This window comes from Bactrocera tryoni, chromosome 2 (genome assembly GCF_016617805.1).
Source record: "Bactrocera tryoni isolate S06 chromosome 2, CSIRO_BtryS06_freeze2, whole genome shotgun sequence".
NCBI lineage: Eukaryota > Metazoa > Arthropoda > Insecta > Diptera > Tephritidae > Bactrocera > Bactrocera tryoni.
In genome coordinates this window covers 73,304,345-73,376,433 of record NC_052500.1, presented here as the reverse complement: position 1 = coordinate 73,376,433, position 72,089 = coordinate 73,304,345, and the positions used below count along the sequence as shown (strand labels likewise).

At 33.3% G+C, this 72,089-nt stretch overlaps 2 protein-coding genes across 2 annotated transcripts in view; one reads left to right on the top strand and one right to left on the bottom strand.

The window, feature by feature from the left end:
- LOC120769076 (uncharacterized protein KIAA0513) overlaps positions 1-8,731 on the top strand; it is an 11,394-nt gene extending 2,663 nt beyond the window's left edge. The window contains exons 2-7 of the mRNA XM_040095936.1: positions 3,772-3,835; positions 3,902-4,015; positions 4,075-4,944; positions 5,010-5,529; positions 5,598-5,698; positions 5,757-8,731. Coding sequence (XP_039951870.1) covers positions 3,772-3,835; positions 3,902-4,015; positions 4,075-4,944; positions 5,010-5,529; positions 5,598-5,698; positions 5,757-5,833 — 1,746 coding nt within the window. The 3' untranslated portion in view covers positions 5,834-8,731. The remainder of the gene's footprint in view (positions 1-3,771; positions 3,836-3,901; positions 4,016-4,074; positions 4,945-5,009; positions 5,530-5,597; positions 5,699-5,756) is intronic.
- A 7,169-nt stretch (positions 8,732-15,900) lies between these two features.
- On the bottom strand, positions 15,901-71,196 carry LOC120769042 (sodium/potassium-transporting ATPase subunit beta-1). The gene is made up of 5 exons (XM_040095889.1): positions 70,802-71,196; positions 66,698-66,926; positions 18,100-18,357; positions 17,766-18,028; positions 15,901-16,668 (listed from the first exon to the last, which is right to left on the bottom strand). The coding sequence occupies exons 2-5, from the start codon at positions 66,831-66,833 to the stop codon at positions 16,390-16,392; spliced, it is 936 nt and encodes a 311-aa protein (XP_039951823.1). The 5' UTR covers positions 66,834-66,926; positions 70,802-71,196; the 3' UTR covers positions 15,901-16,389.
- Positions 71,197-72,089: the final 893 nt, after the last annotated feature.

Sequence of the window (72,089 nt, the reverse complement as noted above, 5' to 3'; positions counted from 1 at the left end):
TATAAACATTCCTTTTACCCAACCTCATGGTCTTCCAGCGCCTATAAACTATCAGTGAAGGTTTTAAATGTTACTCTTTCCCAAGTTGAGTTGGTGCCAGAACTGTTAGGAGCTTTCATACTAACGATGAGTGCAGGAAGATAGCTTAGTTAGCTTAATTGCTAGGGGCTTTCATATTTAAGATGAATGCAGGGAGGAAAGTTTGCTTGCTCAGCTCAGCTTAACAGCAAAGACTGAAACCAAATTAGTTCGGCACCTTACTCGGTTTGTTTCGATTTCCTCAGCAAGTCCTATGGGTATTTATTCCCAGGTAATTTCTGGGGTCCATAACTACATTGGTACGGGTTTTCACATTTTGAACATACATTTATGAAATTCATGTTTAAAGTATCATTGAAATTATTACTCAACTGAAGCTATAACCTTTTCCCATACTTCTGGCAATTTGTGGATTCCATATCAAAAGTACTGCACCGGATTGGCAGCCAAGTACCAAATTAATGTAATAGGTACCATCTAACCCAAGAAATTCTTATGTTCAGGGTACTGCTTACAAATAAAAAGGTCGATTAAGTCTCTAGCGCTGAGAACTTTATAAGTACTGCCATTATGAAGGCCGTACCGAACTAATAGAGATCCACAGGTCCAGCTTGAATGATTTTACTTAGTAAATATGAAGTCTAGATGTTATACAATAAGGAATTTTGACAGCTGTCATTAAACATGCCACTGATAGTTTCTGGGTGTTTATATAGTTTTCTGTGGATAAGCCTTGGAACTGAGGCTGTGGTAGCTACATATTTGGAGCTAACGGTAGCATCATAACTTTACAAGTATTTTTGTCAATCGCTGCCTGCCGTCTCTCTTTTCTACAGACACCACCATTCTTTAGACTCATCTCTAGCTTAACCTCATCTAACCATATTTTTAAGTTATGTGAGGTCAATTGTACAGAAATTTTAAACATTTTACAAGGATATTTTTCAAATATTTTCGATTTTAAATTTACACGAAAATTTTTTTACAAAGCGCATTTTTACACACACTACTTTATAATTATTCGGGAATTTCAAATATTTTGTGAAGGTATTTTTCAAATATTTTCGTACTTAAGCGATACACGTACATTTTTTTACAAAGTGCATTTTTTCACACATTACTGTACATTCAGGAATTTCAAATATTTTGTGAAGGCATGGTATTTTTCAAATATTTTCGTACTCAAATGAAACACGAAAAAGTTTTTACCAAGTACTGTTTTTTCACACACTACTGTACAATTAATCAGGATTTTCAAAAATTTTATGAAGACATAATATTTTTCAAATACTTTCGAACTTAAATTAAACACGAAAAAGTTTTTACAAAGTGCATTTTTTCACACACTACTGTACAATTATTCGGGAATTTCAAATATTTTGTGAAGGCATGGTATTTTTCAAATATTTTCGTACTTAAGCGATACACGAACATTTTTTTACAAAGTGCATTTTTTCACACACTACTGTACAATTAATCAGGATTTTCAAAAATTTTATAAAGACATAATATTTTTCAAATACTTTCGAACTTAAATTAAACACGAAAAAGTTTTTACTAAGTCCATTTTTTCACACACTACTGTACTTGAATCGCTAAATATGTTTGCGTAAACCACTGGCTTTATGGATTATTTTAGTTTCGTTTGATACTATTTTCTCTTTAATAACTTGCGGTGGTGTGACCAATACACCCACACAGTTGCATAAAATATGCTTGACATCATTCAATAACGCTTAACATTTACCTCGATTGTCACCCGCTGTGACATCGACCGATTGCGGCAATTCGAGCAGCCTACCCACCACTGCAGCCACAGCCAAAGCTCACAAGCGCCAGTGTCACTACTCTGCATGTGTGTGTGCATGTATGTGTGGACTGCACCATGGTTAAGTTCAGGGGCGCCAAACAAGTCCAACCGACAGACCGGAATGTAGAATATTACTTTTGCTTTTTTTTAAATATGTTCTGTCGCTCTTTGATTTTTGTTGTTTTTATGCTGTTTTTTTTAGGACATTCAGCTATGTTTGTTGGCATTTGCTGTTGCCACACAATTCGATTGTGCCATTGTCGAGGCCATTGTGCATTGGCACATCTGGGTTAAGTTCATGTTAAAGAATTATGTATGTATGTTTGGCTGTGTCAGCAGAGTGAAGGTGAGGAAGAAGGAGGCAGAAAGTGGGTGTGCATTCAAACTGGTTGCCTAGAACCATGTGCTTCCAGTTGTGTGGTTATGACTGTAAGCGATTAGTTAAATATTTAGTCAAAGGAAGCAAATAAGGTAATGGTTATTGATTCACTATTTTATGAGTGTGTTAGTAATATTGTGTTAGAAAGGATGCTGTTTAGTTCAATGCAATCTTCTTAATCTAGTGCGTAGGAAGACGTCATCTTAATTTGCCTGATAATCTTCGAAATTTCAAGTATTGTTATGAGAATATGAAGTACTAAACTCTTTAGAAATTATGGCAAATATTTCTGGTTAGTATTGCTATTGCTAGGCTCTCTATGAAATGCGATCGTATGTGGGTTTATAGTCGAGTATAGTCAGTAATTCGAAAATAGATTACGTTTTAAACTATCGGGAATTCCTCCAGACTTAAGGGAATATATTTAAACAAATTTTTGTGAGACTGGTGCTTGAGAATCGACGTTTAGCTATCAAATATCTTACTGGTGTCGTTGGAATATCGGAAGGATCAATGAAAACTATTTTCAAAGATCATTTGGGCCTAAGTAAAATGAAAGCACGATTGCTTCCAAAATCACTACATTTTTTCGAAAAACAGTGTCTCATCAATGTCTGTGAAATAATGGCCTCGAATATCAGGATGTCTTCTTCTTCTTTTATGGCATAGACAGCGCTTACGCGATTATAGCCGAATTAACAACAGAGCGCCAGTATTTTTTCTTTTTGCAATTTGGCGCCAATTCGAGATACCTTTCTCCAACGGATTGGATGTCTACCTCTTCTTCTGCTTTCACCGACAGTGTCGTCGTATATCTCATACAGCTTCCATCGAATGCGACATTCGCCGTGGCCTATGCGCAAAGGACCATAAATCTTACGTTGAACCTTTCCCTCGAGAACTCGTAACGTCGACTCATCAGATATATTAATATCACTTTTTTCTAACCTAGGCTCAAGCTTATGAAGACTTTGTTTGTGAGGCATGTTTGCCTATATATTCTTTCGGTTTCTAGAACAAGTTCGTAGTCTCTGTTATCTTTTTTCAAGGGAATTTTATTCTCTAACTTACTTTACTTGTTTTGTACTTTAAATACAGCCGCTGAAATGATGGTTTATTGGATAAGTCTTTCAGTGTCAAGAAAATTTTCTTGCAGTAATGAGTATTTCACCGGATTTGTCCAGCAAGAATGTTGCTAATTCCAAGACAAACTGACTTTTGTTGGATTCCTTACACTTTCATTCATAGGTAAGCCCAGTTATGAGCTCCATACATTGGCATGACGTTCGGTTATAAGGGCTCGTAGTCCTAATAGGTGATAAATTTCAACTCGACAGCATTCTGGAATAATATTTGGTGAATTTGTTCACTACAACAATAATAACTTGTTCTATATGTGAGCTGGATTATTACTTAGTTTGAGAAGCAAATTTGACCTTCATAAATAATACAAAGTAATAGAGCCTTTAATAGTACTTTTATACAAACCCTGACATAAGAACCTATAAATATAACTTTATACTCTCGAATTTGTCTTTTTCAGCTTACGCTTAGCATTAGCTCCAGCGAATCGGAGTATTGTGATGATGACGAGGAGGTTCCTACATGTAAGCATGAAAGCTATAATATTTGCTTGCTGCTTTGAGATTAAATTGTATTTGTTTCTAACACAGTTGACGAGACCATTGACTATACGAAAATAGATTATGAGTTTCGACGCATTAAGGCGCGACGGGCACATGAAGAGATCATATCAGGACGGTTTCGATATCCCAACTTAGCACCTAGTGAGTATAACAGTTAATTTCGTTAAATTCGCAACATATTTTGAAATCTAATTTTATAGGACCTCGCTTGGAGGCTGCCCGCGCCAGTGCACGTGACAAAAACAAGCGTTCCGATTCCAGTTCCTCAACTTCCAGCTCCACATCGTCTTCATACTCACCGCCTGTCAATCGTTCGCATGTTAGCAGCACTACACGCTCGAATTCCATCGAGTCACGTCATTCCGGTGGTTATGGGCGACCCGGACGCGCCATACCCGGCGCAAGGCGCAGTGAACTCGACATACAAAGAGATTTATCACGCATTACCGATTTGTTGAGCGTAAATGCCAGCGCACCGCAAATCGATGTGCAACCACCCTCGGATCGTGAATGCGGCAATTCCACTGAACAGCGCAACCATCCCACTCACCTGCATATGGATATACCAGCTATGACACAATCGGGCACCAGTATGGCGGTGCCGCCACGCAGTCGCAACTCGAATAGCAGCACTGTGACCAGTTTGCGTGACGATCCCGATGTACAAGCGAGTCCAAGCATTGAATCTACCGATTGGCGTAATTTTATACGTTCGGAGTCACAAAATTCAGTACCGTCATGGGCATCATCCATCAGTTTGGACTGCCGCGCTGGCGAGGAACCGATCAAGGAGTTTATGAAACGTTTCATAGAAGTGCTTTTCACGAATGCCTCGGCGATTGGACTGGAATTGAAGGCAGAGTTTGGCGCATTGGCACGTATCGATGCGGGACGACAGTGGTTTACACGTTTCTTGCTCGAGCAGAAAGCCAAATCAAAGCGTGTAGATGAGGTGACCTTCCATTCGCTGGTACAATATTTTGCCATCGTCTTATTTGAGTGCGGTGAGAGTGAAGACTATGCGCCGGCAGCGTTAATCATGAATACTTGCTTTATGTTCTACAATGAAAGTGAGTATGCGTTTTGTACTTTTCTAACATGACTAGGAACTTAATATTTATTTTAAACTCTACAGTTGAAGTTCCTGGCTGTGAACCGTATCGCCAGTATCTTTACATTTTCATGCGTCAGCAACCGATATGGTATAGTCAACGTTTTTGGGGTGCCGCATTCTTCGAAGCTGTGCAAAGTGAACGTGACCATCGTTTGGCGATGCGTAAGCGGCGCGCCGAAAGGAAGCAGCGCAACAAAGCGCAGTTCACAACAAAGATAGCGGTTGAGTCGAGTATGCATGAGAATTCGCCAGCTGAGGTAACGAATGAGAACGCGTTGTTAACGGATGCACCGATTGATGGGGAAATCGCTTCCACGTCCAGTTCCTCACATCATGGTAATATTGTGGCCTTAAAGGTGCAGTCGACGAAGAAATCCGCTTCACAGACCAGTGCCGAAGACACGTCCGCAGTTGGTGGTGCTGGTGCTTCGGCCGAGTCGACAGCTTTGATGGGTGCGTCGAGCGCTGCAGCAGCCGCTGATAAGCAGCACGCACATCTCGATCCGCATTCCATCGAGAATATTGTGTTTCGACAACTGGGGTGAGTGGATTTGATCGAGTGTCTAAATATTAAGTTCATATTTACTACATAATTGTGAATACTTCCAGGGCCTTTACTTGTAATATGCACTCATTGGGCCTACCTCAAGATATGTGCCTAGAATTTTTGAAGAAACAATCGGCAACGGCAAGCCATACTTTATCAAAGGGTGAGTACCTAAGGTTTGTCGTGAATAAATCCTACTCTACACTAACCATTCTTTGCAGAGAAAACCAAACTCATCAAGGATAACATATTGCGCATGTACCATGAAACCGATTCATGGGGCGCGAAAGTGTCCTGAGTTGTTTTTACCGTTAACCATAGTATATTAACTCCAACTTTCCAGTAGTTAGTTAAATTCTATTAAAATTAATATTAATTATATTTGTAACGGAAATATTAGTAAAAGAAAACGTTAAAATTAATATATACTGTTAACTTATAACATAATTATATATGTACATATATGCATTAGGGGTATCCTTTTTTGTTTATTAATCATGTTCGTGTAGAGAAAATTGCATTTTCGAAGAATTTGCAAATAATTGCTCTATGGAAAAATGTAAACCTAAGGAAACATGTCCATTAGGGGTGTCCTTATTTGTATATAATTCATATTTGAGCATGAAAAATTACAATTTCTAAAATTTTGTTACTAATTGGTCTAAAGAAAAATGCAACAATAATGATATTCGTAGATTAGGGGTGTCCTATTTTGTATAAGTTCCATATCTGTGCATAAAAAATGCATTTCCGAAAATTTGCTTACTGAGTGCTCTAAGAAAAATGTAAAAATAATGATGTATGTACATTAAGTGTGTCCTTATTTGTATACTTTTCATATTTGAGCATAAAAATGGTATTTTTGAAGAATTTACTATTAATTGTTTCAAGAAAAACTAATAAGGATACATGTACATTAGGTGTGTCCTTATTTATAAATATTTCATATTTAAGCATTTAAAAACGCAGATAAATAAGGATATTTATACATTAGGTGTGTTCTTAATTGCATTAATTTCATATTTGAGCATAAAAAATTGCATTTTCGAAAATCTGCTCACAAATGGACTTAGAAAAAAACAAAGAACTTCGAAAATAACTTTTTAAGGAATCAAAATCAGTTTTTAAGCATTTATGCGTATACAGGGTGGTCCAACTAACAAAAGGTTTCGTTTTTAATTAAGCTCGCTGCAATTTGCCTACTTATACGCGTAATTGTGAGTACGTTATAAGTGAGGATAGCCCTAATGTTCATATATACATATGTATATAAATATATAAATATTTATATATTAGGTAACTTTTTAATAATTCGTGTAAGCATAATTCAAGTAAGCAAGGCATGTGGTTGATAACACTGTACTTTTTTTTAAATATGCATTAGGGTGTGGTATTTTTTTTAAGAAAATTTAATTTACTAATGATAATGACTGTCAATATTGAACACAGAAAAGCAAGCTTATAACTTAAGAAAGTGGCACCCTAATGCACTTAGGTACATATATATAAGCTTATATGAGATAATGAAATGAATGAATATCAAAGCATATAATATTATAAACAATTTGCAATATCAAAAGAAATTGTGATATGGAAAGTTGAAATGAGAGAGAGAGAGAGAGAGAGAAAATTTTCGCAGAGAAAGCGTTTATATAAAAACTTGTCCGCAAATAATAGTATTACTTACATGATTATTATCGGAATACTAAAGCAAATATGTTTAGAGCATATCGGGGTATATGATTTTGAATTCTAACATCATTAGAACCTTGCCTATAATTTCATTTAAGATTCAATAACATATCCATGTCTTCTTGATTGAGCAATATATTTTCCATAGATGCATTTGAGATTAAATAACAGATTCAAAATTTCTCGAGAATTTTTAAAGCTAAAATTTATCTTTATACTTAGACTTGCCATAAGTTCTGTTATAAGTTTAGATCGTTATAAAAATGTCACCGTAATAGTTTTGATAACAAAGTTATTTTTAGTTACCATCGCATATAATGTACAAAATTTATTTATAATGGTCACTTCTTGCTTAAACACAAGCTCCAAAAGGTTTGGTCTTTGATTAATAACATCACGTACAATTTATATTTGTATTAACAATTTTTTGAAATTCTCCAAACAACTCTGACTGCAAGCTGTAATTCAATTGATTCAAATCTGGACTTCCAGACGGCTAATTGTCTGCAATTATGAAGCGAGTAATATTGCTTTAAAGCCACTGATGAGTGGAAGCCTTATATCTTAAAAGATTCTCCATCGGTCAGAATATTGTTTAACTGTTTTGCCATGCCTTCTAAGACATTGTGCTGATACACTTTTAATTCATATTTAAGACCTTTTTCACAGAAGTCCTTCACAGGGGACTCTCTTTCAAACAACAGCTGGATGTTTCAGTGACCTCGTTGAAACCTTGGAATATAAGTTTTTGACTCTTTGAAAGCTTTTGCGAATATTGTGTAATTTTGTTAATTAAAAACTTTTTCGGCGCTGAATTCTGTAAATACAAGTAGATGATAGTGAGCGGGTGGCACTGGAAATGTCACTTATACTTAAGCCCAATTCTCTTCAAGTGTGTTGCTTTCATGTGAAGATCATCTCGAATACGTCTTGAGATTGATCTAGTCGATACACCATATTAATTTCCTTTGATACAATTTTTTGATTTCCTATTTACTGGGCATGCGTAGGTAAAAAGTTTTTATGGCTGAATGGGTTCGAACCAAGCGTGGACAAAAGTGCTGTAAACAAACATTCCCGAAATATTAATTCTTTTGAGTAGCTCATAAATTTCATATCCGCTTTCACCACACATATGTATGTATATATAGCCATCATCCCAAAACGATTTTCTTCAGCTCCCTACTCCATTGTTATTGGGTTATAAACAGTTAGAAGGCTGAAAAAAGTGAATTTTTTAGATTTTTGCTGAGAAAAAATTTGTACACATATTATGTTATCTTTCAACTGCATTTTAAGTATTTGTATTATTAAAATATTTATTTGAAAAGGAACTACAGCTGAACTCTGGGAGCTCCTCTCAAAAAAGACGTTTTGCGGAGATCAGTATACATATAATATCTCTGAACTGGATCTTCTGCAATTAAACAACCGAACAGATTTCGTTAAAATAATGTTAAATCTAGTAAAGCAAAGCGGTTTCTCAAAAAAAAATCGATTTGTGACCAAAATTTCGGTCTTAAATTGTTTATAAAAAAATATTTTTCGGTGAGAAAAAATCTTGGATTAATTACTAAAAAAAATTTAATTAATTAATTGCTAAAATTTGAGACTAATCGGTTCAGCCCTTTTTGAGTAATGTTGGTCACCAACTTTGAAAACACCATTTTGGGAAAAAACGCACTTAAAGTTCGACCTTGCACCTTTAAGCACTCTGAAACGCCTTTGCAAATTTGGGTGTAACTTCGAAAATATTGACCGGAACGATATGAAATTTTCTGTGTGTATTCTTAAAAATAATGTTTGTCAAAAAAGTCTTGCGGTATTATCGCTAGTTGGCGCTGAAAGCGAGTAGTTCTAGTTTTATTCTTCGCATCGGGTCATGCTATACCTTTTTGGAAAGCTCATTTCACGCGCTAACACGTGTTTGATTGATTGTCGTTTTTTTAAGTCGTTCGTGAGTTATAGCGTCGCAAACATGGAGCAAAATAAAGAGAAAATGCGGCATATTTTACAGTACTACTACGATAAAGGCAAAAATTCATCTCAAGCCGCCAATAAAATTTGCGCAGTTTACGGACCCGATAAAGTTTCCATTTCCACCGCACAACGATGGTTTCAACGTTTTCGTTCTGGTGTAGAAGCGGTCGAAGATGCGCCACGCTCCGGAAGGCCTGAAAATTGCGATAAAATCGCTGAATTGGTCGAAAGAGACCGGCATAGTAGCAGCCGTACCATCGGCCAAGAGCTGGGTATGAGTTATCAAAAATTCATTTCAATTTCAATAAAAAAAAAAATTCAATAAAAATACAGCAATACTTTTTTGACAACCCATTATGTACATAAAAAAAATAAAATAAAAGATCGATTTTTGGAAAGTTCTAATTGTAAGTAACCCTTTAATGAGCGAAAGCAAACACGAAACTCTTTATTATATATGAGTACACACACTGCATACAATTTATAATAAACGATAACGGCACTTTTTTCTCCGAATTCGTCCTCACTGTATACAGGTACATTGCAAACTTTGTAACAGAATTTATGGCAAGACCAAGTAGACCTTTCTTATAATTTTTACAAAGCAAACTAATTCATTATGAAGACGTCAGCAAGATACCAGTGGAAACATATGGAAACATACACAAGTGTGATAGTACTAGACCAGTGAAAATTTTTTTTGACATTTTAAAAATTTTATTATTAAATAATTTTCAAGAAGTGATATTGATTTTTAAATATAAATATTCGACCAAATTCCACAAAATATGTGACTAAACATATAATTTTATACGAGTATAATAGTAATGAAATTTGTTAAAAAACGTTTAAAGTTAGTTTATGTGATAGTAATTACGCCTTGAGTTCATATGAATTTCGAAATTTAGTTTCAAAGAGTACTTAAGTATATGTGACCTAGTCTACGGAAAGGGGGCTTAGGTGTCAAAAAATCAATTTTCACTTTTTAGTTGATTCGGATGGAAGATGAGATGCTTTTTCATGTGATGTGATAACTAGTTTTCGCACGTTAGCTCCCTTTTCGTAGACCAGGTCACATATGTATAGTATGTCTATAGCTAACTCACAAAATGATTGTTCTGCTATTCATACCTCGTACCTGTTGGTTTGTACGATGAAACAATCTCTTGAAAATGAAATATTTCAGAGCAAATTAAATTTGAAATAAATACTTTAAAATGCAAAGATATTCCTACTTATATGATAGACATTTTATATTAATAATTAACAATCACACCACTGAATTCCTAAGAGAAGGTGAAGCGTATTTTAAACAAAAAAAAAAAAAACATATTAAAAAGTTAGCTGAAATTGTTGTACTTTTCGAAATGAGTTAACAAATGTTGATCGTAATGGTGAAATATTATAAGAAAAACTGTGAAAATCATGTTCTAATTTAAAGGCTTTAAGTAATAGTAAAAGATAACATTTAATTATTGTAATTATTCCGAAATAACCCAAAATAAAGTAAATAACTTGAGTGAGGCGCTCGTAGGCCTTAGTGAAGTTCAAGTGGGAGTAGTCTTAGTACTACTTGAAAATATACTTTTCACGTTACAGAAATTCACGCTGAAGTAAAAGGAGAGTGTGGGAAAAATATGAGTGAGATATTTTTAATTAAAGTGTATTGCCATTAACGCTTTTTCGAAGTCCACTGAAAAATATAGATAACAGTACATTTAGTGCATTAAAAAATGCTGAGATTCAAAATAGTAATTATTTCCGAAAGTTTTGTGTATTGAACTACTTCAAAAAGAAGACGGAATTCATTTACAATAGTCAGTTAGTTCTATACAAATAAGTTCTATATGTAAAATACCGGGTTTTCCAATTTGGTTGATATGATTTCTAAGTGTCGTTTCGGCTATTTTCAATATTTTTTTTCATTACAAACAGTAATGTCTAAAATTTCGTCATGAACAACGTTCACAAACTATTCAATTTTATTATTAAAATAATCGTTCTCCAATTACAACTTTTGCGCTTTTGCTATTTTGTGAACGTAATAATCGACAACCGATACTTGCTATTCGTCGAATTGTTGAAAATTTCGAGCGTATGTTTTCTTTACAATGTTCAAGTGCCAATACTCGTAAGACAAAGAACCGTTCGAAGTAATGAAAATATTGTTGTCGTTCAAGCAAGAGTTGCTGATCACCGCAATTTGTCGATTCCAAGAAGATCTCAAGAATTTGGATGGTCTTAAACCACAACCACAAAGGATTTGGGCTCGCATCCATATAAAATTGTTGTCACTCAAGAACTGAAGTCGTGAGTTTGCTGATTTTGCCTTGGAATCACTTGAAAACGATAACGATTTTTTTAAGAAAATCATAATCTTCGATGAGGCTCGCTTTCATCTGAGTTCACCGGTAAATAATCAAAACTGTCGGTTCTGGTGCGAAGAAAGTCCACAAATCATTCTTGAACAACGATTACACTCACCTAAGTTAAGAGTTTGGTGTGCTTTTTGGTCTGGATGGATCACCGGTCCGTACTTCTTTCGAAATGAAGCTGGTGGTGATACCGTAACTGTCAATGGAGAGCGGTATAGATCGATGATATGCAATTTCTTATGCGGTTGGAACAAGTTGATATTGACAACATCTGGTTCTAACACAACGGAGCAACGTGACACACAGCAAGTGCAACAACTGAAATGTTGGGAGAAAATTTTGGAGATTAGAGTATTTCAAGAAATGGTGACATTGAGTGGCCTCCAAGAGGTTGTGATTTAACAACATTAGACTACTTCTTGTAGAGTTATTTGAAGTCATTGAGATATCGATCTGAAATGTAGCATGCGGTGGTTTCTCCCCAAAAAGCTGCTCATATATCGGTCCTGCCGATATCAGGCTACTATAAAATATAGCTGCCATATAAACTATCGGTCCAAATAAAGTTCTTGAATGGAAAACTTTTTGATTTGGAAAGATATCATCACGAAATTTGGAATAGGTTATAGATTAAGACAATGCTGTAAACTCAGATCGGGCCGGTATAGCATATATAGATTAAATAAAAGATTTCTTTACACCCTTCCATGCTATTAGGTGCAACCGAAGATAACAGTTTATTTGTTATTCTTAAAGTTAGCCAAATATCTAAGAGGCTGATTTAATTTTTTTTGTTAATACAATCCTACAATTAAATATTTTTGTTATTTTTAATCAAAAATTAAGAAAATAAATCTGACAAAAAAAAAAATATTTATTAAAATTTAATGTAGAAAGATTTTCAAAACTGTAAATTTTTGGGAATTTACTTCAGTGTGAACATCTGTATGTAATTAATGCCACAAATGATATTGTAACAACAACAATACCTTAAACTTTAGACCATAGAAAAGCAAATATCAAACAAATAAATATCCTGTAGATTTTCAGGATTTAAAATTTTATTTTTACGATATTGTACAAATAACATGAATTGTAATTTTTCAAATTTTTGAAATAACTAAATAAATATTTTACTTAATTAATTCAAAGAACTATTGTGGACTTACTTAACATTATTTAATTTTAATTGTATGTTTGAAAATTGTGTAATATGGTGTTATATCATTTTGAGTAAATTTTTTTTGCAATACTATGTGCGGTAACTGCACTTGGTGTGTGTAAGTATAATTAAAGAGCGATGAACTTTTCGTTTTTAAAGCTGGTAATAGTAAAACTAAAAGCAAATTAAGCAGTTTTGCAAAGTGAATACAAAATAAAACAGAAAAGGGGAAAATAGATTTTGAATAAAAATTTGAAAAACACGCAGAATAAATCCTGTAGTAATTGCAAACGATTGATTCATTTAATTTAAGAATTCTTAATTAGAAAAAAATTAATTAAATTTGATTTAATTAGGGAAAATATTTTACATTACTTAAATTTTGTATTCACAAATTTAGTAAGAAAAAAATTTAATTATATTTTAAGTAATTGTACATAAAAAAATTTAATTACAAAAAAAAAAACTATTTTACCAAATTTTAATTTCTGAAATTTTAATTAGAAGACAATTATTTATGAAATTATAACAAATTAATTTTTTTTATCAAATTAAATTTCGACGAAAGTCTTAAAATGAAAAAATTTAATGAGAAAAATACGTACTGTTAAATTTTATTTAAGAAAATTTAATAAAAATAAAAAGTTATTTAAGAAAACTTACTTAGAAAAATATTAATCGCGAAAAGTTTTCGAAAGAAAAGTATTAAATAAAAAAACTGTAATTTTCAGTTAATCTATATTTAGTTTAAGATAAATCCAATTACAAAAAAATATATATTTTAATTAATTGTAATAAAAAAAATCTAATTAGAAAAAAATTGAACAGTCAAAAGCTATTTCATCTAATTTTAATTTCAGAAACTTTATTTCAAAAAAGCCTATTTACGAAATTTTAATCAAAGCAATTTTTTCTTTTTTAAATTTAATTTCGACGAAAGTTTTATATAAATAAATTATGAAAACTTAAATTTGGTAATTAGAAGCACACACTAATTTTTTAAAATTATTTTTCGAAGAAGTTTATAAAATTCAAAACGACAATAATATTAAAAAAGTTATTTTTGGTTTTCATTCAAGAAATTTATTTTTTTGAACTGCTATTATTGTAAAGACAAACAAATTTATGCGAAATAAGTTATTTTTAAATTTATTTTAAAATTTTTAATCAGAAAAAAATTAACAAGAAAAAAATATTTACGAAAATATCTAATTTATAAGAATTAATTACAAAAAATTTAATTTCACAAAATTTAATTAAAAACATTTTTTTATTTTAATATAGAGGTATACATATATTAAAATTTAGTTTAATTTAAAAAACTTTAATTATAATGATTTATTTTATAAAAATGGGTTCCGAAATAGATATTAAAACTTAGAAAAAAAAATTTCAAAACGAAAAACAAAATAATTTTAACAAAAGTTTTATTAATAACTATTAAAAAATTTCGTTACTGTATTTTGTTCGTTATTCGTAAACTGCTGATTTTCTTAGGAAAGAATTTACTGACAAAAATGTATATATTTTTTAAATTTAACTAAAAAAATTGAATTAGAAAAAAACGAAATTTAAAAAAAAAATAATTGACGCAAATTAAATCATCCCACATTTTTTTTTAATTTTTTTAACTTAAAATGTACTAATTTATTAAAAAAAAACGCAATTAAAAATATAAAGAGAATTTTCTGGTTAAATTAAAATAAGTTCAAAAATATAATAATTTAAATAATTTTTTTTTAATTTATAAATAAAATAAAATTCAAAATAGAAAAAAGCTTTAAAAATTATTTACCAAAAGTTTTTTTAAACTACTATATTTAAAATTAATTATAATTTTTTTAATTTGAGCAAAATTTTTTTTAAATTTAAATTTATTTAATTATAGTTTTTTTAATTTAGCCAAATTTTTTTTTAATTTTTAATTCTTTAAATTAATTTATAAAAAATCGTCTGTATAAATTAAAAAAATTGTAATCGATATGTACTTATTTATTATTATGAAAATTTGTTTAGAAATAAATTTAATTAACAAAATTTAAAAAAAAAGTTTTGATTTTACTTAAATTTTATTTTTAAATTTATTAATTTAAAATTTTTTTATTAATTTAAATAAAAATGTAAACATTTATTTACTAAATTAAAAAGGTTTTTATATTAGTGTATTTAAAATTACAAGTTTTTAGTTTAAATAGAAAAATTTTGTAAACTTTTTAAATAGTGTTTAAAATTTTTCAATTGTATAGAAAAAAATATAATGTAAGAAAATTAAGTAAAAATATTTAAATGTAAAGAATCCAGTTTCGAGGAAGGAGTTCAGAGTTCCGTTAAACATTTTTATACGACAAAAAAAAATATTAAAAAATTTATTTTGATTATTATTATTAAATTAGTTTTTGAAAATTTCATTTCAATTTAAGCCCACAAAAATATTAGAATATATTTATAACATCACAATACAGTAAACAAAAGAATATTTTTTATTTCATATTTTTTTAAATAATTTTTATTGTATTATTATTATTAATTTACAACTTTTTACATACATACATAAATACTCATAAATTCAGCTTAGAAAGTACATCATTATTTTTGACTAAACCAAAATTAAGAGTTAAAAATTTAATTTATTCATTAGCAGCCTCTCACTGCTGTTGGTGTTTGCTTTTGTATATGTGTATGGATTTTGTGTTTGTGTGTAAGTGTTACGTTTGTAAGTGGATGCGTGTGGTACGGAACTCGCAAATGTGCATACACAAAGCATGCAACTGCGTGTAAAGTTTACTAAAATTATCTACAGATAATTATTACTAATTTTTATGCAACTCTAAGGATTTTAAGAACTTGTTTCTTTGCTTTTTCTTTGCATTTGCTTATGCGAGTTTTAATACAATTTTTGTTGCTTATAAAATTTGTAATTTCATATAAGAGAAAATAAATATATTTAACCGCGAATTATACAATACAATGCTGAGTGTGTGTTTGTTTGTTTGGATAAGTGTGAGCGCGCATGCGAAATTTCTTTTCAATTTGTTTTTCAGATGGATTTTTTTTGTTTAGCTTTGTTTTAATCTTTGCGCTCACACATAAATTTTTGTTTCGATTTTTGGTTTTAAAAATTTTTACAAATTCTTTAGTTTTTGATTTTTTTTGATTTTTCTAATTTTGCTTAGATATACACATTTTATTTTTAACTCGGTTGAATAACTTAAAATTACAAAAAAAATACGTAACATTCGTTTACCACATTTCTTTTTCTGCGCAAACTTTTTCGTTTAAAAATATATTTGCTATATAACGGTTTTGAACGCTTCAATAATTACTTTATACTCGCTGCAACAACTCTGGCGACTCTCTTTTAAAAAATATTTTCTTCGCTTGCTCTGAGTTTCTAAGAAACATTTGTTTGATGAGTTAGAAAGATAAGCATTATTTAAGCGTTTCACTGCATTTCATACTGTTTTCAACTATTAATTTCTATCCGCTCATCTATTCCTTCAAATTTGCATCTTTCTTCTCTCCTTTCCTCTCCCCACAAGTGTTTGTATATATTTTTGAAGTCGCTGTTGTGTTTTTTTTTTACAAATATAGTTTTTGTAGCTTCTTATTGTTGCTGTTGCTATTGTATATCCAGCTTCGCAGCATTTAATCGACGAACAGCTGGAAAGTAACCGAACCGGTTCGTGCATTTAAGCTACCGCTATAAATGATATTCTTGGCCCATGCGCGGCACTCGATATTCACCAGTTGATTTTGTTTCAGTTTTTCAAATTGTACAGCAATCAGTGGACTAAGGTAGCCAGGTTGGTTGAGGTATGGATAGTAGAAGGTGGGGAAACCACGGCTGGGATAGTAGTTCATTTCGCCAACACTTTCCTCATCGATGGGGTGCAGACCTTTGCATGATACCCAAATTTGTTTGCGCTGCGTGGAGTAAGAATATAAGAAGTTAATGTAAAGTTTTGTTGAATACTAAGTTTTTGGTAGGAAAAAATTATGAAAACCTAATATTGACCTAGTCTCAGTTACAAATAAAGAACACGGCCCAATAATAGCAGATTAAAATATCTCTCTATCCTAAAGAGAATATTAGTAAAGATAACCCCCTTGAATTCTGATTTATGGAAAGTGCAATGGTCCTTTCTAGCACTCAAGCCTCTTGAAGTCGGTCGCCTCCGCGCGATGTAACCTGGCAGATACTAAAAGATTTGTGGCCTTAACGTCTCGAAAAAACTACTGAGGAATATTTGAGCACGAATCTGATAGTTAGCATCAGCGACTATGTTCTAAGACTACAGTTTCGTGTTGATTAAACACTGGACTGGTGTCGAGATATTCTGTCATCTCGGTATGTAAGGATGACATCCTGCAGAAATGGCTAGTTAATGCTGAGATCGTCTCCATCCCTTGAAAACCCTGTAAGACCTCAGGGTATATTCCTCACTCGATATTATCAAATTGATGTTGTAGATATAGATTGAGAGGCCGGGTCTGAGGTTGACTCTGAATGTTTTGCCTTGGCCTCTTAACAAATAAAACCTTGGTCCTACAAAGGCCTTCCGGGAGATGAATAGGAGCTCTGAGAAATAACCGATTGAAAATTCATTGTGAAAATAAAACGGATGTAGGTGTCAGTATATCGAAACCGACTTTAAAATCGGACAGCGTCTCGGGTGGCTCATTCCGGGACGACGGAATCGCACTCCGCCAAAGGCAGGGGCAAAGACCCATTTGAAAGCAGGGCTACTCTCAGGCCTTTTAATAAATAAAACCTCGGGCCCATAAAAGCCTTTCGGGAGAGGGATATTGGCTCTGGGTGTAGACTGATGAAAAATTCATTGCGAAAATAAATTGAAAAGAAAATGGGCGTAGATGACAGCATATCGAAACCGGCTCACTGCCACTGAAAATGTAGGTAGGGATAATAGGCGAATAGGGAAATTTTTTTATAACAGAATTCTCAATTCTACTTTATTATACGCTTTCCGGAATTTTATTCATAAATCATAACCATAACTCACCTCAATTTCAGTTAAATTGCCAATGTGTTCTTTGAGATCAGAAGGCATTTCACTGGGCAGTGTTTTTACATTTTCATAGAAATCCGGCATCCAGTTGAAAATTTTGTTCAATTTCAAGAAAATGCAAGGACGTCCATTTTGATAACCGTAACCGGTTTCCTTAGAGCATGGTCCAAAGTTGTCGACATTGACAACACAGACCTTATTAACACCATTTGTCTGATTGAAATTACAGTATTTCTTCTCACCAGTGCTGCGGTATTCTGTCAAGTTAAAAATATATATGTATTTTTTGGTTAAAAAATATGAAAAATTCTGCATATGCGTAACTCACTTTCAAGAAACTGATCCACCAAATCCGTCCAATAGGCGCCTTCGACTGGCTTCTTTGTATCGAATTGTATCACCGAGCCGCGTTCGGTTTCCTCGCTCAGTGGACGAAAGCCTAAGCCGGGATTTGTGCCAATCAATGAGCTTTCCAATTTCCAAGTCGGTTCTTTGTCACTCAGAGAGGCGAATAGACCCTGCATGCAGATCGCAAATAAACCGGCGAGTACGATGTAGAAAATAGTGTAGAACAGCATCAGCTGACCTGGAAGTAGAGATGAGGAATGGTAATTTAGACTAATTTTAAAGACATTGTAAGGTTTTATCTTTTAGATTTAGGTTGAGAAAACATTGCATATGTTAAAAATCTTTAGGTAACGAATTTGGTAGCTGATTTTAAAGGATCGAACGTAAATCTTTTCTTGATGATCTGGAGAGATTCTTGAACTTAGCAAGGTACTACTAACTAGTTTTAGTCGGGATCGTCCGCTGGGATTCTCGAGGATTCTTTTGATATCGTCTAGATAGAAAGCCTTTGCGCAGTGGAGGAGCCACGAAAAGACCATACCTTCAAGTAAGCTTAAGTGAGTTTAACAAGCCGCGCTCATCAGCAAGTGTCTATGAATTGCGGCCATAGATGCACTCGGAAACTGCGAATGAAAGTTGCTATCAAACTCAGAAAGTATGGGTTTCCTAGTGAATATGTGTCTGAACATTCAGAAATCTTCACATGCTTTGACTTCATACCGGATTTTTTAAATCATGGAGTCGCCAAACCCAACTCTGGGGGTTTCTTGACCCACATTTCCTCCAGGGAGATATAGGTGGGCAGAAGTTGGTTAAGGAGAGGTTTTGAATTTTCGTTACAAAAGGTTTAAGCTTAAAGGAAAGGTTAGTGGTGTGTTATATTGTGAGGTACTCTCTATGAACTTCAATTCAAGGTTTCCAGACTATTGTAGCATTTGTAAAGACGAGGTGCCATGCGGTAGATTTACCGCTCCGGAATGTAGTCTCTTTTAGACAGCTGACTATCTACTCAGTTAGCAGGGCGGCGATACCAGCCTTGAGTTCACTAACCGGGCGTTGAAGGCTGGTTTGAGGAATACCAAATCTCGTTGTTCATGGCATCGAATCATTTTATGATGAGACTAGTATGGGTGCCAGGCCACAGTGGAACTGCAGATAGTTGCAAAGCTGACGAGTTGGTAAGGAAAGGCATCTTTGCGCCGCTCTTAGTAGAGTTGTAGCAGGTCGGTGCTCTATATTCTTCGTGCGTTCTGATAGCTGGGTTTCGCGAGAGCCCGTGGGAGACTACAATCGATTCTTGCTTTCTGGCAAGATTATTTTGTTCCAAGGTAAATCGCAAGAGATGAAGCTAGGTATTCCTATTTGTGGAGGTTCTAAGAAGTCTTTGTCCTATCGGCGTCCACCTTTTACCGGATGCCAGCTGTGGAAGCTGTATGATAGAAACATCTCCCACTTAACTCTTGATTGCCCTACTTTTGCCAGATCAATGCTTAACACTTTTGAGTTCACACTTTTAGGTATCCTACTGAGCTGGTGGGAATAGAAATTAAACGTCAAAGCAGATTTGTATTGGCTTCAAAGCGCTTTGTCGACTTATAAGATTAGATAAAGGAATTCTATTTTTATGGCTTCACAAAGGACTATATTAAGTAGTTCAAGTGTGAGCTCCATCTGGAGGAACCAGAGCTACTTAACCTCATCGAAGCAGATTTTCTTCAGTTCGCCTGGGAGTGACGAGGTAGTATCACCTAAGCATTTTAAGCTAAGTCACTCCGTTTGACACTTACCGATATCGCTTACCGTCCCCAACTTTATTTTGAACTTAGGACTTGTTGTGTATTTGAACAAGTTTGAAATGTCATCGAGAATCGGGTTAGAAGCCTAACCTTACCTATTTCCTGAAACTCAATCCCATCGAGAATCAACCTAACATTACTTATTTCCTGAAAGTAACTGCTCAACGTGCATACCGCAAGCAAGTGCGGTAGGGTCTCTCAATTTCATTGTAACACTGTTGCAACTTACATATGTCTCTGACAATTACGTCGAATATTTTCCCATTTTTGCGCATTAGAAATGCATATTTCAAAAATAATATATACAAACCAAAATATTTTATGCATTTTTGCAATAAACATTTGCAACGAGACTTTACAATCGACTGAGCTTCTAGTTTTATTTGTTTATTTCAGCTTTTTTATTATTATATACTTTTGCATAGTCGTATGTTGTTGTTGTTGGTTTCTTGCTGCTTGTAATCAGTCAGTGTAATGGAAATGAGTTACTTGTAATCACAAGTGAGGTGTTTACTTCGCAAATGAAACGTGTGCACGAGCGTGCTATTCATAACGCTAGACAGTTTCTTGCAATATTTTATAATGACAGCGAAATAAATAATTTACGGCACATATGACATTTATTTGCTTTTTTTAAGTGCAGTTTGAAGTGTACATACATATGTATATGTGTGTGTATATAAATACTATATGCTGACTATATAACGCCAAAGTGCTGTTAATCTGCCTATAAAGCAAAACCTAGTGGCGTTGGCGTTGGCGTATACGTAACAAAATATTTTCTGGGGATATTTTCAAATTTACATACATATTGTCAGCTTAAATGCAAAATAACGTAACATCACTTTTCATAAATATATAGGCGAAGGAAAAACGATATAATTGAAACCACTCAAATCGAAACAAAATTCGAGTTTTGGTTATAAAGTGGTTACAAAATAGTTATATATTGGTTATCAGACACTCATAAAAGGAAAAACGATATAATAAAAACCACTGAAATTGAAACAAAAGTTGAGTTTTGGTTATAAAGTGGTTATAAAATGGTTATATATTGGTTATCATACACTCATATTGACTCAAGTTTTGGTTATAAAGTGGTTATAAATTGGTTATAAATTGGTTATATAATGGTTATTATATTCCACAGCGATTTTTGATTTCTTTATGATACGTTGTTTTGCATTTTAGGTGACGATGTGTATGTATAAACAAATATAAATGCTCATATGCGGTTAGTGGATTTCCGTTTTTACTTATGAAATATTCAGCTATGCTAAATCACTGTCTTCCAACACTGCAGAAAATTCAGACAATTGCTTTTCATTGTCAATTTCATAAGCTGAAATAGTCTGTTGGAGATGCTAAAAAGGTCGTCAGGCAGTTAAATGCTCATAAATAACTAAGCGATTTGTTTTAAAAAGATTTCTTTATCATAAGTACACCAGATTAATGCCCGGTTTAAGGTGAGATAGCAGAATTGTTGGTAAAAATGTATGAAAATGTGTGTAATATAATTATATATATGGGTAAAGGGTGTTTTTTAAGCGCTAAATGAATTTTTATTGGTAATAAGACAACGAAATATTAATGAAATGTATCTGTTAATGCAGAAAATTGGCTTAGTGTAGCATTTTCTCAATGGTTTTGTGAGTGAATTAGTTTGTGTGGTCATTCTAGCCTTCTCGTTGGATGGAAATTAAAATATATGCTCTATTAGAAGATATTATCCGTACGATGATCCACAGGCGATATAAAAAAATTAAAAATCGAAAAATGGCGGTTTTAAAAAGAAAATATTTTTATTGAATACTTTGATCATTTTTGGGCTGCCAAAATTCAATTTTGGATAAATTAAAAAAACGTGTACATGAAGAGAAAATTTGAGAATAATTGAGTAGTTTTTCTAGTAATCACTGCAGAAAATTCGAAGACTATAAATATACACCTAATGTACTGATCAGCTACATTTTCGAAGCTTATAACTCAAAAAATATTTGAAATACAGATTCAAAATTTCATATGGTATTTTTGTATAGTTGTTAGGTATATCATATCGAAATATGCAATAAGTAATAAAAAAAATTTAGGAAAATTTCAAAATTTAGGAAAATTTCAAAATTTTTTTCTAAAATGCACCACTTAATAACGAAATAATATGGAACGAGTCGGAATTTTCATCTTAAATTTGGAAGTATACTATTTTTCAATAGTTTTACAACAATTTTTGAAATAAAAAAGTTTAATTTTTTAATCGTCTAACCTTAAAAACTTCATTAAGAGCACCCCTTAATATCAAAGTGAAATCGAACGAGTCAAAATTTTCATCTTAAATTTGGAAGTATACTATTTTTCAATAGTTTTACAACAATTTTTGGAATAAAAAAGTTTAGTTTTTTAATCGTATAACCTTAAAAACTTCATTAAGAGCATCCCTTGATATCAAAATGAAATCGAACGAGTCAAAATTTTCATCTTAAATTTGGAAGTATACTATTTTTCAATAGTTTTACAACAATTTTTGAAATAAAAAAGTTTAATTTTTTAATCGTCTAACCTTAAAAACTTCATTAAGAGCACCCCTTGATATCAAAATGAAATCGAACGAGTCAAAATTTTCATCTTAAATTTGGAAATATACTATTTTCAATAGTTTTCCAACAATTTTTGGAATAAAATTGCTTACGTTTTTGATCTTCAAACCTTATTTCCTAACTAAGTCGAAAATGGGCTCAGCGCTGATGCACATTTCAGCAAAAAATTGTATAATACTAATTTGTTGCAAAACCAACAGTTTTGGAGATAAATTTCCACAATTTTTAAACAATATTTTCGTACCTCTAATAAAGCATCCTTTAGTAAACTTGCTGAAAAACTGTTTGCGTAGTCATATTTTTACTAATTAAAATAATTGCCTACTTAAACAGGTAAATAAATATTTATTTTAAGATACATATTTATATTTACAATTATGTATATATACATACATATATCCACATATGTATGTGCACAGAAATCTCTTTACAACCGTAAGTAATAGCTTTGCTCACAGCCACACTGTGTGTTGTTAAGTAGCAAAGTATATAAATTAAATGTTGTCGAGTTAAAATAGCAACAATGAGGCGTTGGCAACAAAACGTGCCATGAATCAATAGTCACTTTGCGGCAAAGTCACTTTATCGCAGGTACTCACAGGTAACTGAAAGGCAAATCATTTAACCGCATTTTAGCTGTATTTACCATATATGTATATATGTATGTACTTATGCATGTATGTAAGTATTTACATGTTAATATTCGTATAACAATATTTAAATATATATACACTCGCAGTTCTACACTTATTTTTATACATGAAAATATATGCTATTGAAGCACCTTGTATAATTAAAATATGCCGTATGTTGATTTATTATAATTAGTTCGAAGAATACAAATTTGTAAATATATTTTTGTGCTCTCGAAGTGTTTTGATTTTTTACAGAACAAAGGAAGAAAACATTTTTGTGTATAACCTATAATTTTAAGTAGCGATTGCCAACAGCTTCAAAACTATTTAAAATTAATTATTTTTTCAATGGAAAACATGCCGAACTAATTAATATTTTCGTTAACTATTTCATAAAAAGATTTGAAGGGAATATTAAAAAATAAAAATAAAATATTGGATAGTCGAAAAAGTCTTTTCGTATTTTCTCAATAGATGTCGTTGCAGTCGTATATCTCCAGTGCTACTAATCACTTTGTGTCGTACTATATAGTGTTGGAAAAGTGAGATTTTAAGCTTAATTTAACCAAAAAAATGGCAAAACGTGGTCGCCCAAAATGGCACATATTTATTAAAAATATAAATATAAAAAAATATGTTGAAGTTTGATTAGAAATACGAAAATACTTTCATCGACTATCCAATATTTGGCAATATAATCAATTTCCATCATATTTAACCTGCATAATCATTTCAACGATTAATCAGATTTATCATACACTTCATTTAAGAATGTGTTGCCTCTCGCAAATTTATTATTATTTTCATTACCATCTTAAAGAGCTATATTGCGAAATAAATTCAGTTTTCGGGGCAAATAAAAATCAAGTGGTACTGAATTTAGTTAGTAATTTTAAAGACATACTTAGTGAAGTATAAGTGAATATTTTTTTATATTTCGATATTTTATACTGTTATTAATAGCATACTTAAATTTTAAATCGATATCTCAATTGATTGTTGAGTTACAGACTTATAAAGAAAAACACTTCAGTTCAGATATCTTCTTCAGTTTATCTTTAAGCGGTTACAACACTTCCAGAATACTCTTCTAAATTTTTAAGTTGATCAAAGTAATAGTTTCGGAGATACAGCCTTAAGAACTTGTGCGCTCGAGTCTAGCAAGGCTAAGTGCGCCGTCTCTAAACGCGTTTTTCTAGAAACTGTGTTTTTGAATTTTGTTAACTCGAGAACTACTGAAACGATCTTTCTTAAATTTTACACAGGTCTTTGAGATACCATACTTAATGACTTGAACTAAGAATTTTTGCTTTTCGATTACAACTATTTCAAAAAAATGTCGCGAAAATTTCACTGAAACTAAAATTTTTTGTAAAAATGTCTACCAATTTTCTGTTTTTTCTTCTTCCTTCAAGTTCTAAGTTAAGGTTTAAATTAAAACACGTATTTTTGTTTTTACTTTAGATGATCCTGTAAAAAGTTTTCCTGCCAACGCGGGCGCCTCTTTTCTTCGAGGAGTCACCGGAAATGGCGCAATGGCCGAGTTTGAAATATTTTTTTCCAAAAATTTCGAAATTTCTTTGTTAATAGTGTATTTTGTAAAAATAAAAAAACTGCAGTAAAATATTTATTTTTTATATGAGAAAAAATGGTTAAAAAAGCCTGTTTTTTACTCGAGGAAACCCATGTAATCCCTTAAATGGGTTATTCCCAAAAATACATAAATAAATCAAATTTGCTTGATAGACAAGCTCGGCACCTACAGTGTTGGGAAAAATAATCGACCAATCACTATATGATATTTTTGGCGTGTTCCGCATATAATTCTTGACATAATGTTCACCAGACTATTCACCGGAACAAAAGTTGAGTTTTGGAAAGCCCAAAACTAACAAATTTTTTGGTAAAATTTAAAATATCCTTCGTGCGAATTTTGTTTCAGCTTTCATCAACAGCAGTATCGCTGCAGTCGCGGAGTACTATTTTTAACAACGTCGGAGATTTGTCAAAAAAGATTTAATTTTTCTTCGAAAATTGTTATGTGTATTCTTACGATTGTATACCCTTAAAAATGAAAAAAAGTTATATTTTTTTAATTTAACAAAATCGCATTTTTTACAGCCTAAGCTAAGTGTGTCCCGTAACAGTCCAATTTCGTCAGCATTGTACAATATTTATTAATTCTTTTATTCTTTGCCGCAATTTGTTTTATAATACTTAGAAAGATAGGAAATCGATTTGTAGTATATTGCATTAATTTTCTTCATTTTCTGAAATAGCAATTCACAAGTCACCTTGAACTTGAAAACCACAAATTGTATTGTATTTTCATTTTATATGCTAAGATAATAAGATATTTTTTTGTTTACCACAATTTAATGTAATCATATACATAAAAGTATATTTATGTGTACTAATTATACATGCAAATGTAATATATATGTACATGTATGTATGTATAGTTATTTCTATAAATATCATTTGCATTATTAGTCACTTTTTCTTTCAATTAAATAAAATTATATGCGCCGGATGTTAGAACACAACACAATTATTCAAAACATTTCACAATTAAAAATTTATACAAGAAAAGTACCCTGAAGCAAATGATGATTGAAATATTTGGCGAATCACCCCTCAGGAAATGTAAATTGCTATTTTTGATTTTTGAAACAAATAAATGTAGACAAAAACGATTTAGTACTTTTAAAACAGATTGGTTTTCTGCTTACAATAATTTTTGGTTGCATTTCTGTATTTTGAGTTTTCAAAAATTTAGTTTTGGAGTTTTCGAAAATTGTGTTTACAGAAAATCTCAATTTCGCTTACTTTTCAGCATTTTGAGTAAAGCTACTTGTATATGCAAGTCTTGCAGTTTTAGAAAGTTTTGTTCACAAAGAATTTCCATTTTTCTTGTATTCCTGCATTTTGATTAAAGCTAAATGTCTATTTTGAAGTTTTCTGTCTAAAAATCTTAATTTTGCTTGCTTTTCCGCAGTTTTGGAGTTTTTGAAAATTACTCAAACTATTAGAGATTTTCGCAGACGATAATTCATCTCGACAAAAAGAGGTTCAACCTTTCTTTAGAATAGTTAAATTTTACTTATGGTGTATATTATAAGAATGTTTTAGCTCAAAGTACCGCCTCATTATTATAAACAACTTAAAGAACAGCTGTCTAAACTGAATTAATAAAATATTAATCAAGCATTATTTGCTAGCAATTAAGAGTTGGTTATTTGGAAACACCGCATTTTTTATTTAAATACAAATGTACATATACATAATATATGATACATACATATGTATGTATATACATCTTTGTCTTTAAGTTTAAATTGGTTGAAAGTCACGATTGCTGAGCGCCACCTGTTTTTGTAAACAGTTATTGCTTTTCTTTCTATGCATATATTCACATATAAATTCATGCTCATTCATGTGTATTGCTGCATACTTAACGTACTTTCAATCATATATGTATTTATTTATTAATAATATATGTACATATTTATTTTGTTATCTTATTTCATTATTAATTTAAATATATATTTTCACTACTTAGTTACTTAATTATGTAGTATACATATCTTTTAATACACATCCCACAACATTTCACTATTGCACGCAACATCTTTCACTCAACATTTGCTCTGGCAACATGTTCTTGCTTGCAGCGAACTTATACGATCTGTGTTGCTTTGTTTAGCAACAAAAAGCCGTCAACACGTCAACACGAATACCAACAAGTTGCTGCTTACGATCAGCTGTTCGTTTTGTTATTGAATTATTTTCGCTATTGATTTTTTGTGAACATTTTATGCATTGAGTGAATAAAATAAAAATTAAATGTATTTTAAAGTAAAAGTGAAGGGTAAATGAATAAAATAAATGGTCGAAAAGTGCTGGAAAAGTGAAGAGGGAATATGAGAGAGTAAGTTGGCCGAAATTGTGAGCATTGTTATTATAAAAGTTATTGGAACTCGTAGACTTGCTGCTCAGTACAAAAAAAAAGTGAAGTAATAAACTCAATTAAGCTATATTAAAAAAAACAAAAAAAAACATGTAGCAACAACTCATAATCTGATGTAGTGAGAACATAATACATTAATTTGTGGCAATAATACATTTGAATAGTATATTTCACTTCACCAAAATCATTCTGAACAATCAATTTACAATTTATGTACATAAATTTAAAATTAAAAAATTAAAAATTAACTAAAAGCTAAAATCTCAATTGTAAATACGCAAGCAAAACCAGTTTTGGCCGAGATTTTTTGTATAACCAATATTTCTTCTAAAAGCGTATGTACTTTTGTCTGTACAAAATAAAAATTTAAGCCAAGCTCAGCGCGATCAAACGAAGTCAGCTTGAATTTTAATACAATTGTACGAAATTCTGTGACAGGTAATTAATTTAATCTTTTTGTGAAATATATTAATGTTGTTTTATTACTTGCGTCATTATTATACACGAAATTAAAAATGTAATACATCCTTCATTTCCATAACACGTGTCGTTAATAAAATTTGTACCAGTTGTCTTACACCGGGCTTTCCAATAGGGATAATATGATTTCGAGCGTACATTTTCTTTACATATGGTAATGTTCGAGTGCCAATAAGACAAAGAACCGCTCGAAGTAATGAAAATATTGCTGCCTTTCAAAAAAGTATTGCTGAAGACGGCAATTTGTCGATTCCAAAAATTGGGACTATCACCAACTACAACCTGGTGGATTTTTAGAAAGGATTTGGGCTTCCATCCATATAGAATTGTTCTCCCTCAAGAACAAAACACATTTGACCACCGTAAACGTCGTGAATTTGCTATGTTTGCTTTAGAGCAACTTGAAAACGATAACGATTGTTTTAAGAAAATCAACTTCCCCGATGAGGCTTACTTTCATCTGAGTTCACCGGTAGATAAACAAAACTGTCGATTCTGGTGCGAAGAAAATCCACAAATAATTACATTCACCAAAATGACAGTTTGGTGTAGTTTTTGGTCTGGTGGAATCATCGGTGCGTACTTCGTTCCTACAAAAGAAGTCGTAGAGGCCATTTGAATGATGTTATATTCAGAACTTAACTGAATCGATAGGACTTTATATTAAAAAAAATATTTTAATTTTTTGAAAAGAAATCATATTACTCTTATTGGAAACCCCTGCATTTGAAAAGGTTATTATTGCTACAAAAGAAGGAAATAAGTATAAGCACATGTATTAACTAACAGTATTAATTTGAATATTTACTAAGCAAAGAGTGGGCAAATTAGTGTCTAGTAATCGAAAATCAATTAATCAGCGTCACTGCATTTCTGGTATTTTTGCCTGTAAGTGTTGTTGCCGGATTATTTTAGCACTCTGTATATACTGAAGTCATTTTAGAAGGACCAAAAACTAATTACCTATCTTCGCTCGGTATAAATTTGGTTTATAAAAATCGTTAATGATCCTATCTACTAAGCTAATTGGTCGTATTTCGGAAATATTTTCTTCCCTTAAGCATTAAACCCTTACCTAGAACAACTCAAAATGGCTTGTGTGCGTAAGCCGCACATTTCTCTGAAACAATGAAGCAACATTAACTTATAGAATTGACCATGAAGTGTATACAATTAGACTTTATGCAAGTCCACAAATAAGTAAACAATGGAATGACGTTGGTCTACCCATATGTGGGAATACATAGGTACGTGCTACGAGTGAGGAATGTGTCTTTTACTCGAAGACAAACATATCTGCCATATATGTACATATATATTTTCATTATTTATATGCATATACATAAGTATATGTCGGCCCATTTGCCATGTGGTGTGACCTCGTTAGTCACTTTACGCATCGTAAAGGATATTTGTATCCCAGCACAGGGAAAATGTATGATATGTATAGTCACCAAGAGAGAGAGAGAGCAGGATGTACCGCTGTTGCTTCGCTGACAGCAATACACACCGGGTAACAGCGTCCAAGGCGCCAAAGTGTCGTTTAAATGATATTCTAAAAGCTGTTAAGCAGCGAGTGTATATGTATGTACTTATATATATTAATACGCATGATTTGTACCTAGTACCCGAGGAGGTAATTGAAGTTGTAAACAAAGTGTTACATTGAAAGTGCTTAGTGGCATTTGATTATGAGCTAATGTGCCCTGGTTGGAAATTAGACAAATGGGCACACTAATTATCGCTAAGAAAACTTTTAGGTGACCTACAAGGCGTCATGGTATGAAAGCTCCCCCAGCAATTAATTTTGTGCTTCAATATAAATTTATTGAAAACATTTTTTTTTTTGAGATCCTTAAATGAAATTGCTATGTAGTATATATATATATATTTTCGGAAAAGATTTAATTAATTGACATACCAAAGGAATCTACCGTTAGGTCATTAGGTGGATGCCACTTTCTCTCCCACTAATTAATATTTCTAAGGGGATCAAAGCTAGGCATACATACCAGTACTCTGTCTACGCTGGAGGTGTCAATGCACTCCACCTCAAATATTTGCTGGTGAAGCAAGGACCCTTCTTCTAAGCTTTTCATTGACTTAGGCATTAAAAGACTATTTTTGTTGTAGTATTTTGCTTCATAAAGTAAAATAATAACTTAAGTGTCGTAAAAATTCTGATTGCTTCGAAATTAGTTGATAAATAAACGATAATGAAGATTATTGAAAGGAAAGGTGTGGATTATACTGAAGATTCTTGCAAGAAAAATGGTTGAAACTTGTAGAGTGTGGATTATACTGAGGTCTAAAATATATTTGGAGCCATGTGTAGAAATTCACGCAAGTAAGGTAAGTTCTCCGAGCACCATTCACTTGGGAGAGGCCAGAAACGATTCTTTTACATATGGCTCAAGCAGTTCACGATTTCCGGTCTTAGACCAAGTATTCTCTGGGTTTCCATAGTTTCGATTTCCCATATATGAGTATAAGTATAAAAACACAGGAACATTTTCTTATTTTGCTTCGATATTTAAGGCATTCGAAGAAATGAAAATTGAAAACTTATTCTTGTAGAGGATTTAGCGATCTACAGAAAAGTTTGAAAAAATGTTTATTAAGTCGACTCTTTGAAAAGTTATACGAAATTAAAAATCCAACCATAAATCGTAAAAGATAATTTTTATATTTTTATATATTTTTCCACAAAATAATGCCTCAAAGTCATAAAATACTATCATATCAATCTTTATCAAGTTTTTTGGCCTTCTTTGCGATACTTTCACTCTGTCTAAGTAAGAACAAAATTAATATTGTTTTTGGTGCACCCTAATATATACAATTACATATACATAATCGCGCAATAAATTTTCCTCTGCTCTTGATAACTTATCATAATGAAAGCAGAAACAACTAAAAGCCTTTAATCACTGCTATTATTTATTTGACGCTTGTTCACACCTGGGGAAAATGATGGCACATTTTAGACCTTTACTTCTAGAGTATTTGGAACAATAATTGTTATAGTGATTACATTGTAAGTAAATATAACAAGTAAGGAAAGGCCAAGTTTGGGTGCAACCGAATTTTATACTTTTGCTACTTGCAGGAATTAGAGTTCGAGAAATACGTTCAGGTGGTGGCAAAATTGTATATTAAAATACATTATGTTGTGAAAGAATTAAACTTAGTTCTATTAATCTATTCTAGTTCGAGTCAGCTAAAATTATATTCAAAATATGTTCAAATGAGGAATATATACATACATATATAATATTAACTCGACCGAAGAGGCTAAATTTGATATATGTGACCTGGTCTACGAAAAGGGAGCTAACGTGCGAAAACTAGTTTTCTGGGGAACTGCGGTTAAAAATCGTTTTGTCAGTTTCTCGTTATCGTTATCAGTCTCTCGTTTTTTGACACCTAACCCCCCTTTCCGTAGGCCAGGTCACATATTGAGTTAATGTGGAAAACGTCAATCATTATTTGTACATATTAGGGATATAAGGTTTAGGCAAAGATATAGACAAACTCCGTTATAATTCAGTATTAAACCACATCATTTTTAAGAAAACTTGTCCATGACGGAACTCATTATATGGGATAATTGGGGACAGAGAAAGATACGTGTTAAATGCATTAATTTGGACATTGCTCAGGTATACTTGAAGACGTGTTCACTGATCGAAAACGTGTTCACTGATCGAATTATTCTTAATAAGGTTCGTTAGAAAAATGAAAATCTTTATATGAAGTACTGCTGTGGCCAAAAGATAGTAAGACTTTTTAATTAATTTTTTACTTTTAATATAATAAATATCGCGCGAAAACCCATCCCTCAAATTATTTTTTTCTACGTTGGTATGACTGTCAGTAACATCTGTGCGAAATATCACATGAAAATAGTCATTAGTGTTTACTATACGCTTGGCTTTCTGAAGTAGTACATAAAGTGCATTTGGTGATTTTTGCGATGAGTGAAATTATACAAAAAAGAAGTTTCATTAAATTTCGTATGTGGAATCGAATTTCTGGTGTCGAAACAATCTTGAAAAATGCCTTCGGTGATAATTATTTGTGGCGAGAAAGTGTTTTTGATTGATACAAATCATTCAACTACCAGGATGTCGTGAAATGTAGTACTACTGGCGATGAGTCTTCGATCTATGCTTACGACATAGAAACAGGCGATCAGTCGTCCGCATATCGTGACAAAGGTGAGCCGAAGCCGAAACACACGTCAAAGTAAGTCAAAAATCTAGACTATGTTGACAATTTTCTTCGATTATCGAGGTGTGGTGCAACCCGAACTCCTTCCGACCGGCCAAACTGTCAAAAATTTGAGTGTTATGCGTATTTTGCGCTATGCTATTCGTAAAAAGAAGCCGGAGTTATGGCCAAGAACTGTTGGTTTTTGGACTACGATAAAGCTCTGTCGCATACTGCATTGATTATTCGTGACTTTTTCGCCAAATTTTCAACCAATACCGTCCCGCAAATCACCGTGTTCGCCTGATTGAGCTCCGTCTGATTTCTGGCTAATTCAGCAAACTCAAACGACCGCTTCGGATAAACCGATTTGCGTCAACTGAGGCCATTAAACGTGAATCGTTGCTCGCATTGAAGGCTGTTACGGAAATTGACTTCAAGAACTATTTCAAGGGTTGGAAAAACATTGGCACAAGAGGTTAAGGTGTGAACCTGGTTGTTCGGCTTCGAAACGCGTGCGTATCCGGAAATCGGCCAAGATGGTTATGGTGCTTTTTTGAGATGCGAGAGGAATTTTGTTTGTGTATTACTTGAAAACTTTATTATTAATTCTGAATTATTATTTAGGACCAGTTAAAGGAAAAAAATTGTGAAAAAAGACCCGGTTTGCAGAAGAAAAAAATTCTTTTTCATCAAGACAATGCACCTTGTTACAAGAGAATTTTGACAAAAAATTCAAGAATTAAAGTTCGAACTGTTGGAGCATACAACGTATTCACCAGGTTAGGCCCCAGCGACTTCCATTTGTTTCCAGAACTCAAAAGCTTTATGCGTGGCAAGCGTTTGTCATCAAATGAAGAGGTCATAACGGCTGTATTTTGCTGACCTTCCGAATTCTCATTTCAGGGATGGGATCCACAGATTGGAGGATCGTTCGAGCAAGTATATTAATGTTCAGGGAGATTATACTGTATAATAAAGTGTATTTTGAATCATAAAATTGTGGTTTTCTTATCACATGACAAAACTTATTGAACAACCTGGTATTATAAGTATACAGTTTACAGCCAGTTTCAAAACTTTCAAAAAAAAATGCCGAAGAATGTTCTTTCGAATAATAATAAACATTCTCCGCTAAATTTGATGATTCTGTGTTTGTTTATTAAAAAAGTAGGGAACCTTTAAATGGATCACCATTTTCAAGTCATAATTGCGCATAATTGTATATACAATTGCATGCATCATTAGCCAATAAAATTTTGATGGATTAATATTGCAACATTTGGCGAAAAATTGGAAATAAAAGCATAGCGCCAAATGGAAAACAGAAGCACAAATAAGATTTGAAGGTTAAACACACCCTCCCATAAAGGTGACTATCCTAGTTTTTCCTTGATTAAATGCCCGCACATTAAGCTATGCGTTGCCTGTTTATTTATTGGGACAATGTGCGCACATGGCAACATAGAGCATTAAATATTTGAGTAGAACATACAATTTTGTTGTTTTGTATTGCACACGAAGTAAGGATATGCTTACGAGTAAAATTTGTACGAAAACTTTATATTGGTGACGTAAGCGCAGACGGCGAGGAAATGCCTATGCCATATGCTGTGCTGGCGAATGTTAGCAACGTTTCTGGTTCAATTGGGTCCCATACAGTTGCTTGAAGCGCTGAAAATGAGGAGTGTATGCTACGCTGCGTTAATGGTAGCCAACGGGAGGAGGATGGTAGGGGGTGAAGGTATACAAAGGTGTGTGTATTTTATGTAGACTACAAAAGTAAACACACAAATGTTGAGAAAAGTATTAAATTACATGCACAAAAAGATCGATTGCCTTGCCTAAAAACGCACAAGCGAACAATGCAACAATAGAAATCCGCTTTTAGGCGCTTTAAAGCTGCTTTTTGTGTTTCAGGCAAATTGTATGAGCGCCTACACTATTTAGCAGGCATATTTCTATATGTTTGAGTGTGTGAGTACTATGTGTGTCTGTGCGTTGTCCATGAGCGTCAATAAGTTGTGTGGCGCACTCGGCAAAAGGCAATAATTGCGCATAATTGAAAATTAACATCTGCGAAATTAGCGCATAGCCAAATAACAACAACAACAGCCTGCGTAAACCTGCGAAAAATCTCAGCGCATACCAGCGCTAGGCCGTGTGTCACCAGCGCCGGATACAAATAATTAACATGCATCCATTTCGTAGTCTCACTCGGCCAACGGCGCTCCATTTGCACAGGCAAACACACGCCGGGTCCACATAATTGTCATACTTCATAATATCAGTGTCATCAGTCAGTGTTAATCACTAAACTACACCGAGGTCAAAGTATAAGAAAAACTTCTTTGTTTTCACTAAGCAGTTTGAGCCGCCCTAAAGCGGTTTGATGCAGCTTAAACTCGCTCAGGTAAGAATAAGTCCGTTAATTTGTAAATATTGCTTACGGGTGTATAATTAATGCTGCACGATTTGTGTGTGTGTGTATGTAGGGTGTGCAGGGCGAAAGGCTTCAGGTGTGATTTAAATACAAAAAGTAAATATTACAATATATGTATAAAGATTTCTGTGTGCCCTTTGTAAGCTAAGCGCGCATTCGAGCGCTGAAAATAAATTAATATGCGTGTATTTCTCAAATTTCTGAAGAAGGGCAGTGTGTTAAGCAGGCGATACATTGCCCAGTGACGCACGTTAAACCCGTTTTTAGGTTATAAAAACTGAGAAATGAGATTGAAAGTTATTTAGATGTTGTATTTCATTAAAATTTAATTATATTGTGGAACATTTTTATAACGATTTTCGTGACTTTTTATTTAAAATTAAATTTACATATTTTTTCAGCTAATTAATTAAATATTTATACATACTAAATTAGTTGGAGAGTTGTGTTATTTTTTCAGGGGAATTTTTTTTTTTAGCTTTTAAATTGTGTATTTTATTAGCTAAAACGGACGGAAACTATAATATCCTTACAAAAAGTTGATTTTGATCGATCATTTTGTATGACAGCTATACTTTGTGACAACAGAGGATGCAAAATAGTATTTAGTTATTCATCTATATTTACTCTGTTGAATTCAAAGTAATCTCCACCAGTTGTAATACACTTATGCCAACGACTTTTCCAGTCCTCGAAACACTTTTCAGAAGCACTTTTTGAAATGGCCTTTAAATACTTCAGCAAATTTTTTTTATCTCTTCGATCGACTAAAAACGGGTTACCGAAACGGCAATTTCAGTTTGAGAACAAGAAAAAATCACACGGAGCCAAATCTGGTGAATACGGTGGTTCATCAATGGCATTCATTGCGCTTTTGGTTGTAAATTCGATCACAATCGTAGCCCGATGCGATGGTTCATTATAACCGTGTAAAATCCATGAATTGTTTTTTCGCAATTACCGTCCGTTTTCAACGGATGTTCCCACGTTCTCAGCCTCAATAAGGCCAAATAGATTCCCTTATTGACCGTCTGTCCCTCCGGAACAAATTCATGATGTACCAAACCATAAATGTGGGATCCGAATTCGCTCCATCAAGCGTGTCCAAAGAGACCATATGAGAATACTCTCTTTGATATACATCTGTAATTCAGATTTATCGGGCTGAGTCGAGCAAGAGGGCGTTTCATACCCAAAATATCCACCAAAATCATTCTAATGAACTCCTGAGAGAAGACGCACTGTCTTGCCATCTCTCTAATACTTCACCCTTGATTCTGACCGTGCGGGTTGCATGACCACTTTATGCTATAGTGGTGCGATACCGGCGGTTCTAACAAATGAACAGCTTCTTGGGTAGGAAAGTAGTGGTATTTCAACAAATGACAGACGGACGTCCCGTTAATCATTTATATATATTTTTATAGGATCTCCGACGTTTCCGTCAGCTGTTACAAACAACGTAGCAAACTTAATAGACCATTACAGGGTAGGAAAAAGCCGTTAGAGGAGAGGAGTAGTGATCTTCTTCACGGATTTTTCAAAGCATGGCGGGAAGGGTGATGGAAAGGTCTACTGTCAGGAGCTCTCTATCAACTCCAGTTTCAGACCTCCTGACTATTGTAGTGTCTTCCAGGCCGAGGTTGAAGCCGTTAAGCAGTAGATTTACTGGTTGGGAGTGCAGCTTCCTTCAGAGAAATGACCATCCACTCAGATAGCAGAGCGGCGATACTAGCCTTGAACTGGTTTACAGTGCATTCAGGGCTGGTTGAAGAGTGCCTAACCTCGCCATCAGTAGCATCCAATGCCTTTGTGATAAGGTTAGTATGGGTGCCAGGACACAGCGGAAGCGCAGGAAATCTTACGAGCTAGCAAAGAAAGTCGCTATCGGTAAAATGAAAGCAGATCGGTGCTCCCGTATCCTCTTTCTGTCTACTACTAAATAGCTGGGCTTCAAGGTCATGCACTATCGAAAAAGCCAAAAGAAAGTGATCTCTTTGCCCTCAGTAAGGCTAGGCTCTCCCTAGTAGTGTGGTTTTTAACGGGCCATTACCTTATTGGCGCCCACGCAGTAAGGCTGGGAATCCTACCAAACGCTATCTGCAGAAGCTGTACATATGAAAGAAGATGAGGTGAAAACAACTCCCAACTTCTTTCTTGACTTTCCTGCGTTTGGGATGTCAAGACTTAAACACTTGGGTGCGCATACCTTCAGACATCCTACCGAGTTGGCGGGAGCGACATTTAAACGTTTGTGCAAGTTTGTATTGGCTACTAAGCGGTTTGCTAATTTTTAAGTTCGAAGACAGGAGTTCTTCTTTTCTATGGTTTCACGAAAGACACTTGCGATCTTTTGATCAGCCATCTAACCTAACCTACAGGATATAAATATAACTAACGGGTGTTTTTTAAGATTGAGGTTTTCAATGAGGAATTACTTTCTTCAGAAGTGTTTTTGACAATTGTAACCTAATTTATATTCACTCTGTTTGCCATTTCATGGAACATTTTCTGGAAGGATCTTGGTTCGCTGGCTTACAAAATGTAACTCGTACAAGAATTGAAGCCGAACGGCCATTAAGCGCGTCGTATATTCGGTGCATGGGCCCAAAACGAGATGGAAATTCTCTTTTGGTTGAATGGGTACGTTAATAAACAAATTTGACACAATTAGAGTGATGATAAGCCATAAGCCATTGCTGAGAGTGCTCTATGGGTAGATGGAATCATTGGTCAATATTGAGGCTGTGACTTCAGCATTATTTCATGGTTCTAATATCCATAGTAGTAATTTTGATTTGTAAGACGAAGAAAGTTTGAAGATTAAGAACTAGAAGAATTGTTTGATGAAGATTGTCTGATTCTGAACACCATTTGATCAAATAGGTGTAGAAAGCTCTCAATGGAATATGGTTCACATTTGAATAGGGTAGCGAAACTTAGCATGATTCATTCTTGGCCGCCAGTTTAAAAATCCAAAAATATAAAAATAAATTCAGAATCGAGAACCTATTCTTTCGAAAATCTTTTCCAGCAATTCAATCAAGGTGTATATATTTATTTTATAACACAAACCAGTGGGGAATTTCATAAAAAAATGTTTCGTCGAATGAAATGCATATATTTGCAGCACTTTCGTGCTCACAGCTCATAGATAAATTTGTTCTTAATATTTCATTTTTAAATATACCCTAAAACCCACAACTAAATATAATTTGATAACAGAATAATCTCAAGGCCGCCCGAAACTTGTTGCCAACAGCTATAATTGCTTACACACTTTACAAATCGACGTCAATGACAGATGATAAAATATCACTCAGTATATTTATTTAAGTTTTATGCAATTATAAAAATTTAGTTACCGTAAAAACAACAACAACGACTGATTTAGTGAGTGAACGTTCAGTGAGCAAGTAAATAATTGCCAGCATTACTCTAATGACGAATAACGAGATGAGCGCGCACACTGTCTACTCGGCTGCATTGTTTTCTCTAATGAATATTCTTTGTTTCTCTCTTTATATTTATCTATATGTGGAGTCTGTATTGTGTGTTTAATTTAATTTATGCACTGCGCTGCGGCTAGCCGGTTGACGATTAGCGTCGATTAAGCGTTGGCGGTTTAATGTGACGGGCGTTTGATTTGCTCGTTGTGGGCGTGTGCACACATATGTATATGTACATATATATGTGTCTAAGTTTTTGTTTATCGAGTTTTTTCTAATTTTAACTTTTTCTAATTTTTTGTTTTTTGCTGTTTTTACAGCTGATTTATTGAAATCGCAAGTCGTCTTCCGTACGTTCCCTCATGTCATTTTCCGTTTTAAATGTCGTTACGCACGTCCACTTGTCAATACCCATGCAATTAATTGAATTTCTTAAAGTGTCAGCGAATATCAGATCATCTGCTTTGTTTGCGTTTTCTTATTTGCTCGCTAGTCTCTTCTAGTTTTATTTTCTTTGAAAGTGACGTTTTATCCAACGAATCACGCAATGTGTTGAAATTCGCTCAGTGGTATCTCTGATTGTGCAATTATCATATTGCAAATGCATTCGTACTACAGTGGTGTACGCATATATTGGGGCTATTTCAATAATCGATGCTGATCATGCTTAAAATTATTTCAAATCCAAAAACCCAAAAAAATTATGATTTTAGGGAATGATCGGATGTCTAGTCAATTTTTTTTTTTTTTGACAATATGGCATTTGTCTCAAATTTTTTTACTTCAACCCAAATTTCGTGTGCGTAATCGTTGCGAATATTGGAAAAGACTTAGGTTGGTTCAGTTTTATCAGAAACACAAGCATACGAATGGAACAAAGCTTTCAAAGAAGGTCGGGACAGTGTTGAACACATGGCTCGTTCTGGGCGACTTTCGACCTATTCAACTGATGAAAATAGTAGAAAAAAGTGAAAGATATGGTTCTTGAAAATCGTCTGGCAAGTGTTAGAGAAATGGCGAGAGAGAGCTCGACATCTTTTGCGAGCCGTTGAAATGATTTTGGGAACGAAAAGCGGAAACAGGTCCTTTGGACATTGAGGGCATTATAACTGTAGATGTAGTCAACAATCATCGGATAGGTAGAGAAAAAACGAGCAGAAACCCAAAAATAAAAACATGCCAAGGCCGTTTAAAAGCGAGGTGATGCTCAATGTTTTATTTTCCAAAAAGTACTTATGAAAAGTGTTTCGAGGACTGAAAAGAGGTTGCTTTGAGGAAGATAAAATAAATAATGATGAATAATTAATTATTTCGCATTTTATTTATAATTTTCGGTCTTTTTTCGTCACATTGTATAGCAAAGGAATGGGGAATTATCTATCCTCCATATTTTTTGGTTGGCAAATGGTAACAAATTATACTGGAAGTCCTCTAAATGTCAAAGAGTATCAAAAGTTGAAAATTGTTAAAAATTATAACATTGATTTCTTAAAATCTCAAACTGTCCTTGCTTGAATAAAGAAATGGTGGCAAACTCAAAAAAAAAAGTTTTGTTATGCTACGAAGCTAAATATTTTAGAGGACGCAATTCATCAAGGTTGTAACGATAAAGATGAGTTCAATACATCTAGACACTTTCCCTTCTACGGTTCTGCTTTCGCTAGACTAAAGTTGAAACATCTCGGTTACAATATTTTTTCGAAGCTGCTAAATTGGCTGGAATTATTATTAGTCGCTACAATAAATTTGTGGTAGGCTCTAGGCGTTTTATCAATATGCGACCGTCTTTTTGATGCATTTAGGAATCACTTTACAACACATAAGCGTCGCTAGCAGTCCAATTGGTATTATTCGTGGCTAACAAGAATGCAATAAAAGTGGATGTACTTTAGTCATCATTAAGCTCATTTTGCTCCACGACCTTACAACATATAATGATATTTTAGGATACGACTTCGATATACTGATATTTCAGAATCCGTCAGTATGACTTCGATATCCGAAATATAATTTATAGATAGAAAACGTATATTATAAGTTTTCTAGTTTATTAAATTATGTAAGCCTAATTGTCAGAATACTGGCATTTACTAGACATCGAAAAAAGAAAAACCTTACCTCATTTTTTTCATAGAAATTTCAGTGTCCCAATTTTCGTGCCCGCCACTGTAACCACTACAATAGTGTGTGGCGCTACCAGCGCTGTTGGGTGATTAATTCTATTTCATAACATGTTGCATTTAGTTTGTTAGCATTACCAACAACACCTTATGTGCGTGCAAGGAATGAACGAGTAGATGGTGTTAGATATTGCACCCGTTTGTGAATGGTGGAACGTAAGTAGTTTCGAAAAGAGATTAGTAAATTGAGTGAAAAAATCTTCTTTTGGGCAAAAAATTATCTTTGCAAAAGCAAAATACTTAAAAATCATATTTTTCGTAGATTTTTTTCTTTAATCTAAATATTTTAATCAAAATCGTCGCACTTTAATTTAAGGGCACAAGTATCGATCGTTGAGTGTGCTCCAAAACTTTCAATAGCCAAAATTACTTAAAAATGTGAATCAACTTTCTTTCTCATTCTAATGATAATTTTTGATGTACACTAAATCCATTTGGGCCTTACCTCGAATAAATTATCCAACAAACTTAATATACTGATTAATGCTATGCTATGCTATGTTAATTTTTTCCTGTTTTCTTTTGTCATCTGTCCTTTGATAGTTGGTTGTGCCTATATATTCTTGTTATACCCCGTACTCTGTTTAGGCCAAGTTTGCACGAACTTTGTAGCAGCTAAAAGGAGACTTCGGATACTTTATAAAGTATGTAAGTATATAAATGATCAGTGTGGCGACCTGAGTCGACTTAGCTATGTCTGTCTGTCCCTCTGTATACATACGAAGTAATCGGTGGTTAATCGGACTCGGACCAATTAAGGTAATAATTGCCATATAAAATGTTCGAACTCCAGAGAAATTGATTAGATATTAATTCGATTATTTGACTACATATCTTCTCGAAAGTTGGTATCGATTATTATCCAAGGTAGCTTTACAATTTCCGAATATAATAATAATATTGTTCAAATCGGACCACTGTGGGAGATATCTGCCATACAAACTGCCCGTACAAAATCAAGATAAAGGTCTTTTCATGCCCTTTTATGCTATAAAAGTGCAACTATGAAAAGTATTATTGCTTCGGTGGGCCAGAAAACCAAAGTTAACTTTTTTCCCGTAGTATTTTATATATTTTCGCATTTTTAATAAACTAAACACACGTCGCTTCGTGAACAACCCTATTGCCGCTGTTGTCATATTTCAGCTGTCGCGCTGGCAACGTCTCACTCCTCATTTGACCTTGAAAACTTCCTACACTTCAGTTATTTATCAGCGCATTATCAAATCTGCAATTACAATATTTATTTTTTCATATAAACTTTGCCGTAAACAAAAACCCACACACACACACTCACAGCTGCGTTGCATAAACGCAGTGACTTTACAGCGGAAAGGAAAAGAACAAGCGTTTATAAATTATTTATTGTTGAAGACATTTTCATTTTTATTTGATTTGAATTGCGGTGTGAAAGAATATGATAGGACTAAACTAAATAAAACAAAAACAACTTGACAACAATAACGATTATGAGTGTGATATACACTTAACAATAATAAAATGAAGTGATGACTGCGATATTATGATAATATGCGATTATTATATACATATAGTATGTACATAAATACTTATGTGTACATGTGTGTCGGTGCCAACAGAAATCTGAAATATTACCGACGTAAAATGAAAGAAAACTAGAAAATGGAGACACAAGTGTAGGAAGTTTTCCATTGCAGACATTTTTTGTCAACTCATTTTTTTTACATGCTTGTACACAGATACAAACATAGATATCCACTTTGCATACCCGGTGCGAAATTTTTATACACAAGTTTAATTTTCATCAGAAATCACTTTATGTCCTGAAACCTGAAATTGTACTACTTAAGACTTTTCTGAACATACGGCTTTAGCACATTAAATGTGAAGAGAACATTCTCTGAACAATAAAGTCGACTAATGACTCTCAAATGAATTGAATAAGTATTGGGATGACCCTCTCAGTATGATCAAATTCGTTGAAGTTGCGAAAATATAAAACTAGAAATTTACTGGATTGATTTTTATATGCTGAACAGAATAACTCTTGCCAACAGGTGCTACTTTGGACTGAGTAGGCAGTTGAGAAGTAAAGTCCTATCTCGACCAAAAAAGACCAAAGTCTATAAGTCACTCATTATACCCCCGTCTTTTATATGGTGCAGAAGCATGGACAATGATAATATCTGATGAGACGGTGTTACGAGTGTTTGAGAGAAAAGTTCTGCGGAAGATGTACGTTCCTATCCGTATTGTCAACGGTGACGATGAGCCGTACGTTGGCTAGGTCATGCCCAACGATTGAATGAAAACACTCCAGCTCTGAGAGTATCCGCCGGTGCTATACTTGGAATCTGCAACTGGTACCAAACAGTGACAAGGCCAATAACGAAGAAGAACTGGATATATTAAAGAGTTATATCTAAGTGTTGTGAATTACAAAACATCGATGTTTTTTTGCATAAATATCGAAGGTGCATACATACACATATATGATAATATTCTTCGAAACTTTAAAGTTAATCCGGTAAATAATTTCGCAGATAGATGGGTATTTTTAAATTTGTAAGAATTTATTAACTTAGTGTAATCGGCTCCCAAAACTTTGTACACGTTTTTCTCGTTCCTACACGGCTAGGAAACTGTCTCCAAAATGGCAAATCGACTTGAAATTTCCACACGATCTTCTTAGGTTTATTTGTTGGTAATGCTTGAAGGTATACGATTTTCGAAAGCAATATCTCTTTTTAAGCCACTATGCAGTGCGAATATTTTCACAAATTTTAATGATCAAAATCAGAATTTTGATTAGGACTTCAACCATTTCCAGGATTTATTAACATTTATATTTTTTTGGGTTTTGAATATGAGATAATGTTAAGCAAGAAAATACACCTTTTTGGAGATTTATTTCAGTTATGGACTTAAAGGAAGTCCAAGTTTTTAATATAAAGCACCGCTTATTGAGCGTAATATACAGTTAGTATTTGCTAAAAAATCGATGTTTTTTACTTTAGTTTTTTATTATACATAAATTTAAGAATACACTCAGAAAATTTCAAATCGTTCGGGTGAATATTTTCGAAGTTACACGCAAATTTGAAAAAGCGTTTCAGAGTGCTTGGAGGTACAAGGCCAACTTTAAAGCATTTTTTCTGACTCATAAATGGTTATAACCCCTCAAGTTTGTCACGAAGCTTGTAATACTCAGAAGGAAACTCCGAAGATTTTGTGACGAGCTGGGTCGATTAGTCATGCCTGTCTTACCGTCTGGTTCTAAATACGCGAGCAAGACCAAAATTTTTTGAGATATCGCCGTGAAATTTTGCACACGTTTTTCCTTAATTAACTGCTTATTTGTCAAGATTGTTGACAAGTTGACAGTTTGTCATACAAACTGATCGATAAAAATCATGTTCCTGTAGGGAAAAGTTTTTTATTTGAAAAGATATCTTCATGAAATTTAGCATTATCTTCTGAAACCTTCTAGATCGGACCATTATATCATACAGCTGTCATACCAGCTGGTCGATAAAACTCATGTGCCTGTAGAACAAACTTTTTTATTTGACGATATATGTACATATCTTCACGAAATTTGGCTTAGGTTATTGCTCAGGGTAGCGCTATGATCTCCGAGTATATTCTTCAGATTGGACCAATATAGCATATAGCTGTCTTACGAACTGGACCACCAAAATCAAGATACAAACCATTTTATATTTTTTTTTTGCTATAAGAAATGCACTTATGAAAGGTGTTATAGCTTTGGAAGGTACAAAAGAAACGGGTTTTCTTCTTTTAGTAAAATTTTACGAAAATAATTTGACTCACTATGTGCTCAGCCTTAGTGCATTTTTCATTCTCAACAGTTCGGCGGATTAAATAAGCTGCTTAGATTAACCGTGATGACAAAATCCTCCATAATTTTCATGAACTTATAGTTACTTAAATTTAACTTAATTTTAGTAAGAATCACCTTCGTCTTTTCAAAACCGATTTAATGATTTGTAAGTGGAGAAATTAAGCACCAGCTGTTCTTAATTATGTCATTATAAAGAAATAAAAAATAAACACACTGAATATTTTATTTCCACAGCAATTACATATGTATGTATGTATGTATATGGTATATAAATATTGCTATGCATGTACATATATACATATATGTAATGTAATTTATGCATGTACCTATGTATGTATGTCGGTATATAGCAAAACAGAGCATTATCATCAAAGCAATGTCAACATAATAGACTCAATGTTTAAGCAGCGAAATGACTAGTCAAATGGTGTCAGCTTGTCGGCGATTTGGGCACTCTACACCAATATCATATGTACATACATACAATCACACTAAACATACAGCATACAAGTTGAGCTTAGCTAGCGCAGTGACGTTGAACTTGACTGCTCATCAGCGAAAGTGCAAGTTTTGTTTTCGTTTTCAGTGATTACATTTGGAATTGAATAATAAGATGAGTGCACTTACATACATACTATGTTCTGGCGTATTAAGTTTGTATATAAAAAACGACTAAAGGCTGTGCTTTTTTGTTGTTTTATAAAAATATGTTGTCAGACTTCAGATACATAGATATGTATTTGAAATTTAATGTCGTGAAATATTTGTTCAAGTGCCTGCGTTTGCACTGAAATACCTTGAAATTACCTCGAACGGCGAGACGTGTTGAATTGTGATGTCTGTGGTTTGGCTGAGTCAGTCTGATTGAGGGATACCAAACAAGTTTTTTCGTAAATTTTTTATTCTAGGAACTTCTTCAGTTCTTTTTAGGCATTTGAAGTTCAAAATCACTTGTTTTAGTGCCCGACCGAAAACGAAGATTTTTCGCGTGTGAATTCGAACTTTTAACGGAACATTTTGCCATTTATATTTATTTTCCTAAATTTTTAAAGTTTGAAGAAAATGAAAAGAGTTAGAGGAAATCGAAAGGAAGGAAAGGAGGAAAAAAGTTTTTCTTTTCAAATAAAAGTAAATTGCTAAGTTGAAAAGTCGAATTCTGGCACACATACTATGTATGTATATTTATTGGACTAAATCGTCATTAAAGAAGAAAAAGAAAACTAATTTCAAGCTCTTAAAATACGTGCCTTGGGCATTGGAATTCAATCTTTCAGATATTTCTAATAAGAACATTTTTCGTTTAGCTACGTATTTCCAATTCAAAATTACTTTTTTAGTGTTCGACCGAAACCGAATATTTGTCCCATGCGAATCGAAATGTTAACTGAGAAAACTGCTAATTTCAGAAAAGCCACCAGCATACATTTCTATATTTATGAGACAAATTTTTAAATATTTTTGGAATTTCGAAATGAATGAAAGTGTAGAAATTCTAGAACGATAGTGTAGTTAAAAATTCGACTTTTTGAATTGGAATTCAATATTTAAGAGTTTTTTTTTAAATAATTTTTTTTTTTTAGTTGCGTCCAAAAAAAGCTTCATAAATCACTTTTTTAGTATTCGACCGAAATCGAATTTTTTTTTGCCATCAGCATATCGTCACCTGAAATGCAAAATAACGTAACAACATTTTCGGAAATTTACAGTGGCATGAATGAAACACGAAATAAAATGGAACATGAGTGAAACAAAATTTTAATATTGATTAAAACAAGTTTATATTTGATCGGAGAACCAGAAAATGTTGACCATAAATAATATTATGTATGTAATTTGAAGTAGTGAAGCGTAATCAATTAGACATTCAATTTCGAATTTTTTGATGATACGTTATTTTGCATTTCAGGTGACGATATGTATATTTTGATATTTTTTAGAAAATTTTTAAATATATAAGGAGTTTCGAAATGAATGAAAGTTTTGAAATCCGGAACGGTAGTGCAGTTAAAAATTCAGAAAAATTTTGTTTCAGATCATATTTTCTGAATTTTTTGTTTATTTTTAATCAACAAAATTTTTATAACTTTTTTTTACATTTCGATAGTTTTGCCTCGCCACTTTTTTATACTCTGAGCATGGTATGTATATTAAGTTTTGAGATACCGATTTGAAAATTTTCCCATGTCCTTTCCTCCCTAGCAGGCTGCTAATTTTTTTAAATCGTCAATATCGGACCACTATAGTATGCAGCTGCCATAAAAACTGACCGATCAAAATCAAGTTCTTGTATGAAAAACTTTTATATTTGACAAGATATATTCACGAAATTTAACATGAATTATTTCCCGGGAATAGCTGCCATACAAACTGACCGATCCAAAACAAGCCTAAGTTAACGCTTTTGTTATTATTATATTTTTTTAATTTTAAGCTCACCAAATCGCGTTAAAAAAATAAAATAAATCATTTTTTGTTTTTTTTTTTTATATTTTTGCCTCAGCCTTATTTGCATATTTAGTACTTATTACGCATATTCACACATTCTTGAAAATTATTTACTTTTTCATTTATGAGTATTAGAAACTTACTCAGAACAAACTGGTTGGGTGTTAACTCACATCTCACCATAATAAAATTGTGGGTAATTTATTAACATTTTTCGCTGGAACTGCAGATAAGCTTCCAAAGAAGTTCACTGTGTACTTACATTCGTATGCCGATGTATAAGCCCGTAAAATATTTACCACTATATATTTGTATATATGTATGTATGTATGTATGTATATATGTATATAATATTACCTTATTAGAATTTTTGCAATTTGCAGGCGTCAATGCGTATTTAAAACCGGTTTATCGCACATAAACGTGCGCTGCCGTTTTTTGCCTATCAATAATAATAAATGTAAATAACAGTGGAGCACATAGCAGTCCTAACAGGTTTAGGCCAACTTTCCTCTACAAGTTATAATTGCTTTAAGGGAGAATTCCGGAGAATTTTATTTTAATTTGTGAAAATTTTGAAGGTCTTTTAAACAATTATGTTCAACTAATTATAAGCTAATTCTATATTTTCTTCGTTTCATATACATATGTAGTTATATAGTATATTTTTTTATTTTAATTATGATTAATTTATGTAATTGTGATTCACTTCACATCTCGTTAATCAGCCGTACTTATTATGTATTATCGCTGGTGATTATCGCCCGCAACTGTAATAATAAAAATCTGTACGCTAAGCTCTGCCACTGTTTACCTCTCATCGCTAATGTCAGCAGTCTGTCAGGCATGCCCAAATAATTTACATAAAATATTAGTGTAGTAATCATAAAGAAAAAATAGGTGTTTAATGTGCTTGTATATATGAATATGTTAAAGCTTATCGCTTCAAAAATGTCAGTTTTCAACTCAACTAATATTAAACAGTTGTGATGCCAAGTAGACGTGATATAAATAATATATTTATACGTACATACGAATATATGAAAATATATACAGACATAGTAGTTAGGTGAAATTTAAAGTGAAATAGCGCACAGTACAAACGTTAAAACTTAACATGAAAAACAGCTAACTTCAAAAAAAAATATAACTAATAATAATTTTAAAATCTAGACACAGTTTTTTTATGGAGGTTTTTGAAGATTGAAGCACAGTAAATTTCACAAAATACGTCTATTAAAATAAAATACATTTTTTTGAGAATTTTTGAAAAAAAAGTTTGAAATTTTGAGTATTTAGAATGTAAGCAAAGTCAGAACTTCATAAAACCCAAACAGACTGACGATTATCTACAAATTAAAGTATTATTTCTAGTATGAATTTAAAAAAATTTTCAAAAATTTCCAATTTTTTCGAGTTTTGTATAAAAAGAAACAATACGCTTTTCGAATTGCGAAAAGCAACTCGAAACTTCGAATATTTCGCATATAAAATTTTCGAAAATTCTTTATTTTTTGAGTTTTGTATAAAAAAAGAAACAATATGTTTTTCGAATTCCGAAAAAAAAACTCGAAACTTTGAAGGCTAACGACTATCTGCAAGTTAAAGTAATATTTCTAGTATGAATTTTAAAAAATTTCCAATTTTTTCGAGTTTTATATAAAAAAGAAAAATATGCTTTTCGAATTTCGAAAAAACACTCGAAACTTCGAATATTTCGCTTATAAAACTTTCAAAAGATCTTGATTTTTCGAGTTTTGTATAAAAAGAAACAATATGCTTTTCGAATTTCGAAAAATAACTCGAAACTTCTTCTCTAAAAAATTCTTACGTTTTCTCGTTTTGTATGAAAAAAGAATAAAATGTTCTTTGAATTTCGAAAAATACCTCGAAACTTTGAATATTTCCATACATTTTCAAAACTTTCTAATTTTGCTAGTTTTGTATAAAAAAAATAGTTTGCTTTTCGAATCTGCGGAAAAAAGCTCGAAACTTTGAGATTTTCGCGTATAAAAAAGTCGAGAACTTTATAAATCCTAAACAGACTAAAGATTTTATACTAATTAAAGTACTATTTCTCCTAATGATTCTCCTAAGTTCTAATTTAAATTTACGCAATGTTTTAAGAGCCTGAACTATTTTAAAGAATTTTGCACTAAAATAAATAAATTAAATGTGTATTTGATTAAAATTTCGAAGGGTATGTCATATAAGAAGTTGTGGACGTTTAGAAAACCTTTCAGTGTAAAAAGTGACTTTTTATGTGCGTAAAATCGGTATCGAATTCATGTTTGTTAGACTCAGTGTTCTCACGAGCACAAGTATTTGAGCGGCACAAAGCATTAAATAAAGGTTGTGAAGTCATCGTAAACTTTCATCATGTGAGTTTTCCAACCACCTCAGTTAATGACGATAGCATCGAAAACGTTAAAGAAACAGGTCTTTTTAAATATTTGGAAACTTAACCATCTTTGAGAACTTCGACATCTCTTATGGTTTATGTTTTAGGTATCTTTTGGTTAATGTTTGGGATATCTTTTTGTTTAATGCTTTGGATATATTTTTGGTGTATGTTTTGGGTATGAAGCATGTCGAAGCTAAACTCGAACAAAAATAACTATTTTTTTTCAAAAACGACATTGACTTTTTGAGATCGTAAGATATGCTTGAAAACATAGCGGAAGACTCTACATACAGAAAACGCTTCATTACTGGTGGGTTTATGAATATGACGCAGAAACTGTCCAACAATCCAGCAAATGTCTCTCTGGCCGAAAAAACCAAATATTTGCTGAAGGCACCGAAGATTAGTCGTTGTATTGACTCAGGGGCATATTTTGAAAGTTGAAATTAAGGTTTGTTTTAAATTAGGTGAAAATAAAGTTATATAGATATACGCATAAAGAAAAAAATGTAATAAGGAGAAACATTTTTCTATTGGTTTGATCTTTACTACAAGAATTTTAATTTTTGTTTACATAAAACATGCGATCTAGCTACTTGATAAAGCTGTCAATTATTTTTTGTAGGTACTATTTCTAATTCTTACTTGAATGATCTTGAACTTGCGCGTGTCGTGCCGTGAGCTCTATCGATTGCTTAGAAATAATTGCAATTAGTTTAAACATTTTATCACTTTGTCGATGCCAATCAAATACTTAGCCACTAATCAAAGGGAAATTTCATAATAGAATCAATAGTATTTTACATGCGAACAGTCGATAACACGCTTGACTTGTTGACGTGCCACCCACATTTTCGCTTTTCGATTAATCTGCATGCGTGTTCGTACAATTCCGTTACACTAACTATTTAAATTCACTTAGCAAGTAAGTTACTTTAATGCGCTGACATAATTAGATCGAATGGAATTGTTATGTAGACTACAAATGGGAATGCATATACATATGTATATGTATATCTGTAGCGGGTATATACAGTGGGTATATGTATATATACATATGTATGTAAGTAAATACATAGCGGAAAATGCGACCTTCCTTTGCTAAATGCGTGCTTTTCTCCAGCAATGTTTTTCTGTGTGTGTTGTTTGGTTTTCATTGACTTTATTCGTACGTCATATTAGGGTGATACAAACAAAATATATACGTTTAATATTTTTCGTTAGTTAACGTAAAAATATCATCAAAAATTATGAAAATATGTTTGGTAAAGTTTGAGCTCTTAGAAGCGCCGCTGCCAGACAAACTGTGCGATCAAAGTCAAGTTCCTCTATGGAAAACTTTTTTATTTGACAAGGTACCTTTACACAATTTTTTACAGACAATTTTTCAAAGCAACGCTATAGTTTTCAAGTTGTTTAAGTTGAACCACTATAAAATATAGCTGTTATTTAAGGTGTTACATGAGTAAACAAGTTCAAAAAAATCGATTTTTTTATTGCCTTATTATATTCTATAACATTTCTAGAATATTGTCCTAAATTTTCAAATTGATCCGAGTAACAGTTTTGAAGATTCAGTTTTGACAACTTGTATCAAAACTGTGTTTTTGAAGTCGATTGGCAAGATTTCTCGAGAACTACTCAACCGATCTTCAGGAAATTTTACACAGCTCTTTGAGATACAATGCTTAAGCACTTGGACAAATGATTTTTTTCGATTAAAACTATTTGAAAAAATAAAATTATTGCGAAATTTTCTTTTTTTTTTGTAAAAATGCTCGCCAAAAATACAATTTTCAGTTTTTTCCTTCGGCCAAGTTCGAAGTTAAGGTTTCAATTAAACTACATAATTTTTTACTTTAGATGATCCTTTAAGGAGTTATTCTGCCATCTTTTTTCCGAGGGGTCAATGGAAATGGCGTCACAATGGCCGAGTTGAAAATATTTTTTTTCAATAATTTCAGAATTTCTTTGTTAATAGTGTATGTTAGGAACAATAAAAAATTCGAATAAAATATTTAATTTTTTATGCGAGAAAAAAATTGTTGAAAAAGGGATGTTTTTTACCCGAGGAAACCCTTGTAACCCCTTAACTGAGCGATCAAAATCAAGACAAAGATTTTGTATACCCTCTCATGCTATAAAACTTGCATCCATGAAGGGCTTCGATACAGCTGGATTTAACGTTTTCACTTCATTTTTCCTAATTTTGGATGATATTTTTGTGTTATTTAATTAAAAGAGATAAGAAAAACTTATCCACCCTAATGTACATACATATATGATACTTTAAGTGTATACATACGTATGAATCTATTATATTAACATGTTACCCAAACATTTCGCTCGGATTCTAGCAATTTTATGCGAAATCAATTGATTCTTACACATCTGTGCGAGTGCGTGTGTCTCCATGCACGAGTATGCGCACATCCAAAACGATCGCGGCCATTTGATCAAACATTCGATCGATAAACGAACGGTGTGAATAAAAGTGTAAAATCATTTCAATAACGCATCATCGTTAAATAAATGCGTACACAAGTAAAACGCCATATGTTTGGCTTATCTTTAATGACAAATTAGTATTTCTTTCGACCCAAATGTGTGCTGAAAGTATGGTATACAAACACATACATATGTATATGGTATATTAAACACATTAAGGCATATTAAATACCCACAAATTCAATTGCAAATAATTGGTTTGAGCTAATTTTAATACAAATATTTGTATAAGTGTATATACATCTACTAATTTCATAATAACATTATCTCTATATACATAAATATATTTGTTTAATATTAATAAACAATTAATTTTGATAAAGGCGATATTGTTGTATGTTAATTAATTCAAGATATTGGGTCTATAAAACGATACGGTTTCCTTTCTTTGACATTTATTTTTTGAAGATTATCTCTTCAAGGTTTGAATCGAAGCAGGATTGTCCGCATAGACTTTAAACTTTACATATCTCCACAGGAAAAGTCTAAAGGTGTGATATTACAGATACCAATTGACCGACCCAAAACGTGAAATTATCTGCTCATCGCAGTATTCTCTCAATGAAACCATTAATTAATGCGATGGGTGGAAAGTGGCGCCGTCTTGTTGAATCGAAATGTGGCTGAAATCACAAGCTTTAATTTCAGGCTTCAAATAGTCGGTTATCATGACGTAATATTTGAAGAAATATAGACCTATGAAGCCTCTGGCCCCCAAGCCACACCAAACCTTTTTTTTTCTGGCTGAAATGGCAGCTATTAAATTTCTTCAGGTTGCTCTTCGTCCCAAATGCGGCAATTTCGCATGTTTATATACCTATTGAGCCAGAAATGGGACTCATCGCTGAACAAAATTTTGATTGAAAACGTCAAATCTTCTTGGAACTTTTTAAGAGCCCATAAAGTCGCTTGGGAAGGTCAAGTGCCTTTTGGTTTTGCACAAGCTTTATTTTTTACGCTTCTAATTTAAGATCATGACGTAAAATGTGCCATATCGACTCTCCTTCGGTCCTCCAACATGATCTGTCAAAAATAGGCTATTGAAAAAATTATATTCGTGATGCTTGCCAAGAGAGCGCGTAACTTGATTATAATTCCATTGTTCGAAATTCGACACATGCGTTGGACAGCTACTACCCTTATGCATCTTCTTCAGTATGTGTAATTCACTTGAAGTACTCTTTTTCCACTCAAATATGTTGCATTTTGTGCATAAGAAAGGGTTTTTGCGGGAAACTCTCCTTCATAACTTTAATATGAAGAAAACTTCAGCCGAAAGTCATTCTGGTAAAAGTTTATGGCGAACATGCTGAGCGAATGTCCTAAAAGTGGTTTGCACGATTTAAAATTGATGATTTTGGCTTGGAAGTTTGTAGATGACGGTATTACTCGATTACTCAGATTGTTGCCAAATACAAGAAGAGCTCGCCGAATCTCTGGAAATCACTCAAGCAGTGGCTTCAAGATGTCTGAAAGAAGCTCGCAGCATCTTTGGGAAACTCCCAAACAGTACTTTCGAGATGCCTAAAGGAAGCCACTCACATGCACAAAGCAAGGAAATCGGATGCCACATGAATTGATGTCAGGAGACACTGAAAAACGATTTTGTGTGTCAGAAATACTGCTTGCAGCTAATCCTATTTGGTGGGATCAGAAAGGCGCGCTATATTATGAGCTTCGAAAACCAGGTAAACCATTAATCGTCAAACCTGTCAAAGTGCTGTCAAGCAATTGCCGAGAAACGAACGGAATTTGTGCTTAAGTACAAGACAATAAAAACAACGCTGAATCTCATGTTGGAAGACCAATTTAAAACTCTTACAGCCGAGGCTTTGCCCCTTCTGACAGCCATTGTTCCAGTCTATGCAGAACGGTTTTACTCGAATTCTTTACATAAAAAAATAGAGTATTGAAAATTGGTTTGATTCATTCTTCTGTGCCTTGTCTGTGCTGAATCGAATCCAAAAAGTGTCAGGATAATAGTAAATTGTTATAGTTACAGGTGGATTTAAAAAACTTGATAATTTGAGAGAACTTTGGGCTTCTTTCACATAAATTTTGATGTTACATGGAAATAGTCTGTGTTTCTTTTTTATGGCACTCGAAAATTATCTCGAAATTGAGATAAACCATTTTTAATACTTGAAAGTTCAACCACTCTTTCTACTTTCTTTCCTCGACCTTATTTTGCCTGTAAATTATTTAATATTACTTTAATTTTCGTTTAACGTTCCGAAGTCATTTCAACTTTCCGTTCCGATGGGAATGGTATATTTTCAGAAAACAATATACTATACTTTGAGCGATCTTTGAGCTAACTTTTGAACAACAGCATATGGATAAGAAACCTAATCAGGTATTTCTAATCAAAATACTTAATTTAAAGCGTTCTAAAATGCAAATAAGACTGCAAAGTGCACCTACCGGTTAAATCACTGGTTAATTAACCAATAGTAATTTTAGGTAAAGTTACTGTTAAAGTTTAAAACTACCGGTTAAATAGCGGTGATATCAGAAATATCTGTTGAAGTTTACGTTAAAGTTTTTGTTAAATTTTTTATTACAGTTTCTGTTAAAGATTTATTTAGAGTGTCTATGAGTATATTACGGCTCAATTGATAATTCTAACCGAAAATCTTCTGTATGTGGGAACGTTCATCCCTTTCTTACGAAAAGGCCTTATGACTTACGCGCTATGTAGGTGTTAGTTCTTAGGCTAATTCTTTCAATGGATTGAAGTTTCGGTAGCCGCGATTTGCTGGAGCTAACTAAAGTGAAATATTATTCGAAAACACACATACTGGTGGAAGCCTTATATATATATATATATACAAGAACTTGGTTCCGATCGTTCAGTTTGCATGGCAGCTATGTGCTATAGGGGGCCAATATCGGCAGTTCCGACAAATGAACAGCTTCTTGAAGAGAAAATGACGTTTGCAAAATTTCAAAACAATATCTTAAAAACTGAGGGACTAGTTCGTATATATACAAACAGACGGACAGACAGACAGACGGACATGGTTAAATCGACTCAGCTCAACATACTGACTATTTAAATATATACTTTATAGGATATCTGACGCTTCCTACTGGTTATTACAAACTTCGTGGCAAACTTAATATACCGTGTTCAGGGTATAATTATGGGATATTGAAGTGCTCAAAAATGTGCAGAAATTTTATTTTATGAAAGATACTCATAAAAATGCAATAAAGTAAAGTAACTGGGTACTTGGATATTCGAACTTCCATCGCAATAGTGAAGATCGCTTCCAAATAATTCTGCCATATAATTTATTTCTATATATAAGAATGCTTTGTGTATTTTAAAAGGCAATCTAATGCGTCCAATTACAAAAGTACATAATTTAAAAGTATTTTTTACTTATGTACATATGTTTATAAATATGTAAACATGTATTCATGTTTGTCCGATTTCTACGAAACAACGGGATTGCCTTCATCTCATTTGGCGGCTACCTAAATTTATATTCTTAATAATATTTAACTTGAACCATCGAAATTGTGCCAATTTTCTTTTAGATTTTATTTTTTCATTTCTCTCTTCGCCGTTTTTCCGTACGTCATAAGTGGGCGCCCGTTTTGTGTTCTTTGAAAATCGGCACATCTCCAAACTGTTGCTAAGTTCAACGCACACTTTTTGGCATTATACTCGTACGCACCAGACATGTGTAAACCTACATATGTAAGTGTGGGTATATAATTTACAAAAATATACATATGTATGTTGTATATACATATGTACATATCTTTATTTACTCATAAATAGTGTATGTTATGAATGTCGGTGTGCCGATTTTGCGTTTAAATGGGAGAAAACAATAATTACACATTTCTATTTTAGAACTGAAAAGTTCGATTTTCGAACAACCAAAAATGTGGTAGAAAAAATTATATTTTTAGAGAATAATATTTAGTAAAGAGGAAATTTATTCTTTTCGCCACCGGAAATGACGGAACAGAAATCGTTACCACGACAGACGGGTGTACGTAACGGGAACGGATTCGGGTATTTATACGGGGAACAATTGTCAATGCTGCTGCATTGCCGAAAATTATTGGAGGAATTTTTTCTGGAGCTTCAAAAGCAAAAAACATTGATTTTATTTTCTGCGATTTGACAAGAAATTTATAAAATCATCGGTGACCCTATGAAGTAAACATATGTATGTATAGCTATAACTGACCAGGGTGCCGAGCTAAGTCGATTTAGCTATGTCTGTCTGTATATGGGCAAACTAGATGAGTTATCGATCTGAAATTTTGCACACATGTTTTGCTCCTCAAGAAGCTTCTCCTTTGTAGGAATCGGTGTTATTGGACAACTATAGCATATAGCTGCCATACAAACTGACCGATAAAACTCAAGTCCTTCTACGGAAAACTTTTTTATTTGACGAGATATCTCCAAGAAATTTGGTATGGGTTATTACTCAAGATAATGCTACAGCCTCCGAACAACTTGTTCACAACGAGTCACTATAGCATATAGCTGTCATACAAACTCATCCCCCGAAATCGAGTGCTTATATGGAAAACTTTTTTATTTGCCAAGATATCTTTACGAAATTTGGTAGGAAGTTTTATCTAAACAAACACTCCAATCTCCGGGTATACGGTGAAGATCGGGCAACTTAAGTATACAGCTGTCATAGAAACTTTTCTGTTTTGAAAAAAAAAGTCGGCACGGAATTTGTCGAAGATTACTCCGAATCCGCATCGCCGAACAAGCAGATTGTTCAGATGGGTCAATATACATACTATAGCATATATATTCTTTTTTAATTTCCAAATGTTTCTATGCCATATATTGAAAAACTGTGATCTAAATCTTGCATTTTACTATCGCGCCACTTGGCCGCCTTTCAGCGCGACAATTGACGCCGTTAAGCCTCCACATCATCTCGAAACTCATTTTTTTATGGCAAGTTCAAAGGACTTTAAATGGGATAATGTGTGTATAAGTCTTCACACATCATTATATACAACTACATTAGTACATATGTATGTCTCCGCCAACAATGCATCCACAAATATGCTTCCAACCATAGTTATATGTAGTTTGGCATCGTACCGTTGTTTTCATTTGCGTACATTGCACTGTGCATTCGCCGGATGCGTGTACAATGCACCAGAAACCCAACTAAGCCATGCCACGCTAAAATATCCTTGACACGCTCAGCACATAGCCGCAGCCGCACGCTGTACTCATTTTGTGCTAGTAAATGGTAAATGGAAATCATGAATGGGGTTGCTACTGTGCATGTGGCCTCAGCGTGCACTTAACCCTTCGGTGCAATGGCAGAATATATGCTTATGCATACATATCTACACGCACATATCAATAAAATTTTTGTTGTAGGTTATTGCTCAGGGCTGAAGCGTCTGGTTTATGTGTTTGGTATGTGCACTCGTTAGCGACGTGTCTCAATTTGTTTTGGCGTGCGTATAATTGACTTTGATGCTGTGTATGCTACCATAAGATTTCCTCTTTGTCGAATGGTGTTCTATATGCTGCGAATTTTATTATTATTATTATATATAAATTTTGGGGATATGTTCTCTTAAAAATCTAATTTGTTGTGTTTACGGTTTTGTAGCTTGGATTATGTAATCTTTTAAAATATAGTGCTCTCTGCTGCAGTGGATGTCCTTCACCGAATTTTTAAAAGTTTCCGAAGAGTCAATAATAGAAAAGGTCATAAAACTGATCATGAGAGATGGCCCGTAGCTAAATTACTTAGCTTAAACAAATTTATAGAGTTAAGCTAAAATCAAAGAAGCAGCTTCAAAGTGACGAAAATTTACTGGAAGACCCATGATATAGGGTTAAGAAAGATGTTCGGTTTCATTCCATAAGCCAAAAAAATCCTTCATAGTTATAAGGGCTTTTGGAAGTAGAAACCTTTGACTTAAAAAGAAAAGGTTCAGATCAAATTAGACTCTTAAAAAAATGTCCATTAAAATTGTCACCCAATAATGGACCGTTTGATAATGATTTTTCATAACAGTTTTGCATTCACATTAAATAAATTGTTAAATATTCGTCGTAATTTGAGGTTATCTATGGAATCTGAAAACACTTACGACAAATCCAAAGGTCACTATCATTAATTTGTATGATACGACTACTGATCTTCAGATAGTCGTATTAAATAGTGAAAAGCGGATTCTTAGTATCAAATCGAAAGGGTTCTTAACCAGAATAGAATTGGAAAGTGAAAAATATTGCTATTATGGGTTCATAATTTGTTCCAAACTACGTCAATTTGTCATCTGAATCAAGGATTTATGATACATCTTGAAAAATCTTTAATTTTCTGAATGAAAAGTAGTTGATTGCTGTTATTGTAGCGACAGAAAACATTCCTGAAGTAACTTCGGGGAATGGCGCTGAGTTAACAGTTCGTGTTCGTTTTGGTTACTTAGAGCCGCCTGTCCTGGTAACAGCTCTTAATGTTCTATTTACATAATAAAACGGGTTTGGAAGACTTCTCAAAGTTTAAGTTTCAAAGTAATTATTTTTTAAAACTACTGAGTGGCTTCAAACTCTATAGACAAAGTCACGAGATACAAAAGAATTCATGGAAACAATTACGCTATGTTAAGGAGGTAAAGTCTTCTGTCCGCAGCTCATCATCGACTCTATCTGCAGACTACTGGACCACTGTAGCGTCTTTCAATCGAAGGTGACTGAAGTACGGGTTCCTTCAGAGTAGTGTGTAGTCCACTCCGATAACAGATAATGGTTTCGAGCTCGGTGACTATACACTCAAAACTAGTCAACGAGTGTATGATCGCATTATCATAGAGTTTCTTCCGTATTAGACTTTTTTTGGGTCACAGCGGAATTCAAGAAAACTGAGAAGCCGAAGAGCTTACTAGGGAGGGCTCAAATTTCTTGAGATTGGGGTGGATACCCCCTTGTCCTTTTACGTTCTTGCGCTGTACTTGTGTACCACTCATGAACTCGGCAAAGGTTAGTTAAAAACCAGAACTTGTGCAACTACGAGATCTTTCGAGCCTTGGGAAATCCTCGGAACTACTTGTTATTAACGTAGTCAATCTCACCACAATTGTAGATGTTCTGACTGGTCAACATCCATCAGCTCTCTGACAAATTTGTTTGGAAGAAGACGAGGTGGTATCATTTTGTCAGTTTTCTCTTCTATTGCCTGGTTTTTGCCAGAAATATCTCGATAGACAAACTTTCGACGAACCTGGCGAAGTGGCTGGGATTGATATGAGGATCTGGTGATCAGTTTTCAGCAGTTTTTGGGTGACGCAAAGGATCAACGTTCACAGTTATTTAAGTGAGACTCATCGATTAGATTCAACACTACGACCTGAGCTAACCTAACCTTTAAAACAACAAAAAATTTCCACTTAAAAAGGATTTTGAAAAAATTACAGAGGCGCAGTCGAAAAAATCTATACTTTTTGCTTCTAAAATATAAACCAAACGGTTTATATACATGAACTTGATTTTGATCGAAAAGGTTGTATGACCGCTACATACAGTTGTGTTCATTGAAAGAGCAGTGCAGATGACCTGTATGTTTTAGATTGATAAAATTTATTATAAAGACCAATATGAGATAATATATTGGTCTGATCGGGTTTCAGCAGCTTCGTCGGGAGAAAAGGACGTTTACAAATTTTCAGATCGATATTTCAAAAACTTCTCGTATATAGAGACAGATTCAGGAGCAATCGACTTAGTTTGCCTCTAAGACCTTTTAAATATATGCTTTTTAGGGTCTCCGACGTTTCCTTTCTACAAATTTCATAGTAAACTTCATATACCCTGTTCAGGGTTAAATACCAAAAAATTTGACACTGAATCAAATTATTCGATAAATTGCATTGATAATGTCTTGAAAGTGTCCAAAGGTTGAAAAATAACCGTAAAAAGCATATTTCCATTCAATTACTTCTTCAAACAACATATTCATGTAATAATAGTGAAATAACCAACACAAGTCTATGGTCCTTTACTACCCAGCAGGACCCATTGGTCATTATGATAATAAACCAACACTTTCTTCCCATCAATCAGCTTTTGAAATCTGTAGAAAACAAATCAAAGTTGTCTGCTACAACTAAAGTCAACACACAGCTGTCCCACATGTCCTCGCACTAATGACCACTAATCAGTGATTATTTCCATGCAATAACAACTGAGTCACTAAAAGAGTGAATGACTGAGTGTGGCACTGAGTGAGTGACTCGACGACTAACTGAGTGACTGTAGTGTGAGTATAAATTTCATATTTGTTAGCTCAACACGCGGTTAATACATTGACGTGATTATTTATTTGCCATGTGTGGCAATTTCTGACTAATATTATTGTTGTTGTTGCTGCTGCAACCATTGCAGGCGCGGCCATAGTTGTAGGCCGACAGGTGAGGACGAGGTTCTGCATACACACTTTCACTATTTTCACTATAAATCTCCTTGTATATAGTAAATACATATATTTTATATAGCTGCATGTTTTCAATATGGCAGAAATACATAAGCAAGTCCTTGCAAAAGTGTACTGGCGCGCATATTGCAGTCTCACTTGCAACTTGGCCGCACTGTTGCAGCAGCATATGTACAATATATATCTGATACCGTAGTAGCGTAGTAAAATTATTTTCGTTCATGCGTCCTGCAACTGAAGATATCTGCACACAATTACTCGAACACTGCTGAGGTGAGTGTGTGCGTGTGTATGTGTGCTTTTTGTAGTCAACTAGAATATGCAAACGTTGTACAGTTCCGTCAATGCAAGGTTGTTAACCTTTTGGCGCAAGTCTACAGCAGCTCATGCAATAATAGTAGTAACATCAACCATAACTGTAACAGTAGGAACAACAGGAGATGTTGACAGTAACAGGAAATGTTGACAGTAACAGCAAATGTTATTGCCAACTGCAACAGTCACACGAAGCACTCTTCCTTCGCTTCTTTCTCGTCACATGCTAACATTAAATATATTTTTTTCTTTTTGCCATGGTACATTTAAGGTGCGCCGGCACCCACTGACCCACACCTACACTAACCTTAAAATGGTACACAATTATGTATGTATATATACATACATGTATTACAATTAATAACAGCTACCCACCTGCATACATGTATAAAATGGGTGAAAACTATTTGAGAACACTGCCCTAAATTTGAAGAAACACTGATAACGGTATATGTGTCGAGTTTTTTGTTTACAAAAATTTTGCTGGTTCTTTTAATACATAATAAGGCAGTTGCTAGCTATTAAAGTGACCGCAAAGCTTGTGGGTTACAGAAAAAAAATAAAGTTTTAGTTCGGATTACTTAACATACTAAACGATATTATTTCTTTTTCTGTGGTATTAAGTTGCAATTTCAGTATTTTATGGATGGTATATATAATATTTGAAGTTATTTAGAAAAGTCCGCAATGGAATTTTTGGAAACTTTTTGATATTGTTTTACTAAAATGAAAACTTCACGACTTCCGGTTTTTGACCAAGTATCCTTTGGGTAGCCAAAGAACATTAGTTTGAAGGCGGGCAAAAGTGAGAAGGCGAAACATCCCCTCTACAAGGTTGTGCGCTATGTTTGGGACCCGCTACCTAAAAAACGCCCCAATGAAAAGGAACAAGAAGTCTCGGATAAGATACGCCCCTTTTAATGACGACTTTGGCCAACGCACCAAGGATTACGATTTGAGGGCACGCACCTGGAATGTTCGGTCCCTTAATTGGGAGTGTGCCACTGCCCAGCTTGTTGATGACCGCGTTAGAAAGAAGGCTGATATCAGCACCGTCCCAGAAATGAACGGGACAAGGACTGAGGCGAGTAGGTCCTTGTGGCATTTACTACAGCGGCAATATACATAAATGAGCGCAAATTCGGTGTGGGATTCGTGGTGGGAGAGTGACTCTGTTGCCGATGTTTAAATGGGTAACTACAATCCGCATCAAAGTGAATTTCTTCAACATATCGCTGATTTGTGCTCGAAAGAGAAGGACGATGTGACCAAAGATTCCTTCCATGAGCGCTTGGAGCGCACCTATGAGAGCTACCCCCGTCACGAAATCGTGCTTGGCGACTTTAATGCCAGGGTGGGAAAGGTAGGTGTCTTCGTGTCGGTAAATTCAGCTTTCACAAGGAAACATTCCTAAATGGGTTGAGGCTTCGGCTTGATCGACTTCGCAGGGGCCCAAAATATTGTTATCTGTAGTGCTAGATTCCAGCCTAGAAAAATTCACCAAGCTACAAGCTACCTGGGTGTCTCCGTATCGAAAAGCCACCAACGAGATCGATCATTTTGTGATAGATGGAAGACACGTCTCCAGTGTTTTAGACGAGTGTACGCTTCGAGGTCCTAACATCGACTCGGACCACTATCTTGTTGCAGCCAAGATTCGCACCCGCCTCTGTGCAGCAAAAAACGCACGCCAACAAACGCAAGGAAGGTTCGACGTCGAGAAGCTGCAATCTTAATAGATAGACGAACGATTTTCTACTCGACCCTGCACTCCTGCTCTCTGAGGGCACTCATCAACAACTCGGTATAAGGGAACTGTGGGACGGCATTTCAAGCTCCTTACATACAGCTGCAACCAAAACCCTTGGTTTTCGGAAAATGCAAAAGAATAGCTGGTACGACGAGGAGTGCCGTGTCCCAGCGGAGAGAAAACAGACTGCCTCCCTCGCAACATTACGAAAAAAAAAAAAAAAAAAAAATTTTTGTTCTTGATACACGATTCTATAAGTCTTTCCAGCGCAATCATGATAGGTTCTTCAGTCTTGAGTCCAGTGTTTAACCTAAAACTTTGTAGTTATATAATACTTCTTTTTTCTTTAATTTCTAATATTCAGATTATAGTCTTTAGTATAGTAATAGAGTCCCTTTCCGCTGCCGTTCAGCTAGAAATATCGATTGTAAGGACCTTCTATGTTACCTGCCAAGCAGACAAGTTATAATTCCAGCGAAAAACCTTTGACTAGGTCATATGCAAATATGGATAGATATATGTACATAATATATACATGGATATATACATATATACAAATACATATACATACATATCTTCTACAGCTGTCTTGTCTAATGACAACACCTTGTGACTTGTGTCCATGGTCAGTCGTTATCCATATTAGAGCACATGCCTGCCTTGCGTGTTGGCGCGCCAAATGGACTTGGAAGCGCCGCTGACGACATCTTACCGGCACCGACAGCTTTGACGCGTTTACTTTTTCATTTCTTTTCTGCTTTCGGTGCGCACCGATAAATGACTGGTCAAGTGGACTTAAGGCATTCATATCACCGGCTTTTGCATGCCGTCTCCTTCCTTTTGACATACAAACACATACATACATATATTGTATGCTATATATATATATATGTATATATAAATGCGTTTTGCTACTGATAAAGCCAAAGGGCGACCAACCCATACGCAGGCTGACAACTTGTCGGTGTCCAGTGATTCATAGGCTATTCAGAACGCGCGTCACACCCGCTTTTGTTTTTGAGCATAAGCGCTTATGAATATGTATATACATACATATATGCACATACGCATATATTTGTGTGCAATTAAAGCGTACGCTTTCCGCGTGTATGTATTTATATACATACTATTTCATAGTAATGTTGATTTTGCTTTTGTTAATCGACAGTAATCACTCGACATGTGGCTCCGCGATTGACGATAACATTCACTGCAATAAACCGTACATGAGCTGTGACCAACTAGCGGTACATGTAGATACGTTTGCATGCCACACTCATTTCCTCAAGCCATCATGCGCTCAGACAGCCATATGTATGTCTAGTGTGTCGGTGCAGCGATCCATCAATTCCGTGGCACCTCTATCAACGGTGTGTGCTTGCAAGTGAGTGCTCGCCCTTTTGTCGCTTCGTGCGCGTCAAATTTCCTTATCAACACTTTTGATAATTTTTCGCTTCAATCGTAATTATTTTATTGTTTCCCGCCCTGTGCCCAGTAACCTGAAGCACTGAGGGGCGTTTGTACTAGGGACTCAGTCGCATTGAATTTCTGTTGATTTTGTTATTGTTGTTGCATATACTTATATAATATGTGCATATATATTTTTTGTTTTATATTTTCTGTATTTATTTTTTTTTGATTTTTTTCTTTTTATTTTCATTTTCACTTCCATTTGTACTTTCTTTGTGTCGTTAGTGTTTTTATTGCAACCCTTTTTATTGCTGTTTCACATTTAATATTTTTACTGTTGCCAAGTTCGTTAATTATAAAATTTTTGTTGTATTTTTATTTGTTGAATTAATTAGTACACTTGTAAATCTATTAGTTTATTCTACATGTGGCAGCTGTAGCCCGCATGCTAATCGTACATATACCATATAGTATGTACATATATGTATTTTATATATGAAGATACTCGATTGTAAAATTGTAGAGGCCCAACTGGAAGCTGGACTACTTCTAGGATAGAAGTTTTTCCAAATATACTAATATTTACATATAAATTTCCACCTTACTTTAGTTTGCTTTTGAAATACCGGGGTTTCCCATAACGTTGGTATGATTTCTAAGTGCTGTTTCGGCCATTTTTAATATGTCATGATTTGTATTTTTTTCTTTAGTTTTACTCAGTAATATCTACAAATTCATCATGGAAAGATATACGCAAGAAGAACGTTTAGAATTAATTTCATTTTACTATCAAAATAATTATTTTCCAATTTTAATTTTTGGTGCCCTTCTGCTACCTGTGCTCGGTATTCGTCGAATTCTTGAAAATTTCGAGTCTATATTTTTTTTATATAATGTTCAAGTTTCAAAAAGGCAAAGAACCACTCGAAGTAATGAATATAATGCTGCCATTCAGGCAACTGTTTCTGAAGACTTCAATTTCTCGATTCCAAGACGTTATAAAAATTGGGATTGTCTAAAACCACAATCTGACGGATTTTGAGAAAGCATTTGGGCTTGCATCCATATAAAATTGTTCTCGCTCAAGAACTGAAGCCATTGGACCACCGTAAATGTCTTGAATTTGGTGATTTTGCCTTGGAACAACTTAAAACCAAAAACGATAACGATTTTTTTAAGAAAATCATCTTCTCCGATTAGGCTCACTTTCAACTGAGTCCTGCGATAAACAAAATTGTCTATTCTGGGGCCAAGAAAATCCACAAGTTAATTATGAACCACCATTACATTCACCTAAATTGAGAGTTTGGTGTGGTTTTTGGTTTGGAGGAAGCATAGGTCCGTACTTCTTTTGAAATTAAGCTGGTAAGATCATTATTATCTATGGAGAACGGTATAGATCGATAATAACCAACTTTTTATGGCCGCTATTGGAAGAAGTTGCTCTTCACAACATCTGGTTCTCACAAGAATTAAATCGAGAAAAGTTCGGAGATTCGCTCATTTCAAAAAATTGTGATATTGAATGGACTCCAAGAAGTTGTGATTTAACACCATTAAACTACATCTTGTTGGGTTATGAGAAGTCATTGGTATTTAGCAAGAAACCCGACTCTCTTCAAGCTTTAGAAGTCAATATTGAACTTTTTGTTAATGACATACGACTTCATTTAGTGGAAAAAGTACTCGAAAATTGGTTTCATCGAATTCGTTCTTGCAAAAGATGACGTGGAGGCTATTGGAATGATGTTATTTTCAAAACTCAATTGTATCGATTGTATTTCACATTAAACAATCTTAACAATTAGCGTTTTGTTTTTTGAAAGGAAAGCATATCATTCTTAAGCCTGTATGTCAAGAATTATTATTTTGCAAGTACTCCGGTAGACCTTGTATACTGTTTCCTGGTTTCTTTTAAAAGATTTCGAATCTTTGCGAAAAAAATTATATAGCATAATATTGCTTTTCTTTCCGGCAAACTGAAAATGCCATGGTTGCAAAGCAAACCAATTGTCACAAAAAAAAATGTAATAATGGGTCTTGAAGTGGACACTTAGCATAAGAAAACCTCATAAAATTAAAATAAGCATGTGCTCACAACAGTCAGGTCACATAAATAGAACAGACTAGGATATTTATCCGGCTTAAGACTGTCAACTTGCCAGCATTACCTGCAATTATTACAGGAATGCTTTCTTGAACAACACAACTTTTCCTTTCCAAGAAAGAAAGAAGAGTTTCGGGTTTCATTTTCTGAGGGCCAAGTGAAATAATTCACAGGTTAAGAATTCCTTGGGAACTTATGATTAATGAATTCGGATACTATAAGCGACAGTCGCCTCGTTCAAAAAGTTTGTGTTACTTAATGTGGAATTTCTACATGAACATATGTAGATTAAGATTATTAAGTGCTGCAAATTCCAAATTCAACATAGTAGACTACTAAAATTCAACAATTCTTTTTGTTTTCAAAATTTTATTGTTTGATAAACTCTAGGAAAGTCTCAAGAAGAAATTTTCGCCATATAAGAAATGGTTGCAAAAGTTGGTAAAGGTTGACTTTTGCAGAAATCCAGATTCTGAACTCATTCTGGCTTTCAAGAAAATATGTTTAAATATAGAATATTCGGGACTCCATAAATTTTTAATTATTACTAATTGCCAAGCCTTATTCACGAAATAAAAAAAATATAGTCCCGAAATTTCGGGACTACACAAATTTTCGGCATTAAAAAGTTATAAAACGAAATACTGCTTATTTTTCTAATATCTCATCAAATAAATACGTACATATGCAATTTCGGGATTAAATAAGTTTTTCGGGACCCACAAAATTTTTCGGGACTTAAAATATATAAGTAATAACCGCTTATTTTCCTACTAGGTCACCAAATAAATGTGTGCATGTGCCTGATTGTTGAAATCTACAGTGCTTTCTTATCTGCTTCTACAATTTTTACAAAAGCGACGATAACAAATTTGTTGTACACATATGACTATTATTACAAAAATGTACATTTCTAAGCACATGTGTATGCTTACATATTTATACTATGTTATATACATACATATGTATGTATGTACCATATACATATACACATGTAAGTCTATAACCACCTACATTTGTTTATATTTTCTTTGCATTTTGCGGAAATTTATTTTCAAAGCACAAACTAATATTAATACCTCATATTCATAAGCTCTTTCGCTTTATTTGACATTAGCAAATGACAATACGCGTCTGCACGATTAGGCCATTTATTTGCTTTTCGCCATTTATTTACACATAATCTAGATAATACAAGTTTTAAGATTATTTGAGCAGTTTATCTTATTTCATATTTCAAAACATTGTATACTTAATTAGTTTAAAGGTGGTGCTTTTGTTGTTGTTATTTAGTTAAAATATATGAGGATGGAATTTCGTTATTTGCTATATACATATGTACGTATGTACATATATATATATTCTTAAGTATATATAGTATAAACTCCCTGCTGGAGTACTTTTCCTGTTAGTACTACTATCACTTTAGTGCCCGTCCACCGTCATTTATTGTTGCTTTTATTCTTCAATACTTAAAATTGTTTACTTTTCGCAAATATACGAGTATTAACATATTGACACTACTGCATCTATATGTATGTATATCCATTCTTCTCATAATTTCTATTTGCTCAAACACTTACCCCAACTTTTGGGTGTACGTCCAAAGTAGGTGCCTTCCTTGCCATTGTAGATTAATTCCATGCAGGTCTGCTTCTCCTTCGGCTGAGGGAATTGGAATTCCGTTGTTATGGCATTACCATTCTTCTTTGTCGACATTTTTGTTTCTTTTTGCACGCGTTTATTTGACTAACTACACGGACTGCGACGACTTGGTTAATACGATCAAATTTCGTTAGTTGTTGTTGTTACCTAGTAGCACGATTTGTAGTGTGAAAGGATATGCCAAAATTGGTTGTAACGTAGGTACATACGAGTACATACATACGTTTCCGATAAAAACGAAAGAAAGGAGAAATAAAAAAAAGTGTGAGACTCATTTTGCTGTTGTTTTTGTTGTAAATTACTAATAAGCAATTTGTTTGGCAACATATGCTTGAGACAAGATTGTTAAAAATATTTACGTGCGAGAGTGCACATTTGAATATGAAAACGATTGATAAAAAGAATAAAATAACGTAGCAATAAAAAATAACTAACAACCAATATCAAAAATAAAAGAAAATATAATACAATAAAAAAAAAATTATGCAAAATTTTAAACTGCTAGGTTTGACAAATTCTTTAGTTTCATAGGTTATTTTAATTTCAGTCAAAGAAGTTATTGTGTTAATTAAAATTTTTTAAGGAAAATATTTAATATTTAATTTTAATATTAAATTTAATTAAATTTTATTTGTCTATTAAAGTTTCATATTAAACTTTTTAAATTTATAATTAATTTTTTTAATACCGTGCTCTTCCGATCTAATTTTAAAAAATATTTTACATGTAATTTTAATATTTGAAGTAACAATTTTAATTATGATTAAAAAGGGTATTTTATTTTTTAAAATTTTAAAATAAATTAGTTTTTTCGTAAAAAAATATATCATAACAAGTAAGGAAGGGCTAAGTTCGGGTGTCACCGAACATTTTATACTCTCGCATGATAAAGTGATAATCGAGATTTCATTATCCGTCATTTACATATTTTTCAAATACCGTATTTGTGTAAAGTTTTATTCCGCTGTCATCATTGGTTCCTAGTGTATATACTCGTATTATACAGAAAAGGCATCAGATGGAATTCAAAATAGCGTCATATTGGAAGAAGGCGTGGTTGTGAACCGATTTCACCCATCTTTCTTACATGTCATCAGGGTGTTAAGAAATTATTATATACCGAATTTCATTGAAATCGGTGGAGTAGTTCCTGAGATATGGTTTTTGGTCCATAAGTGAGCGACGCCACGCCCATTTTCAATTTTTAAAAAAAGCCTGTGTGCAGCTTCCTTCTGCCATTTCTTCCGTAAAATTTATTGTATCTGACGTTTTTTGTTAGTCGGTTAACGCACTTTTAGTGATTTTGAACATAACCTTTGTATGGGTGGTGGGCGTGGTTATTATCCGATTTCTTCCATTTTTGAACTGTATATGGAAATGCCTGAAGGGAACGACTCGGTAAAGTGTGGTTGATATAGCTATAGTAGTTCCCGAGATATGTACAAACAACTTAGTAGGAGGCGGGGTGACGCCCTCTTTTCCAAAAAAATTACGTCCAAATATGCCTCTCCCTAATGCGATCCTTTGTGCTAAAGTTCACTATAATATCTTTATTTATGGCTTAGTTATGACACTTTATAGGTTTTCGGTATTCGCCATTTTGTGGGCGTGGCAGTTGGCCGATTTTGCCCATCTTCGAACTTAACCTTCTTATGGAGCCAATAAATACGTGTACCAAGTTTCATCACGATATCTCAATTTTTACTCAAGTTCAGCTTGCACTGATGGACGGACGGACGGCCAGACGGACGGACAGACGGACGGACGGACAGACAGACATCCGGATTTCAACTCTACTCGTCACCCTGATCACTTTGGTATGTATAACCCTATATCTGACTCTTTTAGTTTTAGGACTTACAAACAAACGTTATGTGAACAAAACTATAATACTCTCCTTAGCAACTTTTTTGCGAGAGTATAAAAATTATTTTGTTATTTCAAAATTTTTTATGGAAAAAATGACTTTTTTTAATTAATATTTAATTTTGCTTAAACATATTAATCTTTTCGTGAAAAAAATGTAATATTTACTTCTTGTAATCAATGTTTAAATTATTTTTTTTCATTTTTAATTAATTTATGGTAATTTAATTTTTAATCATTTAATAAATTTTAAAAAATGTGTTATACGTAATTTTAAATATTTAAGAAATAATATTAATTATGGAAAAAGTGGTATTTTACTTTTTATAAATTAATAATTAATTTTCATTAAACATAGTAATGTTTTATTTGAATTTTAAAAGTCTTAAAAATCATATGTATATTTAAAAAAAGAAACAATACTAATAATTTTTAATTCTTTTAATTAATAATTAGTTTTTTTACACACATTAATTTTTTTATTGAGTCTTAAGAAATCTGGAAAAGTATTATACATTATACATAGTATTATACATTGTATATTAAAAAGTAGTATATATTATGATTACAAAGTATATAAATAATTAGTTTTTAACAAATATTAAGTTTTTAAATTTATACTTGGTGTTTGCACACATATTAATTTTTTTTTGCATCTAAAGACATCCTGAAAAATAACTGAATTTTCTCTGAATACATGTTAAAAATAGTTTTTAAAAATTTTTGCAATTAATACTTAATTTTAATTAAGAGACCTGTTGTGATACAATTTTACGAAAGAATTACTGTACAAAAATGTTAAGATTAATTACGTTTAATTATTAAAATATATTTTTTTTTAATTCTGTTTAATAACTTTTGTTATTATTATTAAGCATAATAGTTTTTTTGATTTCTATAAATACCACATTTGCTTTTAAAACATGAAAGTAATCGGGAAAAATTCACAAGAAATTAATAACTTCTTCAAAATATCACTTTTATTTTTTTTCGTCATAAACTTTTTCTAATATATTCTCTTTTCACACAAATATTTGTTTTCCCTAAAAATTCCTTTTTAGAAACACTTAGAAAATTATTGTCCATAAAATAATAATATTTTTAATATTTTTTTCAATATATTCTATTTTCACCAATTATTTATTAAATTTGAGTACAAACACGAATAGAAAAGCATAATAAATATATATATATACATATATATATTTTTTTTAATTTCGATTTATTGTTTTTGCAAAAAAAAAAACTTTATATTTTTTTCATAAATGTTCTTCCAATAAATTATTCTTTTACCAATGATTCGTTAAATTTAAAAATAAATTCAATGTTTTCTTCCAAAAAATTACTTCTTATAAAATTATTAATTGTCTTTAAAAACCTAAAAAATATTTATATTATTTTTATTAAAATATTTAAATTTTATTATAATACTAAAAAACTTTTTATTATTATATTATTTTCTTAAATTGTTTTTTGTTTGCAAAAAAAAACATTTAAATTTTTATTTTTTCCGAAATATTTTTCTTATGTAATCTCTTTCCACCAATAATTCAATACATTTAAAAATGAAATATTTTATCTTTCCTAAGATAACTTTTTCCAAATCTCTAGAAATGTATTGTCTGTAAAAGCATAAAAAATAGTTTCGTTTTATTTTTTTAATTTTTATTATTTTGCAAGAACATTTACACTTTTTATTATTTTCCGTCAGCTGTTTTTCTATATATTTGCTTTCCACCAATAAGTCATTAAATTTGAATGCAAACATTTGTGTTTTCCGCAACAATTTTGAATATGAAAGTGTTTTTCGCAATTCAGCTAATTTTGCACTCTTCATAAGTCTGTTTTCATTCTTGCTTCTTCAACTGTTTTCATGTAAATATTCAAGCACAATAATATCGAAACTGGCAATGAATAATAAAACCACAGGCACATAGGAACACAGAAAATGCACACAAACAAAACAAAATGCTAAAATTATAAAGAAAAAAACTTAAAAATGAATATCGGCACTCGCACACTTCTTTTGCGCTTTACAAAGTGGCAACTAAAGCAACATAATTTTCTCGCCACTTTTTGTTTAAGAAAAAGAAAATTGCTTATATTTTTTATATAACCATTTTCATAAATACGAAAACTTATTTTTAGCTATTTACTTTTCTATTTCACGGTTATTGCAGCGAAATATAAAATCAAATTTGTATTGTCGGAGTGAAAATACAAATATGATTTCGTTGCTGCTACTTGTTGTTGTTGTAGGGGGTACTAAAATATTTTAGTTGCTTGTGAATGTTTTATTTATATTTATTTTATTCTTTATCGTCTGCGAGCTCGAGTGTTTCTGAGCTACCGCGCACACGTCTAACACGAACCGACAAAGATCACTGACTGAACCGACTGGTCGCGCGTATTATGCCCGTAAGTCCGTACAGCACAGTCGAAACGTATTGAATTGTTGAACTCAACGCCACTCAATGCGACTTCAAGCGTCTCGCTGGTACTCTGCTATTCGCCTTTGTAGATTGCTGCTTCTAATGAACGCGCGCCGATGTCTAAGTACTTCGTATTGGGATTAAGGCGGCGCGAAGACGTTGACTACACACAACCGTATTAAATAGGTTCTAAACTGAATAGTTCCAATGAGCTGTGATAACTGATTGCTGGCTGATTTTCGGCATGCACTTACATAGGTGTGCTGATGACAATGTTCTAGCTGATTGGCAGTCTGTGCGTCGTGTAAGAGACCTGTTGTCCACCGCAGACCTAGACAATAGCACAACAGACCGGAGACTATAAACTCTGTTGATGCGTTGCGTCGCAGCTAATGATGTTTATTGGGAGCACAAGAGCCCACACTATGCGGTCCTATGTGATTGTGTGTGCAGCACTCAGACACATAGGTTGATGGCGGTGGAGACGCTATCGTCGGCGGCATCGGCGAAAGCAACAGCTGTTGGTTACATTCAAAACAAAACTCGTATTTTTGTTGAACTCAACAACTCTCACCAATGCCCTGTTGGTGAATATTGTACTCAGCAGTTGCTGCTTTAACGTCAGCGCTGTCGCTACACAGATTACGGCAGCCTCTGCTCAATGGCTTCTTTGGGGCTTTGCGGTGGTACAGTGGGATTTTTGTGCCCAAAGACTATTTTCAGTTTGGAATCCTCAAACCAATTTTGCTTTCGAAGAAGGTTTGCTGTTGATAAATAAAAAGTTTTTGATAATAGAGAGGTGCCCTGAGTTTTATTTCGTTTTTAATCCATGAGACGATGAGCTTGCTAGTGAGACCACTCTCTCTCCAGTTTTATCCGATCAGAAGCGAGTCGAATTTCCATCTCCCCTTGCATTGTGGTGTTGGTCCTATATATAGCCACTGGGCTCTACAAGGTTAACAACCAGAACATGTGCGGCTTTGAGATTATTTTAGCCCACAGTGAACACGAA

Excerpts from the sequence above, each read along its gene's own strand:
- LOC120769042 (XM_040095889.1), bottom strand. The coding sequence starts at position 66,833 with ATGTCGACAAAGAAGAATGGTAATGCCATAACAACGGAATTCCAATTC. Across the intron at positions 18,358-66,697 it reads ACGTACACCCAAAAGTTGGG|GTCAGCTGATGCTGTTCTAC; the intron begins GTAAGTGTTTGA and ends CTCTACTTCCAG. Across the intron at positions 16,669-17,765 it reads GCAATTTAACTGAAATTGAG|CGCAAACAAATTTGGGTATC; the intron begins GTGAGTTATGGT and ends TACTCCACGCAG.